This window comes from Mobula hypostoma, chromosome 26, assembly GCF_963921235.1.
Source record: "Mobula hypostoma chromosome 26, sMobHyp1.1, whole genome shotgun sequence".
Classification (NCBI taxonomy): Eukaryota; Metazoa; Chordata; class Chondrichthyes; order Myliobatiformes; family Myliobatidae; genus Mobula; species Mobula hypostoma.
In genome coordinates, this window is record NC_086122.1 from 34,894,924 (window position 1) to 34,967,012 (window position 72,089).

At 44.3% G+C, this 72,089-nt stretch overlaps 1 protein-coding gene and 1 non-coding gene across 2 annotated transcripts; both read right to left on the reverse strand.

The window, feature by feature from the left end:
• Nucleotides 1–1,126: 1,126 nt before the first annotated feature.
• Nucleotides 1,127–40,483, reverse strand: LOC134338266 (prolyl endopeptidase-like). The gene is made up of 15 exons (XM_063033985.1): nucleotides 40,353–40,483; nucleotides 37,666–37,740; nucleotides 35,648–35,781; nucleotides 32,081–32,211; nucleotides 27,556–27,765; nucleotides 25,709–25,830; nucleotides 24,026–24,131; nucleotides 22,997–23,188; nucleotides 22,711–22,908; nucleotides 20,671–20,774; nucleotides 19,155–19,291; nucleotides 14,548–14,642; nucleotides 11,710–11,841; nucleotides 8,644–8,800; nucleotides 1,127–2,777 (listed from the first exon to the last, which is right to left on the reverse strand). The coding sequence occupies exons 1-15, from the start codon at nucleotides 40,392–40,394 to the stop codon at nucleotides 2,486–2,488; spliced, it is 2,127 nt and encodes a 708-aa protein (XP_062890055.1). The 5' UTR covers nucleotides 40,395–40,483; the 3' UTR covers nucleotides 1,127–2,485.
• Nucleotides 40,484–44,743: 4,260 nt separating this feature from the next.
• trnar-ucg (transfer RNA arginine (anticodon UCG)) lies at nucleotides 44,744–44,816 on the reverse strand. The gene has a single exon. It is a non-coding gene; the product is annotated as a tRNA-Arg (tRNA).
• Nucleotides 44,817–72,089: the final 27,273 nt, after the last annotated feature.

Below are 72,089 nucleotides of genomic sequence, written 5' to 3' on the forward strand. Positions count from 1 at the left end.
CAATGACCAGTTAACCAACCAACTGATACGTCTTTGGACTGTGGGAGGAAACCAGAGCACTCGGAGGAAACCCACACACTGCACGAGTACTCTTTACGCAGGATGCCGGGTCTGAACTCTGAACCCCGAGCTGTAATAGCGTCGCGCTAACTGCTACACAGCATCTTTTATGATCTTGTGTAATCTCAAAATGCCGTATTGCCAAACATATGTTTACCTTTTGGTGTATGTGGTGCCTGACGCAGCCGAAACACTCAAAACAAGTTTCCTCCCGAAAATATCTGGGATGACAGCCCGATGCTCTGCTTCCAATGTGATTTCCTCTATCTTAGTGAGACCTGACATGAATTCAGGTCAAGCACCTCCGCAGAATTTCCCGGTGGTCAAACATTTTAATTCCCATTCCGACATGTCCGTCCATGGCCTCTTCTGCATGATGAGACCGCTGTAAGAGTGGTGGGGCAACACCCTGTAGTCTGTCTAGATCGCCTCCAAACTGATTGCACGAACATCGATTTTTTTTTCTCTTCCAGCATATTTTTTTCTCTTTTCCCCCCCTTCCCTATTCTTTTATTCCTACTTTGGCCCCTTACCTCTTCTCACTTGCCTATCACCTCCCCCCTGGGACCCCTCCTCCTTCCCTTTCTCCCATGGTCCACTCTCCCCTCCTATCAGATTCCTCTTTCTCCAGCCCTTTACCTTTCCCACCCACCCGGCTTAACCTATCACCATTAACTTATTTCCACCCATCTCCCCAGCTTTTTATTCTGGCATCTTCCCCCTTTCCAGTCCTGAAGACAAGTCTCAGTTCGAAATGTTGACTGTTTGTTCATTTCCATAGACACTGCTTGACCTGCTGAGTTCCTCCAGCATTTTGTGCGCATTGCTCCAGATACACTAGCTGGTTGTGCTGTTGGTGGTTGAAGATTTACTAAAGGACCCTGGTCTCCTTTAATCAATTCATCAAATTCCAAATATTAAAATATGGTTCATTTACTTTCATCTGTTATAGCCCTTTAACTCTTGTCCTTTACTTAGTTTTTAATCCTTGGCATTATCCAGCTCTTCAGTCTCAGGGAAACCCGTTCCAAATTTTCATTGAAGCTTCCACTGAATTGACATTTTCCTTATTTGTTTTATTTCATTCATTACACAAAGGTTCTGGGAAAAAATACTTTCTGAATCAGTTTCATTATTACAATTGTTAGCAACAGAACACTTCAATGTTACATAGAATGCTGAAATGAACTATATAGAGTGCTCATTGCAACAGGGCACCTCAGCGGCTGGAGTACTTTGAATATAGATACTGGAAGATCTACAATCATGGTGAATTTGCTTGTGGAAATAAATGTTGGCTTGGACAAGCGGCCCAAATACTCTGCTTTTGAAGTACCAAGGATATTAACAGCCTCCCAATTCATCAGAGTGCCACAAGATAGAGTTGCACTGCACTGAAAACAGTCCAAAACCTCCATATCTATGTTGCCCACTCCTATCTACACTGCTCCAACTAGTTCAGAGGATTGAAGGTACATTTATGATCAAAGAGCGTATAAATTATACAACCTTGAGATTCATCTGCTTACAGGCAGCCAAAAGGCAAGAACCCAATTTAGGCCTTGGTGATTGTATTGGTCTAGATGCTTCTCGAATGTTGTAATCTCTCCACCACCTTTTCAGCAACATTTTTCAGATCCAGATCAGTTTCTATGTAAAAAAAAATACCCACAATACTCCCACACAGCATGTACTTTATTGAGGAATTCACCCAAACGCTACCTGAATGTGGCAAAAATTTGAAAAAAGGCAATGGCAGCTACATGTGCACATAACCAATACTGCAAAGTATTTCACGTACTCTGGACAAGCAGTGATCACTGAACAAGAACATTTAGAGGGTCTGGAAACTTCCCATTGACTGATGAAACCATGGTAGAAACACGAGGGGTTGACTTGCAGAGGCGAGAGTGGGGAAATGGGGAAATTGATCAAGCCTAATGTGTCCATAACTGATATAAATATGGAACGGGAGATCCCAATGAGAGCACCCGTGCTTTCAACTGCCTGTTAGAGTGTTCAAACGTTCAAGCTCTCTGGTCAGAATATCGAGACTGCCATGTAACCTGACAGGTTCCTCTCCAATTGGTTTAGGGAGTTGAAACCCAGCTCTGGAGATTTATTTAGTGTGGTGTTGGCCCTTCGAGCAAGTCCACACCCTAGCCTAATCACAGGTCAGTTTACAGTGCAATACAGTACTGTACTAGCATGACTTTGGACTGTGGGAGGAAACCATACCATCCGAGGAAAACCCACACATTCGATGGGAAGGACATACATCGACTCCTGAACTCCAGAACTCCCCCAAGCTGTAATAGTGTCATGCTAACCGTGTGATCAATGTAGAAAAGAAAGAACATCTAAAAACCTAATATTGACTGATTAACATTATGGTCAGCCTTAATGATCACGTCCAAGATCTCCCTCATTCCAGCCAGTCTAGCTTCAAGGTTTCAGCAATGAAGGAAAGGATGTCTGACTCCTCCTCGATTACCTTGCTAGTTGGTTTCCCAGCCCCGTGGCCAGACTTGGTATCGATATGTATCAGGAGAAGGTTCTTTTGATTGGGATTGTGGCCCACTGTGCGCTGCAATGTGGCAATGTATTTTAGAGAGTGAAGGGGCACCACTCGGTCGTCGTGATCAGCAGTTAGCAACAGCATGGCAGGGTACTGGATACCTCCCTCTAGGACCTTGATGTTGTGGAGTGGAGAATATCTGATGGAGAAAAATACACATTATTAAAAGATTTCTTCTCCACTACCACTCTTATTTTGCAAGAGCTTTATAACTAGCTGTAGGGTGAGCGGACAAGTGAGATGGAAGAAAACAATCACGAATGTGGATGTTGATGCAGGAGATGGAGCAAAATCCAGTGGGGAGGGGGGGGGTCAGATCCAGCCATGACTACGACTTTCATGGAGGAACTGTGTTGAAACTCGCTGTCCAAGGCTACTTGTGAAACTGGAAGGTAGTAACCAGAGAACTGGAATCAATCAAGTCCATGGCCATGGAAGTGTGCACCAGTGAGAGAACATCAGTTAAGGAACTGTACGCCCACGGGGGTTGGCGTCCATGACAAAGTTAGTTAAAATCTGTCATGAGCCTTGTGGCCCATCAGGCCAGTGCCTATAGAAACACAGAAAATAGGTGCAGGAGTAGGCCATTCAGCCCTTCGAGCCTGCACCACCATTCAGTATGATTATGGCTGATCTTCCAACTCAGAACCCTGTACCTGCCTTCTCTCCATACCCCCTGATCCCTTTAGCCACAAGGGCCATACCTAACTCCCTCTTAAATATAGCCAATGAACTGGCCTCAACTGTTTCCTGTGGCAGAGAATTCCACAGATTCACCATTCTCTGTGTGAAGAAGTTTCTCCTCATCTCGGTCCTAAAAGGCTTCCCCTTTATCCTGAAACTGTGACCCCTCATTCTGGACTTCCCCAACATCGGGAACAATCTTCCTGCATCTAGCCTGTCCAATCCCTTTAGAATTTTATACGTTTCAGTGAGATCCCCCCCAATCTTCTAAATTCCAGCGAGTATAAGCCTAGTCGTTCCAGTCTTTCATCATATGAAAGTCCTGCCATCCCAGGAATCAATCTGGTGAACCTTCTTTGTACTCCCTCTATGGCAAGAATGTCTTTCCTCAGATTAGGGGACCAAAACTGCACACAATACTCCAGGTGTGGTCTCACCAAGGCCTTGTACAACTGCAGTAGTACCTCCCTGCTCCTGTATTCGAATCCTCTTGCTATGAAAGCCAGCATACCATTCGCCTTTTTCACCGCCTGCTGCACCTGCATGCCCACTTTCAATGACTGGTGTATAATGACACCCAGGTCTCGTTGCACCTCCCCTTTTCCTAATCGGCCACCATTCAGATAATAATCTGTTTTCCTGTTTTTGCCACCAAAGTGGATAACCTCACATTTATCCACATTAAATTGCATCTGCCATGAATTTGCCCACTCACCCAACCTATCCAAATCACCCTGCATCCTCTTAGCATCCTCCTTACAGCTAACACTGCCGCCCAGCTTCGTGTCATCCACAAACTTGGAGATGCTGCATTTAATTCCCTCGTCTAAGTCATTAATATATATTGTAAACAATATACTGAGGCACTGAGCCTTGCGGTACCCCACTAGTCACTGCCTGCCATTTTGAAAAGGTCCCGTTTATTCCCACTCTTTGCTTCCTGTCTGCCAACCAATTCTCTATCAACATCAATACCATACCCCCAATACCATGTGCTTTAAGTTTGCATACTAATCTCCTGTGTGGGACCTTGTCAAAAGCCTTCTGAAAATCCAAATATACCACATCCACTGGTTCTCCCCTATTCACTCTACCAGTTACATCTCAAAAAATTCTGTGAGATTCGTCAGACATGATTTTCCTTTCACAAATCCATGCTGACTTTGTCCGATGATTTCACTACTTTCCAAATGTGCTGTTATCACATCTTTGATAACTGACTCTAGCATTTTTCCCACCACCGATGTTAGGCTAACTGGTCTATAATTCCCCAGTTTCTCTCTCCCTCCTTTTTTAAAAAGCGGGGTTACATTAGCCACCCTCCAATCCTCAGGAACTAGTCCAGAATCTAAAGAGTTTTGAAAAATTAGCACTAATGCATCCACTATTTCTTGGGCTACTTCCTTAAGCACTCTGGGATGCAGACCATCTGGCCCTGGGGATTTATCTGCCTTTAATCCCTTCAATTTACCTAACACCACTTCCCTACTAACATGTATTTCCCTCAGTTCCTCCATCTCACTAGACCCTCGGTCCCCTACTATTTCCGGAAGATTATTTATGTCCTCCTTAGTGAAGGCAGAACCAAAGTAGTTATTCAATTGGTCTGCCATGTACTTGTTCCCCATGATCAATTCACCTGTTTCTGTCTGTAAGGGACCTACATTTGTCTTAACCAATCCTTTTCTTTTCACATATCTATAAAAGCTTTTACAGTCAGTTTTTATGTTCCCTGCCAGTTTTCTCTCATAATCTTTTTTCCCTTTCCTAATAAAGCCCTTTGTCCTCCTCTGCTGAACTCTGAATTTCTCCCAGTCCTCAGGTGTGCTGCTTTTTCTGGCTAATTTGTATGTTTCTTCTTTGGAATTGATACTATCCCTAATTTCCCTTGTCAGCCATGGGTGCACGACCTTCCCTGGTTTATTCTTTTGCCAAACGGGGATGCAATCTTTAAATGCTTGCCATTGCATATCCATCATCAACCCTTTAAGTATCATTATGCCAGTTTCTGTGGCGTGAATTGACTGAGAGAACGAGACTCCCCCCCCCCCACCCCCAGTTAGGACGCCAGTCTATCGCGAGGTTAACCCCCAGCATTTTTGCCGGTACCCGTTCTCAGCTGGGTAGACTGGAGCATTGTGTGGTTAAGTGCCTTGCTCAAGGACACACAGTGCTGACCTGAAATTCCACTGCACTATTAATGGGCATGAAGGCGTTCCATGCAGTGGGTAGTGCATATTCAATGAAATGTGTCAACGCTACCACCTCCACTCTCTTGTTCAGGGGAACACGCGTTGGTCCTCAATCAGTGGTGGAAAGGGTGAGCAGCTTCAAGTTCCTGGGTGTCAAGATCTCAGAAGATCTATCCTGGGCCCAACACGTCGATGAAGTCGTGAATAAGGTGCACTCGTGGTTTCATGTCATTAGGAGTTTGAGGAGAGTTTGTATGTCACCAAAGACTTGCAAATTTCGAGAGACGTATGGTAGAGAGCATTCTTGACTGGTTGCATCACTGCCTGGTACGAGAACTGCACGCACTGGATTACAAGGTGACCCTGCACAGGGATGTAGACTCAGGAGGTTCATCACTGGCACAACCCTCCCTGCCACGGAGGGTGTCTCCAAGAGGCGGTGCCCCAAGAAGGCAGCACTCATCATTAAAGACCCTCACCATCCAGGCATTACTGTCAACGGGGAGGAGGCACAGACCCATACTCAGTATTTTAAGAACTTCTGCCAATAAACAATAGACAATAGGTGCAGGATTAGGCCATTCAGCCCTTCAAGCCAGCACCACCATTCACTGTGATCATCCACAATCAGTACCCTTTTCCTACCTTCTCCCCATATCCCTTCACTCCGCTATCTTTAAGAGCTCTATCTAACTCTTTTTTGAAAGAATCCAGAGAATTGGCCTCCACTGCCTTCTGAGGCAGAGCATTCCACAGAACCACAACCCTCTGTGTGAAAAAGTTCTTCCTCAACTCCATTCTAAATTGTCTACCCTTATTCTTAAACTGTGGCCTCTGGTTCTGGACTCCCCCAACATCGGGAACATCTTTCCTGCCTCTAGCGTGTCCAATCCCTTAATAATCTTATATGTTTCAATCAGATCCCCTAGTGTATACAACCCCAGTTACTCCAATCTTTCAACATATGACAGTCCCACCATCACCGGAATAAACCTCGTGAACCTACGCTGCACTCCCTCAATAGCTAGAATGTCCTTCCTCAAATTCGGAGACCAAAATCGTACACAATACTCCAGGTGTGGTCTCACCAGAGCCCTGTACAACTGCAGAAGGACCTCTTTGCTCCTATACTCAACTCCCCTTGTTATGAAGGCCAACATGCTATTAGCTTTCTTCACTGCCTGCTGTACCTGCATGCTTACTTTCAGTGACTGATGAACAAAGACACCTAGATCTCATTGTACTTCACCTTTTCCTAATTTGACACCATTCAGATAGTAATCAGCCTTCCTGTTCTTGCCACCAAAGTGGATAACCTCACATTTATCCACATTAAACTACATCTGCCATGCATCTGCTCACTCACCCAACACGTCTAAGTCACCCTGCATTCTCATAACATCCTCCTCACATTTCACACTGCCACCCAGCTTTGTGTCATCTGCAAATTTGCTAATGTTACTTTTAATCCCTTCATCTAAATCATTAATATATATTGTAAATAGCTGCGGTCCCAGCACCGAGCCTTGCAGTACCCCACTAGTCACTGCCTGCCATTCTGAAAGGGACCCGTTAATCCCAACTCCTTGTTTCCTGTCTGCCAACCAATTTTCTATTCATGTCAGTACCCTACCCCCAATACAATTTGCTCTAATTTTGCACACTAACCTCCTATGTGGGACCTTATCAAAGGCTTTCTGAAAGTCCAGGTACACTACATCCACTGGCTCTCCCTTGTCCATTTTCATAGTTACATTCTCAAAAAATTCCAGAAGATTAGTCAAGCATGATTTCCCCTTCGTAAATCCATGCTGACTTGGACCAATCCCGCCACTGCTATCCAAATATGCCTCTATTACATCTTTTATAATTGATTCCAGCATCTTCCCCACCACTAATGTCAGACTAACTGGTCTATAATTGCCTGTTTTCTCTCTCCCTCCTTTCTTAAAAAGTGGGATAACATTAGCTATCCTCCAATCCACAAGAACTGATCCTGAATCTATAGAACATTGGAAAATGATTACCAATGCATCCACGATTTCTAGAGCCACCTCCTTAAGTACCCTGGGGTGCAGACCATCAGGCCCTGGGGATTTATCAACCCTCAGTCCCATCAGTTTATCCAACACCATTTTGTGCCTGATGCGAATTTCCTTCAGTTCCTCTGTTACCCTAGGTCCTCTGGCCACTATTACATCTGGGAGATTGTTTGTGTCTTCCCTAGTGAAGACAGATCCAAAGTACCTGTTCAGCTTGTCTGCCATTTCCTTGTTCCCCATAATAATTTCACCCGTTTCTGTCGTCAAGGTCCAACTTTGGTCTTAACTAATTTTTTCCTCTTCACATACCTAAAGAAGCTTTTACTATCCTCCTTTATATTCTTGGCTAGCATACCTTCGTACCTCATCTTTTACCCCCGTATTGCCTTTTTAGTTATCTTCTGTTGCTCTTAAAAGTCTCCCAATCCTCTGGGTTCCCACTCATCTTTGCTATGTTATACTTCCTCTCTTTTATTTTTATACTGTGCTTGACCTCCCTTGTTGCCCCTTACTCCCTTAGAACCTTTCTTCCTCTTTGGAATGAACTGATCCTGCACCTTCTGTACTATTCCCAGAAATACCTGCTATTGTTGTTCCACTGTCATCCCTGCTAGGGTATCCTTCCAGTCAACTTTGGCCAGCTCCTCCCTCATAGCTCCATCAGATTTCTAAGTGGTCTGAGCCTGAGCCTCAGCCTACCTCATTAAGGCTTTTACACAACCTACAGCATGTGTCTATTTATTTAGCGATATAGCGGAGAGTTGGCCCTTTGAACCACACTGTCCCAGCAAATGCGATTAACCCTAACCTAATCACTGGACAATTTACAATGACCAATTAGACTGTGGGAGGAAATGAGCACACAGGGGAAAGGTCAAGGGAGGAGGAAGTACAGGAAAGTGCTGGCATTGAACTCCGAACCCCAAAACGGTCCGAACTATAATAGCATTGCTCTTACCACTACACCATAATAGTATTTTTTATGTCTTGTACTGTACCACTGCCGCAAAATGACAAATTTCACAACATGTGGCAGTGATATTACTGAATCTCAATCAGTACTATGAGAGAGGAAGTGCTTACTCACTTTATCAGCCACTCAAACTCCTCCTTCTTGTCAGCACAGCCGTAGTCAGTGGTCCAGGCGTGACCAATGGTGAACTTGTGATACCTGAGCATGTCCAACACCCCCACCTCAATGACTGCGCAGCCAAACAGATCGGGCCGTTGGTTCACACAGGCAGCTGTGGGAGAGACGGCAGTCGTAGACCTTACACATCACTGAAGCTAATGACAGGAGACGTTTGAACAATCACATCCTTTCACAAAATCTACCTATTTATTTAATTATTGAGATACAGCACAGAATAGGCCGTTCCGGCCCTTCAGTCAGAAATTGTACTGACGTTTCTTCTTGCCAGTAGGGAAGTGTACAGTGAGTTACTCAGGGTTGGTACTAGGGCCACTGCTATTCTTCATTTACAGTAATAACCCGGATGTACAGTCCACAACTTCCAATTTTTAAAACTTGGAGTACTAGACTTATTTATTTTAGGCCCTTCGAGCAGCATCGCCCCAGCAACCTTAGACAGCCCCTGATTTAAACCTAACATAGTTACGGGACAATTTACAATGACCAACTAACCTACCCGGTAGTCTTTGGACTGTAGGAGGAAATGGGAGGACCTGGAGGAAACCCACCCATTCTACGGGGAGGAAGTACACACTCCTTACAGGTGACGTTGGAATTGAACTCTGAACTCCGACGACCCGAGCAGTAATAGCGTCTCGTTACCACGCCAACCCCCCTCCATCTTAGTTCACAATGTCCTCTGAAATACCTCCAGATTTCTGCATCTGCTCCCTGTCACACTGAGCTTCCAGTGTCGAGCTGGCCCCTTTCCCACTGTATGATTCCCTTGTCCTTACCCTGAATACATGCTCAGTAAAACACTTTCTCTTCACTCAGAACTCACTCCCAGACTGAACCTATGGCAACACACAATTATATTTTGATAATGACGGCCTGCCAGGCAATTTGAAGAACTCTAAATGCACTCTGAGGACATGGGCTGGGTGATAACCCAGGAACTGACCATCTCTGTAGACTCACAGAACAGATACAGCACAGAAGCAGGCCTTCAGCCCAGTTAGTCTGTGCCAAACTAATCTGCCTACTTCCAGCGACTTCCACTGGAACCACAGCCTTCCATACCCCTACCATCCATGTACCTATCCAAACTTCTCGTAAACATTGAAATCGAGCTTGCATGCACCACTTGCACTGGCAGCCCATGCCACACTCTCTCGACCCTCTGAGTGATGTTTTCACTCATGTTCCCCTTAAACTTTTCATCTTTCGCCCTTAACCCATGACCTCTGGTTGTAGTCCCACCCAACTTCAGTGGTAAAAGCTTGCGTGCATTTACCCTATCTATACCCCTCATAATTTTGTATACCTCTATCAAATCTTCTCTCAATATTCTACATTCCAAGGAACAAAGACCAAACCTATTCAATCTTTTCATATAACTCAGGTCGTCCAGACCCAGCAACACCCTTGTAAAATTTCTTTGTACTCTTTCAATCTTATTTACATCTTTCCTGTAGGTAGGTGACCAAAACTGCACACAATATTCCAAATTCGGCCTAACCAATGTCTTCTACAATTTCAACATAACATCCCATCTCCTGTACTCAATACAACCCTAGTTACCTGTGATGCCACTTTCAACAAAGTATGGACTTTTATACCCAGATCCCTTTGTTCTCCTGCACTCCTCAGTGCCCTACCGTTCACTGTGTAAAGGCTGATTTATACTTCTGCGTCAACTCGACGCCGTAGGTACAGTGTTGCCGCTAATCCTATGCAGAGCCTACGCGGATCCCTACGCCGTAGCCTGATGTGCACCTCTCCCAAAATGTAACTACGCGTTGCGGCAACGCAGACCGCAACAACTGTGATTGGTCCGCTTGGTAGCATCGCATTTCCTCCTACTCTGCAATAGCTTCCCATTGGGTGACTGAAGGGCAGGGAAGGAACTCTGGCTGCAGTGCTTTCCATAAAGCTTTATAGACCTCCGAAATTATGGCGGACACATTTCGCTTTTACAATAAAAGACACTTGCTTTAAACTTGTTTACCCCGAGAAAGACTACCATGAAGCCTTGCGCGGGCAGGTGTGTGCGCGTGCGCGACGTGCGCGAATTGCAGAGCGACACAGACACACCGACGCACAAGTATACATGCTCACAACGGGCGTAGGCCACTTGCGTAGGTTACGGCATCCATCTGACGCACAAGTATAAATCAACCTTAAGACCTACCCCGTTTGGGGCAACACCTCACACTTGTCTGCATTAAATTTCATCTGCCATTTTCCCAGCTGGTCCAGATCCCACTGCAAGCCATAATGGTCTTCCACACTGCCCGCTACACCCCCAATCTTTGTGTCATCACTTGGACCTCTCCAAACCATTGATTACCCCTGTCAAACGGAACTTTCATCCCTTTTCTCCATAATTTGAGTTCCTCAATTACAGGAATTAAATATGTGCTTCTCATTATATCCAATATAATGCTACTGCTCTTTGCCCCAAAGGCAAGAGTTAATCATTTTTATTAATTGTTTGTACTTTTAATTAGACATAACATAGGAACAGGCCCTTGAAACCCAATGAGGCCTGTGCGGCCCATTAACACCCATGTGACCATGCAGCTCAGTTCGCCGATCAGCTGGCCATATAACGTGAAAAGAAGCAGTCCCAACACCAACCGTACTCATCACTGGCATCCAAACAGAAAAGGCCCCCTTTATTCCCTCTCCTTGCCTCCTGCCAGTCAGCCAATCTTCTATCCACGCTACAGTACCTTTCCTGTAATGCCATGAGCTCCCATTTTGTTAAGCAACCTCACGTGCGGAACCTTGTCAAAGGGCTTCTGAAAATCCATGTAAGCAAGATCCACTGACGCTCAGACGTGACGTACTGAGACTGTAGTGCAGATCAGCACTCTGGGGCAGAATCTTGTACTTGGCTCTCATTCTAAAGACATCGCATTTTGGCCACTGTTACAGTACGGCGCAAGGAGCACAATATACCAGTCAGACAGTCCACTAATCAATGCAACTCTCGTACAAGAATATTTGCCATACCAACGAGCAGGCCTCCGTTTGAGCCTCCGTTGATCGTCAGCTTCTCTCGGCAGGTGAACCCTTCCTGGATCAGATACTCGGCTGCACTCTGGAAATCATCAAAGGCGTTCTGCTTGTTTCCCAGAATCCCGGCTGCAGAGAAGAAAAGACAAAAGTTCATCACACGCGGAGTGGAGACAAGTCTGGCACTACTCAGTTCCTCCAGCATTTTGTGAGAGTAGCTCTGGATTTGCAGCACCTGCAGAATAACCCATTTGTGAAATGCTGGAGGAACTCGGCAAGCCAGGCAGCATCTGTGAAGAAGAGTAAGCAGTTGATGTTTCTGGCTGAGAGCCTTCATCAGGACTGGAAAGGTAGGGGAAATGCTAGAATTAAATGGTGGGGGGATGGGAAGGAGGGCTAGCTCGAAGGTAATGGGTGAGGGCCAGATGAGTAAGAAGGTGGGTGGGTGTAGGGGAATTAGGAAGATGAGAGGTGATAGGTGGCAGAACTAAAGTGCTATAGAAGAACGAACTTGATAGGACAACAATTTCTCCAACTTCTAGTTATTTCTCCCCCTCCCCCTTCACTCTTTTTCCATTCCCCATTCTTGCTCTCCTCCAACCCCTTCTGTTCTTCACATCTGCCCTTCATCTTCCTCTGGTGTCCCTCCTCCTTCCCTGTCTCCTGTGGTCCACTCACCTTTTAGATTCCTTCTTCTCCAGCCCTTTACTACTTCAACATATTACCTTCCAGCTTCTCACTTCATCTCTCCACTCACCTGGTTTCATCCGCTAGTTTGTACTCCCCCTACCCCCCAACATCTCCTCTTCTCCCTTCCCTTCTCGACCTGATGAAGGGTCTTGACCAGAAATGCCAACTGCCTATGGATGCTGTCTGACCTGCTGAGTTCCTCCAGCACTTTGTATGTGTTACTCAAGATCTCTATCCACTGAGCTAACATTCAATGGCACAGTTGCACCCATGCAGTGATTTCAGATTACTAATCCACCCCTTTATTCTGAAGGATTGAGATCAAGCCAAACATTTTGGAATCAAGCAGATGCAGTGATGATGACCAGAGTTCCAATGGATGCGAGTAATGCAACCAGTGACTCTGCCTGCAAGCACATGTAAGAGCCTAACGAGGTAAGGATGGGAAATTTCCTTCCCAGGCTGTTTGGATTTGATGGTTTTTAGATCAATCTGATGGTTTAAATTCTGATATGAAAGTACGGACCCATGAAAACTATCTCAGTATTCTTCCCTCTCTCTTTGCACTACTAGTTTAACTCGATGTTTTATATATAAGGAGGAGGAGGAGGAGAAGATGGCGGCACAACGCAGCACGCGCAGCCTCTCTGGTGAATGATATCTGTAATCTGTCACGTAGGGTACCGCGCACAATCCTGATTTGATGCAGACGTGAGAGAACAGAGGAACGTCTGGAGGAACTTCTGAAATGCCCGCTTCGCTGCCGCTGCTACTGTGTGGTAACCGGAATCTCCGGAGCAGAAGGCCCCGAATCCTCGGCTTTGCTTGTTTCGGCGGCTGGGGCGAGGTTGAAGGCGCTCGGGAGGCTGTATCAGAGGGGCTGGTCGGAGGCTCGAAGTTTTCGGATGGACGGACGCAGTGTCGGCTGTGGTCGGCTGCTTCGAAGGCGTTGGCAAGTTGTCAGTGCCTGGAGGTTTATGGCAGGGAGTTTCTCCCTTTTGCCGCCTGCTATCGGGGACTCGCGAGTCGATTGGGACTTGAGACTTTTTTTTTTACTGTGCCCATGGTCTATTCTTTATCAAATTATGGTATTGCTTTGTAGTGCTGTAACTATGTGTTATAATTATGTGGTTCTGTCAGTGTCAGTCTTTGGTTTGTCCTGTTTTCTGTGATATCACTCCGGAGAAACATTGTGTCATTTCTTAATGCATGTATGCATTTCTAAATGACAATAAAAGAGGACTGAGTGTTCTCATAATCTAATATATACTTATTATTGTCATTTAGTTTATATTATTATGTGGTAGAGCAGTGCCAGGGACGGGGTGGAGGGCACGATGCGAGCCTACCGAGGTGGGATGTAGAAGTTTTGCTGGCTGCTTGCTCTGCAGAATCTGCTCTCTCCTTGGCAATACAGGAGCTACAAAGAAAAGAGCCCTCAGGACCGTCACCGAGACTGCTGAGCGAGCCTCCAGATGGCCATGGATCAAGAGGTGTGACCCGTGGACCAGTCCTGCTGGGACACAAGCCAGGACCTGGGCAACCCTGACTAGGTCGCCTGGGGGAGAGTGTCTGATTTTGAAAGCCCCGAAACACTCAATGACCCCAGGTTACATCACTGCTGAATACATTCCAGTGCATTCGAGTATGTACCTCAGCATCATGTACTGCTGATGCGTAATAGCAACTTCATGACATTTGCCAGTGATATTAAGACGTACTGGTTGGTGACTATTGATCATTGCATTTTGTCTGTGATTAGGCTAGGATTAAATAGTGGGGGTGAGGTGGCTCAACAGGCTGGAAGAGCCTATTCTGCGCCAAATCTCAACAGATAAATACATAACACAAGAAAATCTGCAGATGGTGGAAATCCAAGGCAAACACACACACAGAATACTGGAGGAACTCAGTAGGTCAGGCAGCATCTATGGAAATGACTAAACAGTTGACCTTTCAGGCCGAGACACTTCATCAGGACCTGATTAATAAATAAATAACTTGATTCTTACTCTGATTTCAGTTTCTCAGGAGGATACATTCAGACTTTTATTATAGTCAAGAGGATACATCATATTCTTTCAATCAGCTCCATGTACAGGATTACAAGAAAAGTAGCTGAAGTGAAGATTCAAAGTTTCCTACCTTGATGCCAAGTTTCTCCGTATTCTCCACCTCCTCGTAGGTTAGCCACAGCGAGAATCCCACCCAGGTGCCTGATATATATCAGATATGACACACTGGAAACACAGCAGAGCAGCAATTAAACAAACGACAGGAATTGCAGATGTAACCACAAGTGTTTGAACTATTTTAGGTCACTGTATAAGAATCTACACTTTCAAAGGCAAGTAGGTCACTTGGATTTGAAGGTCTTGAGTCAATCAATAATTATAATTGATGCAACACACACACTACAAATAAGAGAAAATCTGCAGATGCTGGAAATCCGAGCAACACACACAAAACGCTGGAGGAACTCAGCAGGGTTTCGGCCCGAAACGTTGACTGTACTTTTTTTCCATAGATGCTGCCTGGCCTGCTGAGTTCCTCCAGCATTTTGTGGGAGGATCTCAGTAGGTCAAGTAGCATCTATGGAAATGAATAAACAGTTGACATTGCAGGCTAAAACCCTCCTTCAGACTGGAAAGGAAAGTGAAAGACGCCAGATTAAGAAGAGGGAGGGGAAGGAGAATAGCTAGGTGATAGGTGAAGCCAGGTGGGTGGGAAAGGCAAAGGGCTGGAGAGGAAGGAATCCGATGGCAGAGGAGAGTGGACCATAGGAGAAAGGGAAGGAGGAAGGGACCCAGGGGGAGGTGATAGACAGGTGAGAAGGGGTAAGAGGCCAGGGTGGGGAATAGAAGAAGAGGGGAAAGGGAGGGGACTTTTTTTACTGCAAGGTGAGATCGACATTCATGCCATCAGGTCGGAGGCTACCCAGATGGAATATAGGTGTTGCTCCTCCACCCTGAGGGTGGCCTCATCTTTGCACAAGAGGAGGCCTTGGACCGACATGTCAGAACTCGAATGGGAATCAGAATTAAAACATTTGGCCGTCGGGAAGATCCATCCGTGGCGGATGGAGTGGAGGTGTTCAGTGAGGTCGTCCCCCAATTTACAACAGGTCCCACCGACATGGAGGAGGCTGCATCGGAGACACCAGACACAATAAAGGATTTGCAGGTGAATGCTTGCCTTACTTGGCAGAGTTGTCTGGGGCCCTGAGTGGAGGTGAGGGAGCAGCTGAATGGGCAGGTGAAGCACTTTAGTTGCTTGCAGGGATAAGTTCTGGGAGGGAGAATAGTGGGGAAGGTGTAGATGGGTCCCTTTGGAGATGATGGAAGTTAGGAAGGATAATATGTTGATTATAACTGATGACTTTCAATTGACATATATTTAAGCTGTTAATTTTTATTCGTTCAGTGAAAAAATTCTGCAGCCTCCTTAATGCCCTCAGGATATTGATATATTTTAAATCCGATGAAGCTCCCAAAAAAAACATGAGTTGAATGCCAAAGTAATCGGTCTTTGTGATTTTTAATTGAGTGAAAAACATTGCTGGGACAGATGAAGAAATCCTGTGCATTTCTTTAAACTGCCATTAGGGGGCTCCACCATCAGTTTACAGCCCCTTTGCCAGAGAGGAAGTAATCAAGCCAGATTCCTTAGTTCTGTACATTATGTACCTATACATGACAGTACGATGTAACTGGGTATTAGTTCCTAATAGGAATTGTACTTTGTCGTGTTCTTTTAACTCTAAGTGAACAATCTAAGGTAAAATGCTGAAGATCCTGAACGCTTACGGAGTGCCAGACCATCTACTGAGAGCAATAGAGTCCAGCTATACCAAAACCATGGCGAAAGTTGTATCACCAGACAGAGACACTGCAGTGTTCGAGCTCCTAGCTGGTGTGCTGCAAGGAGACACTCTGGCACCCTACATCTTTATAATCGTCCTTGATTACGCTCTCCGTCAAGCTACCAAAGATCATGACAAGCTTGGTTTTACCATAAAACCAGGGCAAACCAAAAGAGTCAGACCAGTTACGCTCACAGATCTCGATTTTGCAGATGACATAGTCCTGCTCTCTGACCAGATGGAGCACAGCAGCTACTGACAAAAGTGGAAATTGAGTGCAATGAAGTTGGACTTCACCTAAACGCTAAAAAGACAGAGTACATGGCGTTTAACTGCGACGAGGGTACTCTCAAGACCGTAGAGAATGATATCATTAAGAAAGTCTTTGACTACAAGTACCTCGGGTCAAGAATGATGAGTTCGGAGAAGGACATAAAGATACGGAAGGCGTTGGCGTGGAGGGCTATGAACGACATGAAGGAAATCTGGAAGTTGAACCTGACCAGAGGGCTTATAAGGAGGATTTTCATAGCAGTCAGAGTCCATTCTCACATACGAATGCAAGACGTGGACGCTCACCAAGACTATGCGAAAGTCTCTAGATGGTTGCAATACACGAATGCTCCGGATGGCTCTTGATGTGAGTTGGCAACAGCACATGACGAACGTTGAGCTCTATAACAACCTACCGATGCTCTCCACTAAAATCAAGGCGAGAAGACTGCAACTAGCAGGGCACTGTCTACGCCACCCTGAGCTACCTGCCAGCCTAGTCATCATATGGGAGCCCAAGCATGGGAGGATGAACCCTGGGCGCCCTCCCAAAACTATGGTCAACACGCTCCTAGAAGATAGCGGCGCGGCTAATGTAGATGAACTGAACACACTGATGAGGGAGAGGGAGAAGTGGAGAGTCCGTCATCGTGCCCGACGCCGGCCCCCTAGGCCTGAGTCGACGTAGTAGTAGTAGTAAGTGAACAAAATCAGTGCAGACCCGAGTGCAGATAATGGACTGCCTTCATACAGTGCTTCCGATGACTGCATACTCCAAATCTATCGTTTACTAATCCTATCATCATCCCTGATGCCCAACATGGTCATTCCGTCAGAAACCTCGAAGCAGCTGGTCATGGTAGAATTGACAGTCCCTAAGGAAGACCGGATTGAGGAGGTGCTCGAGCATAAGAAAGCCAAGTACCAGGAGCTGGTGGGGCAGTGCAAGAGACAGGGGTGGAGGGCACCATGCAAGCCTACAGAGGTGGGCTGTAGAAGTTTTTTGACTGCTTGCTCTGCAGAACCTTCTCTCTCTTTGGCATTATGGGGTGGCGGGGCCTGCAGAGAAAAGAGCCATCGGGACCGTCACAGGGGCTGCTGAACGATCCTCCAGATGGCTATGGGCCAAGAGGTGTGACCCTTGGGCCAATGTTGCTGGGACACAAGCCAGGCCTGATCAACTCTGGCTGGGTCACCTGGGTGAGAGCGTCTGATGTTGAAAGACCTGACACACCCATTGACCCCGGGTAACACCACTGATGCTGTGACCCAGCCTATCCTAGGATGTATCTCAACATCCTGCTTTTGCTCTCAAACTACCTAGCTTTAAAATTAAAGCTAGACCCTTGTACTGAACTTTCCCACTATGGGAAATATATTCCTTCTTTGCAATATTGAATTCTTCAGTCACTTTAAACCTAGCAGTTATAATTCAGCCCTTTATCTCCGGTCTCATCCTTCAAATCTGCTTTTGGACCTTTACTCGATGAAAATAGGATTCTTTTTAAGTTAAACCAGTTTAAAGCAAAAACATTGTTGATCTGTAATCCCAGGTGCCCAGTCACAACCTGCTAATATGTGCCTTTAAAAGAAAAGCATACCATAATATACATGGATAGTGCAGAAGGTCGTCGCCGGTTACAATGGGACACTGATAGGATGCAGAGCTGGGCAGAGAGGAGGCAGATGGAGTTCAAAGTGGAGAAGGGTGAAGCGATACGCTTTTGAAGGTTGTATGAAGGCAGAGCACAGGGTTGGAGTCATTAAGAAGATGTATGCTGTGCTGGCCTTCATCAGTCGGGGGATTGAGTTCAAGAACTGCAAGGTTACGTTCTATAAAGCCTGGCAGGTCTATAAAACTCTGCTTAGACTACACTTGGAGTACAGTGTTCAATTCTGGCCACCTCATTAAGGGAAGGTCGTGGAAGCTTTAGAGAGGATGCAGAGGAGATCTACCAGGATGCTGCCTGGATTGGCTGAGAGAGCTAGGGCTTTTCCCTCACGAGCAATGAGGGAAAGGTGAATGAGTCTTGATAGGGGAGTATAAGATGATAAGAGTCACAGATCAAGCAGACAGCCAGAGGCTTATTCCCAGGGCAGAAACGGCTAATACAAGGGAGTATAATTTTAAGATAATTGGAGGAAAGGAGAGGGGTATGTCAGAGATAGGTTATATTTACAAGGAGAACGTGCTGCCAAGGGTGATGGTAGAGGCAGATACATAAGGGAGAGTGAAAAGTCTTTTGGATAGGCACATCCATGAAAGAAAAATGGAAGACTATGTAGGTGAGAAGGCTTAGATCAGGGGTTCCCAACCTGGGGTCCAACGGACCCCTCGGTTATGGTAGGGGTCCAGGGCATAAAAAAGTTTGGGAACCCCTGGGTTAGATTGGTCTTGGAGTAGGTTAAAAAGTCAGCAGAACATCATGGGCTGAGTGGCCAGTGCTGTACTACACTGCTTCATGTGTCAACTCTACTCTGTTGGTGAGATTACCCTGAATGCTGTTGCCCAGCACTGCTCCGTGCTCCAATGCAGGTTGCACAGTGTTCCATGTTGAATTAAGTTGCCATTTCAGGCTTAACCGTACGAATGAGCTCAGTGGAACCTGTAACTTACTTGTAATATGGACTGAGAGAGATGTTGAACCCTCCGTAGCCGTACAGGAACAGTGGGTGGGAACCATCTCGCTTTATCCCCTTCTTGTGGACAATGAACATTGGAATCTTTGTCCCATCTTTACTCGGGTAAAAAACCTTTGACAGAGAAAGTAACAGATGTGATAGAGCAAGCACTCAATACCTGGCCTCATCAGTAAACATCCAGATGGCCGTGCCTTGTGTTTTGCCATCAACTCTCCCACATTTCCCCCCAACTCCCTCCTTGGCAAGAGCCCCATCAAGACCCTGACCACCCTTGAGCAAAAGGGAAACATATTGTGGAAAGGTCAATGCTTAAATGTGTATGATAGTTCAGTAATATAATAGCCAGACCTACATGAATCTACAATCATGTCACTCAGGGACTTGGGCTATATTATTTTTTTTCTTTATGAACGCATTTTTGAAAAATCATACCCATATGTGCTAGTTGCAGTGTGCTGTTGGTAATGTGCTTTGCATCTTGGCTCCAGAGGAACAGTGTTTCATTTGGCTACATTCATGCATGGTTCTTACTAAATGACAAAACACTGTTAATGAGTTGGGAGATCCTAGATCAGGGGTGGCCAACCTTTTACATTCCATGTGTCAATTTTTTCACGCATGAGTTCAGATGCGATTTTTTTCACGTACGAGTTCTATATTAACATATTTTTACAAGAATTGAAGGGGGGTACAAGAGTTGTATGGCGCATCTGAACTTGTGAGTGAAAAGATTGACGCATGGAATGTAAAAGGTTGGCCACCCCTGTCCTAGATGGATCCAGCTTTAGCCAACACCTTCTCCTTCAGATAAAGGAGGTCAACGGACATGATAAACAAGGACAATGGTCAATCCCCTCTGTTTCTAAGCCATGACCAAGTCCAATCACTACACTCTCATCACTGTAATCAGCTGGCCTAGAAACACTGCATAAAATTGGGGGCATTCCAGTCTCTACAATGGGCAAGAAGTTTCAATTTAATAATTACGCTAATTATAAGCATTCTTCTCTGATGTGGGGCCAGTATTTAGTTGTTGAGGTACAGATGAATGCCCTTGCCTATGTCCAGCAAGAGGGTCCAAAAGAATCATAGAGGGAGTAAACATGAATTTTGGCCCCCTTAGTCCATCAAGCACCTATCTACACTAATCACACAGCATATTCTCATTAACAACCCTCAGATTTAGTCACTCACCTACACACTTAGACATCGTTGGGATTTTAGAGGAAACTAGAACTCCCAGAGGAAACCCACATGGCCCCGAGGAAAACATGGAAATTACACGCAGACTGCACCCAAGGTCAGGGTTAGGGTTAAACTCAGGTAGTGGAAGCTGTGGGGTACCAGTGCTACTGTCAGTCAAGGACTGAAAGAGAATCAGGTGGATATCCGAGTGATGCACTCGAACCCAACCAGTCACGATGCTGGATTTTTCTTTTCCTTAAGCTTCCAGGACCTATTCACCTGGTCTCAGCACCTTACTGTCTCACCTGAACTGTCTGATAATCAGAGAAGTCGAACCCTTTGATCTCCACTTCTCGGAAAACTTTAGGCTCCAGCACCTCTTGAGTCAGGTCACAGTGGTAGATGATTCCTGGCAGAGAACGCAAACTAATCTGTGAACAACTTTCATCGAATACTCATTTCAGGACAAACTCAATCAACAATTTATCTTCTCTTTTATTCAGTCACAGAATGTGGACATCGATAATAAACACTTCCCAATGGAACCGTCATCAAATGGTGCCTCACTGGGCAGCGCCTTGTGATCCAAGGTCCAATTGGGCTAGGGTGACACTTGGTACTTGGGACTGGCGCATGACCAAAGGTATGGTTCTAGGGACATGACTCAGTTGAATGCCTCTATGTGAAGATGAACAGGTCAACCAACCCCTCAAGCTTCCACCACATTATTTGGTCCCTTACCTCATCGGTGTGGGTGATAAAGCGTGGAATAGGCCCTTCCATATCTTGGAGCATCACCACCCCCAGCAACCCGCCGACAACCCCAATTTAACCTCATCCCAATCACGGGACAATTTACAATGACCAGTTCACCTACCCGGTTGGTCTTTGGATTGTGGGAGGAAACCAGAGCACCTGGAGAAAACCCAGGCATTCCATGTGGCGGAGGTACAGACTCCTTACAGAGGACGCTGGGACTGAACCCCCAAACTCCAGTGGCCCAAGCTGTAACCATTACTTCAGTCTGTCCTCCTACCTTCATTGTACATATACCCCAGAACTTTGTGTTGTGCTAACCACACACACACTATCATGGCACTCAAGGGATACACACTATAAGGGCTAAATAATAATAGGTAACAAGGACACAAAGACAGAGAAGTGGTCTTGGCAGGCAGGATGTAGAGAAAGTCTTACAATTTGCTAGGAAGAAGGAAAAAATATGAATTGAGGGCACAGTTGTAAAGGGATACAAGCAAAGATAGTTCTGGGGTGTTTGTACAATGAAGGTAGCAGGACAGACTGAAGTAATGGCTAAAAGGTTACTGGATCCTGAAGCACCGAACACTAGGACAAGGGTGTAATGATGACTGATCACCAGGCATTGGTTCCACCGCAATTGATGTATTGGCAGAGGAAAGGATGTGGACAGGGGGTAGAGGAGCTTTGCCAAAATGATTCCAGGATCAAAAGACTTCAGTTAAAAGCATGGACTGGAGCCACAGGCATTGTTCCCTTGGAATAGTGCCTAATAGGAGGTACGTTAAATTTATTTGTTTATTTATTGAAATACAGTTTGGAACAGGCCTTTCCAGCATCACCCAGCAACCCCCAATTTAACTCTGGCCTAATCACGGGACAATTTACAATGAACAATTAACCTACCAACCGGTAGGTCTTTCGACTGTAGGAGGAAACCAGAGAGCCCGGAGGAAACCCACGCGGTCACGGGGGGGAACGTAGACAGTTCTTAAAGGCAGCTGCGGGAATCGAACCTGGGTTGCTGGCACGGCAAAGCGTTGTGCTGCCGTGCTGCCCTATTATGAAGGATACAGGGTAGCTGGGCTATACCCACTGGCTGAAGAATTGAATTATTCCCATCAGTTATTTTTGTTGTACCTTCTCCAGTGATTTAGGGCAGCACGGTTTGTACAACGCTCTGCAGCGGCAGCGATCACCGACTGGGATTCAATCCCCAGCGCTGTCTGTAAGGAGTTAGCGTGCCCCCCGTGACCCCTCATTCCAAACACATGTGGGTTAGGGTTAGTGAGTTGTGGGCATGCAATGTTGGTGCCAGATGCCTGGCAACACTTGCAGGCTGCCCAGTGCAATCCTCGCTTATCTGATTTGACACAAACAGCGCACACTTGTGAGAAATGTCGCTATTCTTTTAATCCTTTCGTTCATATGGAGGGCAGAATTTTTCACTTTTCTAAGTCTCTGCACAAATTCCGATAACCTCTCAACCCCCTAATAAATAGCTTGATTCATTTTTCTTTGTGGCTCAGCTCGCCAGTGACATTAATCTTGTGATCTATGAATCCACCCCCCCTTGCGAACTCTACCTGGTGTCAGGTAGGAGGTGAACTGGTAGAAGATCTCCTTGTTCTTCTTCCGTCCACTGTATCCAGAAATGCTGCCAACATCAAGGGGGAGGTCCTTGAGGAATCTTCCCGTGGCAAGGTCGTACAGCTGCAGGGTGTCCTTCACATCCTTTAGGTAATTCAGGACGAGGAACTTATCATTGACGCAGGTTGCCCAGTCTGAAATGTGGAAGAGTAAGAATTGAAAAAAAAACAACATATTTGGCACAAACTTTCAATCAGCGTATAGAGTCCTGAGAAATCTTACCCAAGACATCCTTCTCATGTTGGGGGATGAGTTCCCTCCACTCTGACATAGCTGGCTGCTCCAGGTTAATATTGATGACTCGACTGCGAGGAGCATTGAGGTTCGTTCTGAATGTGAACACAGGTCCTTCATTTGTGAGATAACTGTACTCTGCATCAAAGTTGTCGATCAGTTTAACCCAGGGAAGGAGGCCTGTAAAAAATAACATCTCCCTTGAAAATAGTAAAAATCACAAAGGACACCTCATATTTATACATTGCTTAGAATGCTCAAGGTTCCTTAAGGTTGTCATAGCGGGGGGCAGGGGAGGTAGAGGGGATAAGTTCCCGCTACTTATTAAATGCTCCCAATCTCAAATAGCCTCTGAAAACCAAGTCCAGCTCCTGGCCTTCATGTATGCCTTAGTACTAAGCCCAGTGGAACTGTTCCTACTGACAGGAGAAGGGAAAAAGCAGGTTACCAGTCACTTCAGGCAAATGGGGCTCGCCAGCTATAGTTGGCAGCTCACCTAGAGGGAAAACTCTGCTCTCAAATCTCCGCTGCCTTGTGGCCATACCCACTCAGTAAACCCCGAGGGGAAAATCCAGCTGGAGTCCCTAAGAGAGTCCTCATTGAGTTCAATGCTGGCTGGCAACTCCTGCAATGACGCTGGTATCAAACTGTACCAGTCTCTGCCATTCCTTTGGATTCAGGCCAGTGGGAACCTGCTGCTGGGGCAGCAGTTTGCTCTCCATATCATACTGCCCAGGCTTGCGTGGAGACTTTGACAGTTTCGATGCAGCGTACATGGTCCAACAGAGGCCATGAATAGTGCTTGAGAACTCCGCCATGAACAGTCACCCTGGGGGGGGGGGGAAGGAAGGGTCATGTGATGGAAGCGGAAGCCACAGGGTCGATCAACTTTCTGTCAGCCCAGGACCGAGGACTCTGGTGAGCTGCTGTCAGTGGTCTACGCCAAATAAACGTTCACGTGTGCCTAAAAAGTGAAGAGGCTGTAGGAGAAACAGGCGGTTTTCAGCAGGTACCTACCAGTAATGCCATTTGGTAGTTGGTGCAGGTCACAGTACCAGACCCGGTTCTTGGGCTGACAACCCTCATGAATGGATAATACTACATAGCGACCATCGTCAGAAACCTGAATGAAAGCAAACAAAATTAACTACCATGGATTTTGGTTCATTGGGACATATCGGGACCAGTACATTTTGGCCCAATTAAGCGGCTTTCCCAATTAGCTGAAGTTTCATGGAAATAGTTAAAAACTAATATTAACTGAGTAGCAAATTATACATTTAAAAGAAATGCAGAACAAATTACAACACGATAAAACTGTGCATTACTTATTAACAGTTATCGATGGAGGAATTCGATCAGTGTACGTTTCCGTGTTCTTTTGACTGTGAATATACAAAATCAGTGTAGATAATGGGTTGACTTTATACAATGCTTTTGACGACAGCATCCTGCAAATCTTCATTTTCATTGTAACATTCAAGATGATTGCTGATACCTTTAAATTCTTCATAGTTGCTAACTTGTTGAAGTAGTAAAATAGTTTCATTTTCACTCCTGACTGTTTCTTGCAACTCCAAGCCTGAATGCTTGAAACTGTGGTGAGCATAACAGTTCCAAATTGTCTTAATGCTTCTCACCAAAAAAATCACTAGTTTTTGAACACAAACACACAAACATGACGCTCTTTAAAAAGCATTCACTCTAAGCACAGTGTGGTGTCTTAATGGCCACACAAGTGGACTCAACTAATGCTAGTTAGAAACTGTTCGGCAAGTTTCCTTTCCCAATTAAGCGGGTATCCCAAATAAATGAAAGGAATCCTGGCTATTTTCTCAATTATTTTTTGTTTTTTTTAAAAGAGTCATTCCAAATAAACAGCTGCACCGATTAACCAATGGCCCTATTAACCAGAATCCACTGTATTTCTTCTGGGCAGTGTGACCCCAGTCATTATCAGTGCCCTTCAGAGATTGTCTGCCTGGCGTCATAACCAGGACTTGTGATTTGCACCGGCTGCTCCTACGGCCATCCACCACCTGCTCCCGTGGCCTTTCGTGATCCTGATTTGGGGGGTGGGGGTGGGGGGGGGCTAAGCAGGTGCTACACCCTGCCAAGGGTGACCCGCAGGCTAACAGAAAGAAGGAGTGCCTTACACTTCCTTTGGTAGAGACATATCTCCACCCTGCCACCCAAATTTTCATCCCTTCGCAGGTGGAACTTTCTAACACTACAATTTTGGGTTTAATTAACCTGGGTTACACTAGACTCTCCCAGCACAGGAAATATCCTCTCCACATCCACTCTACTGAGGCCTTTCAACATTTGATAGGATACAATGAGGTCACCCCTCATTCTTCTGAATTCCAGTGACTACAGGCCATCAAACGCTCTCATATGAAACATTAACCAACACGGTACAGCAGCACGGTAGCGTAGTGGTTAGCACACAGCTTTACAGTATCAGCAACATGGGTTCAATTCCTACAGCTGCCTGTAGAGGGTTTGTAAGTTCTCCCTGTGACCACGTAGTTTCTTCCCACAACTCAAAGACGTACCGGTCGGTAGGTTACTGGTTCATTGTAAATTGTCCCATGATTAGGCTAGTGTTAAATCAGGGGTTGCTGGGCCTCGCGGTTTGAGGGGCTGGGAGGGCATATTTTGCACTGTAAATAGGTTGACAGACAGACAAGTACATACCGTGGCTGCACTTTTCCATTTGGGGTTATCTGGGAACTCTGCGCACAGGATGTCCTCAGTCTGGTTGGTGCCGAGCACATGGTAGTAGAGCTTCTGGTGAATGTTGGATGTGGTTTCAGTGCCTGAGAAAGATGGACCATCAATACGTCATGCATTGAGTACAATCAGCAAACAAAACACGGGAGAGAGTCTGACACAATACAGAAAGACACAAATGGATTTCTTTAGTGAAGAGAAATGGCAGCTCAAGGGTTTGAAGTAAAGTCAAAGTAACAACAGAAAAAACAATTGGGCTGGAAGAGATGATAAGACAAGAAGAGCTTGGTGGCGAGTCAATCACGTTTGGAAGAAGATATTACAAAAATAACTTTAGATTTATACTGCATCTTTCTTGAGCTACATACAACAGCATTTTACTACCAGTACTTTCCCGAAGCGCTAAAAATATGAGAATTGTAACAGACAATCACTGCACATCAAGCTCTCAAATCAGCAAAAAATAATGACAACAAGGGTCTCGGCCTGAAACGTCGACTGCGCCTCTTCCTATAGATGCTGCTTGGCCTGCTGCGTTCACCAGCAACTTTGATGTATGTTACTTGAATTTCCAGCATCTGCAGAATTCCTGTTGTTTGCGTTTAAAATGACAACATAACCTTGTTTTCAGTCATCAATTGTGGATTTTACCAGGAGACTGGGAAGAATGATCTCACTTCAGCTAATACCACAGGATAGTGTCTGTGTCTTAGATTGGCAAATGGGGCCTCAATGCAAGATATCATTGAAAGACTGAAAGTGCCAATTTTTCAGTGTAGGGTGCAGCGACGCGACACATAATGATGATGTCGAGGGTGTGGGACAAAGATTTCGTTCCTAGAGTGCATTATGTGTCTGGAATCACTTGTATGCCTATGTATCGGCATGTCTACGCTGTCATTTCGGGTTCCATCATCCGATGGTGTGTGTGCATCTACAGTGAACACATTCGCTTGAATCTGGGCAAGACATGGTTACATATTTCAGGCCTCAAACTGGAGAATTAAGGCTCCTTCTATCTTACTTAAAGGGGACCAAGTTTACTTGGTCCGCTGGTCCGGTGTCAGAGCAGTAAGATCTTTTTCAAATGAATACCCTGGTGTTTTTAAATTTAAAAAAATACAGGGGGTAATAGGAGCTTTGTGCCACGCTGTCCAGCAACTCTTGACAACCCCAGTTTGACCCTAAAGGAATCATAGAACAATATGCAATGACTGATGAACCTAATGTATTTGGACAGAGGGAGGAAACGGTAGCACCCAGGGAAAATTCACGCATTCCCCAGGGAGGAGGTACAAAGACTCATCGCAGAGGATGCTGGAAATGTTTATAACAAGACTTCACATGGCAGACATTTTATTTTGGCGCCTCTTTCTAACACTGAGCCCATATTCCTAATATCCAAAACTCTTTCCCCCTCTGCCTTGAGTGTTCTTCACAACCCTCTTCTATACAGAATTACAAAGGTTCACTACCCTCTACAAGAAGGAATTTCTTCACACCCAAGTCCTGAATGGACCTCCCATTATTTTGAGCCCTGTATCTAGACTATCCTGCTAGGAAAAAAAATTATCCCTGAAAACTCCCTTTCATTCTTCATAAAGTTTCAGGCTGCTGAACATCTCCTCTTGGGGCGATTAACTTACCTAGTGAACCCTCTATCATAAGAATGGCTTCCATTAGGTAAGAAGGCCATCCCACATTGTTGTAAATACCATTAGGCTCACCACTCACTTGGCTAGCTTCTCTCAAGACTTTTTCCAAAGTGTAATCAATGCATACTCTTCACAAACACAGTATTTCCCACGTACCGTCCGCGATTCCTTCTTGATCTGGATAGCGGTTGTAGAAAATTCCCTTTCCATCATGCGTCCAGGAGAGGCAGCTGAACTTCACCCTTTCCAGGGTGTCTGGTAGATCCTCAGGACCTTCAACTTTTATGACTTTGATTGTGACCCAGTCAGAGCCACTCTTACTGAGCCCGTACGCCAAGAACTCATTGTCATCGGAGAAGGCCAGCACTGCACAAACACAATCAGAGGTCAGCACACTTCTGCTGTTGAACGAACTCAAGACTACCTGAAGATCTATCTCATCGTGCTAACCAATTCTGATAATTGGAACAGGAGGGAGTCTTTATTTATGATGAATATAGAATGAATCACAGAACCTTAAAGCAAAGAGGAAGGTCATTAGGCCCACTGGGCACATGTCAGCACTGAGAGCACTTCTCAACCTCATCTCATCCAACAGATGTTTTCCATTACCATCTATATAGTACTAAAAGTCTCATGCTCTGTCTGTCTGTTTGTCTGTTTGTGACCTCCAATTAGCACAAACCCTGCATTATAGCGGCTCTTTTTTTTGGCTAAGTCGAATTAAAATGCGCTAACTTACAGAATGCAGGCAAAGTTCAGGATTATATATTTGTATAAAATTGCTCATTCGCCAAAAATCAACAGGCTGCCTTTCATCCGAGACCCGATCGGCCATCATGGAAATCGGGACGCGACAGCCCGACGCATGGGCACAGCCAGCCTCAGCAGTGACACCTACTGGAGCAAAAGGGCAGGGCAGCTCTATTTCAAGGGGTCACATTCTGCTAATCACCATCAGCATGTGCAGGATTGGGACAGATCTAACTGCCACCCATCAATAAGAGATAATTAAATCTTATGACATACTTCGAGACACCCATAAAACCCTTTGCTGCAGTGAAAGGACAGCGGTGACTATATCACGTCCATTTAGGACAGCACCAACCACATAATCAAGAATAATCAGTATCCTTTGGTGTTAGTGCTTCGTATCTTCTATCCAGCATTAGGGTAAAAAAAAAAAGGTCAGCCTAATTATGCCATGTGGAAAGGCAAGGGGAACATTATGGTCAAGAGATGACGCCAAACATCGTCGGGAAGCGGCAAGGAGAGGGAGAGAACAAGAATCAGATGAGGCCAGGGCCGCACGACTCCAGGATCAAAGAGTCAGGACAAAAAAAGAATGAGAGAAGAAGAGACAGAGGAGGAGAGGCATGCACGTCTCCAGGATCAGAGATAAACAACAAACAGCAGAAGAGATGAAGAGACGGGGGATGAAAGGACTGAACCTCTCCAGAATGACAACGAGAGACACAAGGGTGGCAGATAAACCAGAAATGATGCCATAAAAAGTGTTCTTCGTTAAATGAGGAGCAGCTATATTTGCTTTGCTACGTGTCTTTCTTTTTTAATAAGCTGAGGTTTTCTACTTCAGTTTCCAAAGCAAAGCGATACCAATAGCATTCAGGAAAATTTAATGTTCATTTTGGTCACATCAGACTGCACTACCCTTCTCTCAAAGGGTGCCCCAACGGGTCACCCCGTTGTCTAGTCCATTTAGACCTTGTCAGATATTCATTGAATTGGTTTGTGAAAGTGCCAATTAGTTTGTGAAAGTGATGCATTCCAGATTTCATAACCCTTTGGTTGGTGAGGGTGGGGGGGGGCAGTTCCTCAATTCCCTTCTGGGCCTTCATTCCATTTATTTTAAACCTAGCTCTCCTGATATCATAAGGTATAGGAGCAGAATTAGGCCATTTGGCCCATCGGGTCTGCTCTGCCATTCCATCGTGGCTGATTCATTTCCCTCTCGGCCCTCATTCTCCTGCCTTCTCCCCGTAACCCTTCATGCCCTGACTAATCACGAATCTATCAACTTCTGCCTTAAATATACATAAAGACTCGGCCTCCACAGCCACCGGTGGCAACGGATTTCACAGATTCATCACTTCCTGGCTAAAGGAGTTCCTCCTCATCTTTGTTCTAAAAGGACGCCCCTCTATTCTGAGGTTGTGTCCTCTGGTGTTAGACTCCCTCAGTCAACATAAGAAATAACTTCTCAACACCCACTCTATCGAGGCTTTTCAGCATTCGATAGGTTTCAATCAGGTCACCCCTCAGTCTTCTGACTTCTGACTCAACGTGCAAACTAACTTTTATAGAAACCTACATGAGGACTCCCAAAGCCTTTAGAACATCAGATATTTAAATTTTCTCTTCGTTTAGGAAACAATCTACGCTTTTATTTCTTCTACCAAAGTGCATGACCATACACCTACCACCACTATATTCCATCTGCCACCTCTTCGCCCATTCTCCTAATCTGTCCACGTCCTTCTGTAGTCTCTCTACTTCCTCAAAACAACCTGCCCCTCCACCTATCTTCATATCGCCCACAAAACTGGACACAAAGCCATCAATTCCGTCATCCAAACCAGTGACACATAACGTAAAAGGAAGCGGTCCCAACACAGACCCCTATGGAACAGCACTAGTCACCGACAGCCAACCAGAAAAGGCTTCCTTTGTTCCCACTCTTTGCCTCCTGCCAATCGGCCACTGCTTCACCAATGCTCTATCCTTCCTGTGACACCATGGGCTCTTAACTTGTTAAGCAGCCTCATGTGTGGCACCTTGTCAAAGGCCTTCTGAAAATCCAAGTACATATCTACCAATTCCCCTTTGACTATCCTGCCTGTTACTTCCTTAAAGCATTCCCGCCTATTTGTCTGGCAAAATTTTCCCTTAAGGAAACCATTCTATGGTTTATTTTATCACATGCCTCCAAGTACCCTGAACCACATCCTTAAAAATCAACTGCAACGCTGAGGTCAGATTAATTGGCCTATAATTTCCTTTCTTTTTGAAACACTTCTTTTGAATCACTGATATTTTTCCCCATGTAAACATTTAAACTAAGTGAATTGGATAGATATCAGTTAAAGACCAGTTTGCTAACATTTACAAGCTACTTGGAATTATAGACTGGTGCTGGCCACCAGTAGGAGATGTCCAGTGGTGATGCAGAAGCCCAGATCTACTCTCTCATTTCCATCTACATCAATACTAAAGTAAGATTTGTACAATCTTCTTAACTGAGCTTAGTCTCACAGACAATGCGTTAGGTATAATGTCAAGAATTGGACATTCCTTGCTCTTCAGGTTTCTGATCAATGATAGTTGTCAACAAACAGAGAAACAGAAGATCGCCATTTGGTCTTTGAGATGATTCTCCCCTTGTATAAGATCATAGCCCATCTGTTCCTCAAATGTATTTAATCAATTTGCCCCACAGGCATTACCTACTCTTACACAGCTACATTGACACCACAGAAAAAGCTGTAAGCCCTCAACAGTTCTGACAAAGGAGCTCTGACCTAAAACATTTCTCTTCCCACAGAATGATTCATGGAGTATCTTCAGCCTGTTTTGTTTTGCTTTAGGTTTCCATCATGCACATTTTAAAAAATTTCTGTTCAAAAGTATATTGACCTCAGTTGCAAGGAGAGCTCCAACTGGACACCAGATCCACTTTATCTTGCAGGAACAAAATTCCAGACTTAGTCTTCATGTCGATGGCCTCACTTCTATTCTGAATGCTGTTGCTTGCTTCTATTGTTTGCATGATTTGTGTTTTTTTTCCTCTCTCTCTGTGCACTGAGTGTTTGACAGTCTTTTCTTAATAGGTTCTTTCCAGTTTCTTGTTTCATAGCTGCCTGAAAGGAGATGAATCTCAAGCTTGTATAATTTATACATGAACACTACCTCACTACTTTATTTCTATTTTTGCACTTTGTTTAATTTAACTATGTTTCAAATATATACACACACACCCCTACTGTAATTCACAGTTTTGTCTCTATTATTATGTATTGCAATGTACTGCTGTCGCAAAGTTGACAAATTTCATGACATATGCCGGTGATATTAAACCTGATTCCGATTCTGGTTCTGACATACTTTGGTAATAAATGTACTTTGAACATTTTCACTAAAAACATGTTTGTTAAAGGCATACCTGGAGGCACTTCTGTTTTGAAGACCGTCCCCTACTGCCCCGAAATTCACCATTGGGAGCTTTTGTATATCGAATCCACAAACCTCTTTTGTCATTTTAAAAACTTGGTTTAGGTCACCTTTTATTCTTCCAAACTTGAATAACTGGATCAAATGAGTTCATGCGACTTGTCCTATTTAACCTTAGGGTTATTTTGGTGGATCTGTGATGCATGGAACGAGCCCTAGAATTCCTTTCCGACCCCAAGACAGAAACTGAGATACCTTTGTTAGTAGAACATCTTTTATGATCAGTTAAGTCCCACGCCTCTTCTCAATAATAGACAAGGCACTGAAAACTTGGTTGGCAGAGTTTCCCAACCTTTCTTATGCTATGGACCAATATCTTTAAGCAAAGGCCCATGGGACGCAGGTTGGGAGCCCCTGCTCCAGAAGCTAATGCTAATTCTAAAGAATTAAATTTGGCAACAAGACTGAGACCTCATTTTTGGTGACAACCTACTCTTCAAGGCCACAGTCCCATCCTCAGCGAGCTTGTTGGGATCCAGGAACACCCGAGCTTCTCCATCCAAGGAATCCTGGACATACAACACGTACTGGTTCTGCAGTCCAGAGTTGTGGAAGTAAAAGTATCTGGAAATGAGAAAAACGACCTTTAGCAAGTCTGGCCACATTTTCAGTGCAACCTTCGTCAATGTTTCCCTTCTCTGCCGCTGTGTCCCCGTATGTTCTGCCCTTCCAGCAATTCATTAATCTCTTTCTATGCCTTTAAGCACATTCAGCTTTTATTTTACTGAGCAGTTTCTGTTACTAGGTCACTTCCTGTGCAGCTAGGACGTAGCAAGTATAAAAGCACATTGGCTGGCAGCAGGCTAGAGGTGGGGTACAGGGGTTTTTTATAGGATATGACGAATGAACAGGAATAGGATACTAGGATGGTCAAAGATGGGAGGGTGTAGTGTAGGTTTGTATTTGTGTGTGCGCGTGCACGATTGGGTGAAGGGATTTAGAATGTATGTCTAGTGCACATTCTGGCGCAGAGGGTGGCGGTAATGCACCATTAAGCTGGATGCCAACCGCCGTAAAACAAGATACAGACAGACAGAGGCTAGAGGTTGAAGTTAAGAGCGAAAGAAGTTCCTATCTACAGCACCCCAGGGAGGGCAGTACCCCATAATCGGACCTCCTGTGGAGCCCTCAACCAGGTATCGCAACCACCACCAATCATTAGGATCAATCTTAGCCTTAGAAAGTCAATAGGCTGTTAATTAACTAGGGAGACTCAACTGAGCACAATTCTGTGTTAGTGTCATAGTCATAGTCATACTTTATTGATCCCGGGGGAAATTGGTTTTCGTTACAGTTGCACCATAAATAATAAATAGTAATAAAACTATAAATAATTAAATAGTAATATGTAAATTATGCCAGTAAATTATGAAATAAGTCCAGGACCAGCCTATTGGCTCAGGGTGTCTGACCCTCCAAGGGAGGAGTTGTAAAGTTTGATGGCCACAGGCAGGAATGACTTCCTATGACGTTCTGTGCTGCATCTCGGTGGAATGAGTCTCTGGCTGAATGTACTCCTGTGCCCACCCAGTACATTATGTAGTGGATGCGAGACATTGTCCAAGATGGCATGCAACTTAGACACCACCGTCAGAGAGTCCAGTTCCATCCCCACAACATCACTGGCTTTACGAATGAGTTTGTTGATTCTGCTGGTGTCTGCTACCCTCAGCCTGCTGCCCCAGCACACAACAGCAAACATGATAGCACTGGCCACCACAGACTCGTAGAACATCCTCAGCATTGTCCGGCAGATGTTAAAGGACCTCAGTCTCCTCAGGAAATAGAGACGGCTCTGACCCTTCTTGTAGACAGCCTCAGTGTTCTTTGACCAGTTCAGTTTCTTGTCAATTCGTATTCCCAGGTATTTGTAATCCTCCACCATGTCCACACTGACCCCCTGGATGGAAACAGGGGTCACCAGTACCTTAGCTCTCCTCAGGTCTACCACCAGCTCCTTAGTCTTTTTCATATTAAGCTGTAGATAATTCTGCTCACACCATGTGACAAAGTTTCCTACCGTAGCCCTGAACTCAGCTCATTTCCCTTGCTGATGCATCCAACTATGGCAGAGTCATCCGAAACTTCTGAAGATGACAAGACTCTGTGCAGTAGTTGAAGTCCGAGGTGCAAATGATGAAGAGAAAGGGAGACAAGACAGTCCCCGGAGAACCCGGAGAACTAACCATCACAACGGGTTGTCTCTTGAATCCAGAAGATCTGAGTTTAAGTCCCACTCTGGAGCTGTAGCACCAGTTGAAGGCCAGAGGCTACAGTATATGCCAGAGGAGGAATACAACCTTTGGTCAAAGGAGAGCACCAGTTTGCGGCCGACTCCTTCCATGTCTCCAGAAGTTCTTCTTTGATGATTTCACAGGGTATGGGCCCTGCAGGCAAAGCCACTATTTACTGTGCATCCTTCATTGCCCTGAGAATATGGTGAATGCAGAACCCATCTACAACAACCAAGTAGTTGGTTAACCTAGAACTGGGGTGGGGGGGGGTCAAGTTCTCAGGATAAGGAGTTACCACTCAGGACAGAGATACAGAAAGATATCTTTATGCAGATGATGGAGAATATCTGGGGTTTCCCTACTTTGGAGCAATGTGGAGACTTAGTTATTGATTACATTTGAAACCAACATTGACTGGATGTTAAAGGAATTAACAGATATTGGGATATGGCAGAAAAATGGAGCTGAGGTAGAAGAACAACCATGATCTGCTGAATGGAGCGACAAGATTGAAGGCCGAATGGCCTACTCCTGAGGCGGTACGTACAGTACTATGCGAGTCTTAGGCACCCTAGATATTTTATATCAGGGGTTCCCAATCTGGGGTGTACAGGCCCCTTGGTTAGCAGTAGAGGTCCATGGCATAAAGAAGGTTGGGAACTCCTGATTCATATGATTTCAGATTAGACTAGATTAGATTATGAGGACACTCAGTCCTCGTTTATTGTCACTTAGAAATGCATGCATTAAGAAATGATACAATGTTCCTTCAGAGCGATATCACAAAAAAAAAGGACAAACCAAAGACTAACACTGACAAGACCACATAATTATAACATATAGTTACAGAAGCAATACCATAATTTGATAAAGCGCAGACTATGGGCACGGTAAAAAAAAGTCTCAAAGTTCCAATCGACTCCTGATAGTCCCCCATAGCAGGCGGCAGAAGGAGAAACTCTCCCTGCCATAAACCTCCAGGCGCCGACAACTGTCGATGGTATGGTCTCCACAGAGCCCTGATCTCTACATCATCGAGGCTGTCTGGGATTACCTGGAGAGACGGAGGCAAGCGAGACAGCCAAAGTCTGCAGAAGAACCGTGGCAAGTTCTTCCAGATGCTTGCAACAACTGATTTTCTTATAAAACAGAACGACAGCATACCTAAGAGAATTGACACAGTTGTAAAGGCAAGGGGTAGTTACACCAGATATTGGTTTGATTGTGTGTTTTTCCTGTTTCCTGCTCTTTATAGTATTTTTTTGATATTCAGAAACTTTTCACTTCACTATTTTTGAAAGCATCTTCACTTTACAGAATTTTTCTTTCACGTGTCTAAGACTTTTGCACAGTACTGTATGTTCCGAGCTCTGGCTTGTCCAACCAAGGGTCAACCACATTGTTGTGGGTTGGAGTTGCGTATACAAGCCCATCCTGAGAGAAAAAAATGCCAATTCCAAATTATAAACCTCATTCACCCATCAGCTGGGCCCTGTGGCAATTCAGTAGGTTCTGAATGAATTACTTGTAAAGCAGAATTCATATTCTCAAACACTGCATTGTGAGAATTGAACACTTACTCTATGAATTTTAAATCTGGTAGCATTGCCACTAAAATAACATGCCCACTGCAAAATCACATCTTCTGAAACACCTTGACCACTGTAACATCTTATCCTACCCAGTGCGGGAGAACCCGTTGCTGTGGCTTTCAGCATAATCAGCAATAAATAATGTCTCTCAACGCTGTCTGATATAACACTCACCGGTTCCCTTTCCTGCACGGACAACTGTATTTGGGATAGTCAAACAATTCAGTCATGCGTTCCTTCAGTCTCGTTCTGACTCTGCACTTTTCCAAGAAAGGCATGGTTAGCTGGTTCTGGGCTTCAACAAAAGCCTGAAAAACAAAGACATCAGCAGATTACGCATAGAATGTCAGTCACTTTCTCTCCTTGGTGGAGGAAGCAAGGAGGCATTATTTTGGTTGACTGGGTCCCAGCACTTAAAACATTTAACCTCCTTCTGCTCCAGATCTGATGAGGGGGGGGCGGCGGGGAACACATTTACTCTATCTGCAATATGCATTCCAAGACATCCCACCTCTCCTGGAAGTTCCAGGAGTCTCCCGCATATTAACAGTGGCTCCCTGATGCCCGCAAATTATATACAATATCCCGGAAATCAATTTTTTTGAGAGCGAGATAGCAAGAGAGAGTGGAAGAGCGACCACGAGAGAGAGAGCGCACGCGCGAGAGAGAGCGACAACAAGCAAGCGAGAGCGAGAGCGTGCGACCGACCACGAGAGACAGAGAGCACGAGCGAGAGAGAGAGCGCGAGAGCGACCACGAGAGACAGAGAGCACGAACAAGAGAGCGCACGCCATGGCAGAGTGTTCCAAAAAAAGAAAATATAAAAAGTACATCACCCCAGACTACACTAAAGTGTACCCCTGCCTAATAGGGGTCAAAAATAATGACAGTGTTGCTCGCCGCACTGTTTGCAACAGTGACTTTTCTATTGCCCATGGTGGGTTAAAATGTAAAAGACATGTTGAGGTGAGTTTAACAGGTGTCATTCGTTCATCAGCGTAGCTAACATTATTTAAACTAGCTGGCTAGCTGCTAAGGAGCTACTCTATTGCAGACATCCCACCTCTCCCGGAAGTTCCGGGAGTCTCCCACAAATTGATGGTGCTACCTCCCTGAAATGAGTTCTTGCAGGGTGGGATGTCTGAATTCCATGCACCGTTCACACCATTTGCATTCTCTGTACTGGTAGGGGATTTGTACGAAGGTCCTTCACACACTCTGGCAGGTTCCAGGAAGCAATGGCTTTCTTTAATTAATGCATAAGCACATTTTTAACCTGTACGCCTGTACACTATCCCACTTAATCTGAAACCCCCAGGGAGTTTGTGGTGGAGGTATATCTGACACCTCTTGCTCTGCACACACCCGAGTTTAGCAGTGAAACCAGGCCGTGCTGTAAGTACTGAGCTCACAGGTCATGGGACTTCAAAGTAGAACAACTTCACTAACTTAACTAAAACCAGTTAAGCTTATTTCCCATTAATTCATTATAAATTTGCTTTGACTAAAAACTAGCTGTAATTTTGTGATTTTAAATAAACTTTTTAATTTTATTTTTTCTTTGTTTTTGATCTTCCTTTTCTTATTTCAAGCCGCTGCAGTTTTCGAATGTTTTTGACATTTAAAAGCAGCGCAGCAGTTGAAGGCCCCAGGATTGTGAGGCCAGGGGCCTGCTCACCAGTTGGGGCTGCAGCCCACTCACTGAATGACAGTGCAGCCAAGTCCCAAGAAGTTTTGTAGCAGCAACCATTTGTCTGACAACTCCTGGAGATGAAGTGCAGATGGCTGAACTGATCGAGCCGCACACACTCTCTAAACGGCGATTATTTGTTTATTGAGAGAGACACAGCGCAGAACGGGCCATTCTGGACCACCCTACAACACATCGATCTTAAACCTGACCTGATCACAGGAAAATTTACCATGACCAATTAGCCTACTGACCAGTACGTCTTTGAACTGTGGGAGGAAACCCAAGCTCCCCAAGGAAACCCACACGCACACAGGTAGGAACGTACAAACTCCGGAATTGAACTCTGAACTCCAGTGCCCCAAGCTGTAACAGCGTCATGGTAACCGCTACGCTGCAATGGTGTTCTACATGTACGTACGCCAGAAAGACAGATAGAACAGAACCAGCCCTCAGAGTGGGAAAGTTTCTGAGCTCCTGGAAGGGCTGGGTTCATCCTCACCTTGGTCTGTTCACTGTCAGGATCCTCAAGCCAGGCATAGGGGTCAGGTACTTTAACCCCATGGTAATCATCCACCTGAAACGATGAGGAATAAGAGTCTTGTTCAGTTGCATCATTACATTCAATCAATACACCCTTCTCCCATATTAAGAAGACGAAGAAGACTGAAGAGTTCAAAGTACAAAGTAAATTTATTATCAAAGTACATATATATCACCCTATAGAATCCCGAGGTTCATTTTTTGTGGGCATTCGCAGTAAGTAGAAGAAACACAATGGAATCAATGAAAGAACACACTTAGTAGTTCATATTAGGACTCCTCATCTCATGTTCTTGATATTTATTGCTTATTTATTTATTTTTTTCTTTTTGTATTTGCACAGTTTGTTGTTTTTTGCATATTGATTGTTTGTAAACTTAGTCAGCTCCATCATGGGCACTAGCACTGTCTGTGTAAAAAAAACTTCCCCCATACATCTCATATAATCTTTCTTCCTCTCGCCTTAAATCCACGTCCTCCAGTACATTAGGAAGAAGGTTTTGACAGCACATCATTCTCGTAATCTTATAAACTTCCATCAGGTCTTACGTCAGTCTCCAACGCTCCAGAGTATGTCCAACATCCTCATGCCCTCGAATCCTGTACTTTTTCCAAGATCTCCATGTCCTTTCTGTAACGGGGTGATCAGAACTGTGGTCCCAGTTACACTTTGTTAATGCCTTACAAAGACCATGGTACTTGTGTGCCCAATACCAATATTCCAATCTCTGTCATGGGAAGAAGCCACCAGCCAGAGGAAGAGTCAAGGATGTACTCAAAGCATCCTCGAGAAAAAAAATGCAATGTCATCACCAACCTTTGGGGATCTCTGACACATGGTCGCGATAGAATTCAGGACAGAATTCCTGTATCAGCAGGAGCCCAGTAAGCAGTCTTTGTCTTACCCTCGTTCATCACACATCTGTACTGATGTAGCCGTTCAGTGTGTTAGATTTTCATCAGTGACGATCTTAGCAAACTCATCAATGAATTTCTCTGCTGCCTTGCGATCAGCAGATGCTTTATCACCACAAATCTTTAAACATTGAATGCCGTGCCTTTTCCTAAATTTCTGCAACCAGCCAGCTGAATATTCACAATTACCTTCAATTTTCAATTCATCATGATGGATCTTTGCTTGTTTCACGATCAGCACACCGTTACACAACATATATTCACTCTGACGAGGATGAATCCACTCTTTCAATACAAGCTCGAGATCTTCATTTTTCACTTTATGCAGTGTTTTTTTTTTCTATTTTGCATTAACTTCTGTTCATTACATATGTGAGGTCACTTCTGAGAAATGTCTGTGGTGCACAGAGACCTGCGCATCGCCTGGGAAAGTTCCCAGTGCTCCCTCCAAGGTGTGCGCGAGGTGTGTGCGTGTGTCCAAGGTGTCACTAGCACAAAAAGGAATTTAAACTGTGCACAGTAAGTTTTGCTTGACCATTTCAAACTTTAACAACATGAAAAGATGGGTTTTATTACCTGCTGTTGTACAGTATATGAGAAATGAGACTCATTGATGTGGATTATTTTATTCCTTCTAAACAGTGAACAGCAAATTAGACCTTGTAATTTATTATCTCTGGAATAGCTTCAGGTTTACTTCCACTTGAAAATTCACTGCGCACATGTCGTCAGTGGGCAAAAAAATTGCGCAGCATAAGATTTTTTGTGCACACCGGTCATTACAAATTAGAGGGAACATAGGCAGTGACTTGTGCAATTTCCCATTTATAATATCATGTCAGCACTCAAAAATAGTGTGGATTTTGGAGGTTTTCAGTTAAGAGGTACTCAACCAGTAGTGCATTTATATCTAAATATTATACTTGTGTCCCATTACACATATGTTGATAGATATTGTGGGAAGTATTGGTGATAAGCTTGGGTCTTTCCTTCGGTAAAAGGAAGCAGTGTGGTATGATGAATGAATGTATCTTTAAGAACTGTGTATCTTGTGTTCCTTTCAATAGCTTGTAACAGCCGCCACTACTGCAGATTTCCTAAAATAAATGATTTTTATTGCTGTCCTTTCATCTTCATTGAAGCAGGTAGCATATCGGGAAAGGCCCAGACACCACATTCCTCAAACGAAGAAGCAAGCACCAGCGGTTAACAGGACCACTTTCTGAGAGGCACATTAAACACACCTACAGATCTTTAAACACGATTATAACTGGATCGATTCAATGGTCCGGCACCAACAACAGGGCGCAGGGCCGTTACCGCCTCAGATGGGAGGGAGGCAGGGGGTCTGTGCTGGCTGGGAGTTGGGTCTAGGGGTTAAAGTTGAGGGCTGGGATGAAGATCCAGGGTCAAGCCTGGGGTTAAAGTTTGGGCGGTGGATTCCGTGACAGGAGTCAGGTTGGGCTTGAACAAGTTAAATAGGGATACAGTGGAGTTTGGGATTTAACTCTGCGGGTCCGGTTGTGATATTTTTCACAGAGTGTTGGGTGAAACGTCCCTTTCTTGCTGTTTCTGACGTTACTTCGTCATTCATTTCATTTCCTCCTCTCAGTAATTACAGAGAATGGAAAATGAAAGTGTCCCGCGGCGTGGCCTCTGTATATGAGGGTACTCTCGCCGACCCGGCCCCCTCCTCCTCCTCCTCCCCCTACCCCTCAAACCCCCTCTCACCCGGCTGTCGTCGCGCTCCGCCTCCGGGTACTGGATTTCCATCGCCGCCCGTTTCAATAGTCAGCCCAACTCCTCGCCCCGCACACCGGCCCGGCTGAGTTCGGTTCCGCCTTCCGGCAACGGGACCGCCCCTGTTCCGCGATCCGACGTGGGGCTCAGGACTGTCCCAGCCGGGCTAGAGCGGGTCACGGTGACTTCCTCCTTCCCGGGACGTATCACCCACCCCCCGCCCCTCACAAAGCGTGACCTGCCTGGAGGTTTCTCGCCCACGGCCTTTCTTGGACTCAATGGATCATCTTCAAAACGTCCTTGGCTCAAATTTCCCGAGGCGCTTTTATTTGGGCAAAATTAATTCACTGGGTGGAAGGTGATAATGATATTGGGGGGGGGGTGGTGACAAGGTCAATGGAAGGAATCTAGAGAGATTCAAGATTGTTTAGTGTCATTTCCAGTACACAATTGTAAAGGAGAACGAAATAATTGTAGCCAGCAACACACAAAATGCTGGAGGAACTCAACAGGCCAGGCAGCATCCATGGAGAAGAGTACAAGCGACATTTCGGGCCGAGACCCTTCAACAGGAATTATCCTTTTGTGTGTGTTGCAGCGTCTGCAGATTTTCTCTTGTTTGCAATTGTAGCTAGTCCTCCAGCCCACCCTTTTCTTCTGGTGTCTTCCCCTTCCTATTGTCTTAAAGAGGGTTCTTGGCCTGAAATGTCACGTTGACTGTTTACTCTTTTCCATAGATGCTGCCTGGCCTGCTGAGTTCCTCCAGCATTTTGCGTGTGTTGTGTTGCATTTCCAGCTTCTGCAGATTTTCTCAAGTTTATGAAATATTTGTTATTCCAGTTCTAATTCGGCATGCAAAAATAAACACAATAAGATAAGGAAGACAAATAATGATTTGAAACCACAATAAATATGAATACACAAGATAGATTATATACATTGATAATCTGTACATAAAGTGAGATTAGGCACAGGAGTGTCTGTACATAAAAGTGACTGACAGGAAATGATAATAAAGTGGTGGTTGAAGGTGTGTTAGTGGGCGGAGGCATTGATCAGCCTTACTGCCTGGGGAAAATAACTGTTTGAGTCTGGTGGTCCTGGCCTGAACGCTATGAAAGAGACTTTCGGAAGGGGGAGTGTTTGGGATTGCCAATATGAAGAGGAAAGGGGGAAATGGGGACATGGAGTTGATAAAGCTGGGGTTGCACCAAGTAACCAGCCTTCCTCTTTTAAGTTTTGGGCGCCATGGCAGTGTCGCGGTTAGTGTGACGCTATCACAAATCGGGGTGTCGGAGTTCGAAGTTTAATCCTGGCACGTCTGTGGAGGAGTCTGTACGTCCTTGCGTGAGTTTCCTCCAGTGTTCCACTTTCCTCCCACAGTCCAGAGGTATATTGGTTAGTAGGTTAATAGGCCATTGTAAATTGTCTTGTGATTAGGACAGGATTAAAATAGGGATTATCAGGGGTTGCTTGTTGGCTTCTTGGTGTGGTTTGAAGGGCTGGAACCATCGACCACTTGATCTATACATCTTAATTATATTATGTGCATATATATATATATTTTTTTTAATACATAGTATTATATATATCAACATGCACACGTACATGCATTAAATAGGTGGTGCAAAAAGAGAGGAAAAATGCTGAGGTAGTGTTCATGAGTTGGTTGTCCGTTCCGAAATCCAATGGTTGAGAGGAAGAAGCTGTTCCTGAAACATTGAGTGTGTGTCTTCAGGCTCCTGTAGCTCCTCCCTGACAGTAGCAACGATAAGAGGATGTTTGTTGCTCCATAAGGGACATCTCATCACTGAATGAGTGTGAACTTCATCGGTTTGGAAAGTTCAGCGTGTCTCCCTCTTGTACTAAATACGTAGTGATTTGTATCACTTTCAGCTGCTGTCGTTACCAGTGTTAACGCTGAGGTCTGTGTTTACACCTGCAGAGTGGAGCTGCTCTAAAGAAGTCATTATTGTTTCAGTAGGGTCAAACTCAACAGGCAGAACAGATGTAGTAAGGTAGTTTGCGAATGGAATCAGGAATTCATTTATTGCTGTGTTAGAATCAGACCAGGTGAATGTGAGAAATTTTAATCATCATCTAAGATGGATCCTTTGCTTAATGGTATAGATCCATGGCATTAAAGGTTATGAATCCCTAAAATAAGCACAATATATTCTGGTTGTAAACTGTAACCTGGAATGAAGAAACCCCATTGCCCAAGTATCCCACCCCTGCAAAAAGTCTAACTTCTGTCTTGTATGCCAAATCGACTAAATCGATGTCGAGATTATTATCATATGGACAAGTATGCACTGGTGAAATTTTGAGGTAGAGAGATGTTCTCTTTGATACAATGGTGGGAATGTGTATGAGGGACTGACTTGGGCCACTGGCCGGTGAAGGAAGAATTTCTGTTTCATGGTAACGTGGCGACATCGTGTGGCTACGAGTAGCATTACAACAGATTGTCATGCGGGCTACTATTCCGTAATAAAACCGCCGAGTTTATAGCTCTAATGAAAGTTAACTTGCCTTTGGTTCATGTACTGCTCCAAAATTTGACATAAGCAAGTGAGGTAGCCAACCACAAGTAAAGTCAAACCTAATAAGAATTTTGTACTCATCTAGTTCTATTCCTCGTGTTTGCTTACTTTATTTATTGAGATACAGCGTGGATTAGGGCCTTCCTTGCGCCGCCCAATGATTCAACTCCAGCCCAATCACCGGACAATTTACAATGACCAATTAACCTACCAATTAGGTCTTTGGAAGGAAACCGGAGCGCCCGGAGGAAACTCATACAGACACGGGAAGATCAAACTCCTTTACAGGCAGCGGCGGGAATTGAACCCCGTGGCTGATACTGTAAAGTCTTGTGCAAACCACCGCACTACCGAGCCGTTATTGGCTACACGACTTTTATTTCTGCGCATTGGGTGTTTGACGGTCTTTTGGGTTTCTTTGTTTTGTGGCTGCCTGTAAGGAGACGAATCTCAAGGTTGTATAATGTTATGTATACCTTAGTAATAAATGTACTTTGAACTTTAAACATTCTCTGAAAATTCCAATTCCCTTTACAATGAAGTTCTTTTCGAAAACTTTAGTCATTCGTGTATAACATTGAGATCCATTAGAATACAGAAAGATCTCGGGAAAAACAATATGATGATAAGCTATATATTGGGACATATCCAAACACAGCAATGAATGAATCTCTGATCCTATTCGCATTTGGGTAAGATGCCAAAATCTGTTCTTCAAAAATCTTGCCGTGCTATCCTTCATGACAAGGCAGAATGGATCAACCTCGCACCGGCAAGCCAGCATTTCTACCAATGCAGCCCCTTCCGCCCCGGAAATGTATGAGGGTCCCAGCCTTCAGTGTGTGTGTGCTTGTAGAAAGAAAGACCGGGACACTCAGTTTTCACTCCTAGACATGTTTAAGGGATCAAAGCTTAACTACAGGGTTCGGGAAAGCAGTCACACCCGATCTGAAATCCACACACTCAGGCCCGAGAGTAACAAGCCCATTATCACAAACAAACCTGCAAAAGAGATTCATACAAATATAACTGCAGTTTGAGCACCCTTTATCTGAACATCAGAAATCCAATTCTTTTTAGCGATGACATGATACCACAAATGGAAAATTCCACGAGGTGCTAGGAAGGGTTTCCATGCGATGCGCAGGTCTGTTTTTTAAAAAAAATTGCATGCTTGCTTATTTATCTAATTATTAATTCATTAATAAATTCTGTTCCCCCCCCCCCCCCCCGTATTTGCACGTTTGTCTTTTGCCCACTGGTTGTCACCCTGTTGGTGCGGTCTTTCACCGATTCTATTATGGTTATTGGGTATGCCCGCAAGAAAATGAATCTCGGGGTTGTATATGGTGACATATATATGCACTTTGATGATAAATTTGCTTTGAGATTCGAACTTTTGAAAACACGGCATCGTAGAGGGAGACTGCCGTTGTTGTTGATTCCGGTATTCTCCCGCTGATGTCGTGCTACCCTGCACACATTATATTTCATTATATTAATGGTATGTAATTTTTTTTACCGTATGTATGTACATATGTGTGATGAACAAATGACTGCTTACCGGTAGCAGATAAATTCAGAGTGGGGAATGATGGCGATGCCTAATCGCCCCTGGGTGGCCGAGGTAGTGATAGCCTACCTTTCTGATGGTTCAATGTACATTACTGTTTCAAAATTAAATGAAACTACCTTTAAAGTATATGTAATGTAAACGGATCGTATTCAGACCCCTGCTGGAAGTTAATAGTATTTAACACAGCCGAAAACTCCCAATTATTCCAACATCCTGAGCTATAATGTCAAGGCAATCGCAGCGCTCCAAAACCTTCAAAGCGACCGTGACAGGACTCGAACCTGCAATCTTCTGATCCGAAGTCAGACGCCTTATCCATTAGGCCACACGGTCAATCCGATGCGTAAATTTGGCGCTGCGGGACCTCAGACTTGTCTACCTTCTGCCCGGTGGTAGCCGTGGAGAGATGGCATAGTCTGTGCGGCAGAGATCTTTAATGATGGATATTGCCCTCTCGGGACAGCGCCTTCTGTTGGTGTTACTGATGGTGAGAAGGAAGTGGGCAGAGCCTGCAGCTACTTATATCCTTGAGTAGTTGAATTGCTGTACTGTACCGTGCAACTAGTCAGGATACTTTCAAAGATACCGCTGTAGAACCTCCGCGAGTTTCTAGGAAAAGTTAGGAAGGTGCTGGATAGATGTATTCCAAAAACAAAGAAATGCTGAAATGGCAAAATAGTACAGCCATCGCAAGGGATGTCAAAGCTAATGTAAAAGCAAAAGAGAGGGCATACTGCAAAGCAAAAATTAGTGGGAAGATAGAGGATTGGGAAGGTTTTAAAACCCTACAGAAAGCAACTAAAAGAATTATTAGGAGACAAAGATGAAATATGAAAGCAAGCTAGCAAACAATGTCAAAGTGGATAGTAAAAGCTTTTTCAAACATGTAAAATTAAAGAGAGATGAGAGTGGATATAGGACCGCTAGAAAATGAGACCAAAGAAATAATAACGAGGGGCAAGGAGATAGCAGATGAACTGAATGAGTATTTTGCATCAGTCTTCACTGTGAAAGACACCAGCAGTGTGCCAGATGTTGAAGGGTGTGAAGGAAGAGAAGTGAGTGCAGTTACTATTACAAGGGAGAAGATGCTCAAAAAGCTGAAAGAACTAAGGGTAGATAAATCACCCGGACCAGATGAACTGCACCCTAGGGTTCTGAAAGAGGTAGTGCTAGAGATTGTGGAGGATCTTTCAAAAATCATTGGACTCTGGCACAGTGCCAGAGGACTGGAAAATTGCAAATGTCACTCCACTCGTTACGAAAGGAGGAAGGCAGCAGAATGGAAATTATTGACCAGTTAGCCTGACCTCAGTAGTTGGGAAGATGTTAGAGTCAATTGTTAAGGATGAGGTTATGGAGTACTTGGTGACAGAGGACAAGATAGGACAAAGTCAGCATGGTTTCCTTAAGGGAAAATTTTGCCTGACGAACCTGTTGTAATTCTTTGAGGAGATTACAAGTCCGATAGACAAAGGGGATATAGTGGATGTTGTATATTTGGATTTTCAGAAGGCCTTTGACAAGGTGCTACACATGAGGCTGCTTACCAAGTTAAGAGCCCATGGTATTACAGGAAAGTTACTGGCATGGTTAGAGCATTGACTAATTGGTTGGAGGCAGTGAGTAGGAATAAAAGGATCCTTTTCTGGTTGGCTGCCAGTGACTGGTGGTGTTCCACAGGGGCCGGTGCTGGAACCATTTATTTTTATGCTGTATATAAATGATTTAGATGATGGAATAGGTGGCTTTGTTTCCAAGTTTGCAGATGATACAAAGTTTTGTGGAGGGGCAGGTAGTGTTGAGGAATCAGGTAGGATGCAGAAGGACTTAGACAGATTAGGAGAATGGGCAAGAAAGTGGCAAATGAAATACAATGTTGGAAAATGCATGGTAATGCTCTTTAGTAGTAGAAATAAATGTGCAGACAATTTTCTAAATGGGGAGAAAATCCAGAAACCTGAGATACAAAGGAACTTGGGAGTCTTTGTGCTGAACACCCTAAAGGCTAATTTGCAGGTCGAGTCAGTGGTGAGGAAGACATATGCAATGTTAGCAGTCATCTCAAGAGGTCGAGAATACAGAAGCAGGGATGTGACCGAGGCTTTATAAGGCACTGGTGAGGCATCAACCTGAGTATTGTGAACAGTTTTGGGCTCCTCATCTTAGAAAAGATGTGCTGGCATTGGAGGGGGTCCAGAGGAGATGCATAAGAATGATTTTGGGAATGAAAGGGTTATCATATGAGGAACGTTTGATAGCTCTGGGTCTGTACTCGCCGGAACATAGAAGGATGAGGGGGATCTCATTGAAACCCTTCGAATGCTGAAAGGCCTAGACAATAGATGTGGAAAGGATGTTTCCCATGGTGGGGGAGTCTAGGACAAGAGGGAAAGCCTCAGGATACAGGGGCGTCCTTTCAAAACAGAGACGTGGAAACATTTCTTTAACCAGAGTGTGGTGAATTTGTGGAATTTATTACCACGGGCAGCTGTGGAGTCCAGGTTGTTTGGGCTATTTAAGGCAGAGCTTGATAGGTTCTTGATTGGACATGGCATCAAAGGTTATGAGGAGAAGGCTGGGGAGTGAGCCGAGGAGGGGAAAAAAGGATCAGCCATGATTGAATGCTGGAGCAGACTTGATTGGCCAAATGGCCTAATTCTGTTCCTATGGTTTATGGTATTAAATCTGTTAGAGTGTTTGGTGACAACCCAAACCTCCTAGGAATGTAAATCAGGCCTCCTTTCCTGATGACTGCATTATTATTAATGACAACTATATATTTATAATGTACCAGTCGGAAGCATCTATCGTCTTGCCCTTTCCAACCATGTTGTGGCTGAAAATACAGACAATGTCAAAGCTGCTTCCTATGCATAGTGAAAGCAGCACGTCGGAGGAGAATATTATCCAAAATTTGTCACTGACCCCATGAAATGCTTCCGTGATTAAAAACCCATCCGCTGGAAGTGAGCCAGTTGGATGGATCTGTGACAGAATTTATAGAACTTGGGGACCACGTAACTGAAGGCACAGTGACCAATGGTGAAGTACTTAAAAACTGCGGTGTGAAGTCATCCAAAATTTGTGGTGATCCGAGAGTCAGCTGAGTTTCAGGGCTGGAGGAGGTTTTCATGATCTTCAACAAATCCTTCAGGTTTTCCCTCAAACTTCCTATTCTTATTTCTAGAGAAGAGGACCCTGTTCCCAGAAACCGCCAACGATGTCACCACAGTTTCTTTCTCAGAGCACGTTCTCACTGTGTAAGCTTCGCTTCATAGTGTAGCTGTCTTGTAGGCTGCAAAGGTTGTGAGATTCCGTTCCCTCAGAGGATGCAGCCTGGCTCTGTTTGATATGATTCCAATTCTGCCTGAAGATGGCACCATTGGTCCAGTTAGCACAAATATTTCCATTCAGTTTACTGCCTGGAAACAAAAAAAACAAATCCAGTGAAAGGGTTAATTTAACATGAGGAGTGTTTGATGGCTCCTTGGAGTTTAGAAGAATGAGGGGGGGGGATCTCACTGAATCCCATCAATTGAAAGGCCTAGATAAAGTGGACATCGAGAGGCTGTTTCTAATAGTGGGAGAGTCTAGGACCAGAGGGCACAGCTTCGGAATAGAAGGGCGCCCTCTTAAAAGAGAGTTAAAGAGGAAATTTCTTTAGTCAGAGGGTGGTGAATCTGTGGAATTCATTGCCATAAATGTCTGTGGAGGCCAGATCACTGGGTATATATAAAGCAATGGGTGATAGGTTCTTGATTAGTCAGGATGTCAAAGGTTACAGCTAGAAGGCAGGAGATTGGACTTGAGAGGGATGATGGAATGGAGTAGCAGACTTGGTGAGCTAAATGGCTTAATTCTGCTCCTATACCTTATGGCCTTATGATTCCCTTTGAGAGCTGTGTTTAAGACTGACAATTCATTTGACACATCAAGCCAAGGGTTAAGCACACTGGTGTGGGATTGGAGTCACACATAGGCTCTGACTGGGTGAGGATGACAACCTTCCTTCCTTGTAGTAAAGCAATTGTATTTTTAGAGTCATCGAGGATGACAGTCCTAAGGCCCATCTCGCCAGTGCTGACCTGCCTTTCTGCCAAGTCCGCTGTACCCACAGCCAGATGACAGCCCTCTATAACTCCTCTCGTCCATGTACCTCACCAACCTGCATTCCCCACTTCCAGGGCAGCTGGTCCCTCACTCTCCCCACCCTCTGCGTGAAACGAAGTTTCCCCTCAGGTTCACCTTTCACTCGAAACCTATGACCTCTAGTTCTCGTCTTGCCCAATCTCAGGGGAAAAATATCTGCATGTATTTGCCCTATGTATCCCCCTCATAACCTTGTGTACCTCTATCAACTCTCCCTTTCACTCCGGAGAGTAATATCGTAACCTATTCAACCTTCCCCTATAATTCAGGCCCTTAATTTCTGGTAACATCCCTGTAAGTTTTCCCTGCACTTGTTCAATCTTATTGACCTTTTTCCTGTAGGTAGGTGACCAGAACTGTGCACAATACTCAAAGTTATACCTCAATCAAGTTAAAAAGTTCAATGTTCAAAGTACATTTATTATCAAAATACATATATAGTACGTCACCACATACAACCCTGAGATTCATTTTCTTGTGGGCATTCACAGTAAACACAAAGAAGCACAATAGAATCAGTCAAAAAAAACTGCACACAAACAAAGACGGGCAAACAACCAAGGTGCAAGAGACGACAAATTGTGTGAATACAAAACTAAGGTAAGTAATGAACAATGAGACCAGGAGCTGTAGAGTCCTTGAAAGCAAGTCCACATGTTGTGATCAGTTCAGTGATGGATTGAGTGAAGTTATTCACTCTGGTCTGGGAGCCTGATGGTTGAGGGGTAATAACATTTCCTGAACCTGGTGATGTGGAATCCAAGGCTTTTGTACCTCCTTCCTGATGGCAGTACAAGAAGGGGGTATGGCCTCGGTGTCCTTGATGATGGATGCTGCTTCCCAGCGACAGTGCTCCTTGAAGATGAGCTTAATGATGTGGAAGGCTTTGTCTGTGATGGACTGGGCTGTATCCACTACTTTTTGTAGGATTTTCCATTCAACAGCATTGGTGTTTCCATATCAGGCCATGATGCAACTGGTCAGTACACCCTCCACCGTACATCTACAGAGTTTTGTAGAAGTTTTAGATGGCATGCTGAATCTTCACAAACTTCTATTAAAGTAGAGGTGCTGCTGTACCTTCTTTGTAATGGCACAGGACAGGAGTGTACCTCCGATCAGACTTGCAATTGCTCGCTTGGAGTGTTTCACTGATGAAAATATATCCTTAGAAGTTTTATCTGACTGTTGTGTGAAATTTTTATGTTTGTTTTTCCTCTTCCTCCTTTTGTCCTAGATAGTGTTAACCTAAGTGCATTTGAGTGTACATAGTGTTTTTAAAAAAGTTGCCATTTCAGTTCCTTTTTCCCTTTGTATAGTTTCTAGATTAGTTTTGGATCAAGATATCATGCCAAAATAGTTAATATGGGTACAGCAAAAGCATTATATTGCCTTTTGTTATATTTTTACAGTTGAGCTCTATTTGGCAGATTTTCTTAAGCCTTAAAGTAAATTCTCTCAGAAGTTTTTCCTTTATCGCACTGTGATCTATTTTCTTTGCTTGTTGACATCCCAGATAGTTGTATGTTTCATATGCATCCATCAGTAGTCTGTACCCTGCTGCTCGTTTTTATATCCTTTATGTTTAATGTTCTGCACTTATCCAGTTCAAAGTTCATGTTTATATCTTTTGAAAATAGTTGGACTATTTGAATTATTTGCTTTAGCTTTACTGATAAAGGGATGTATAATTTTAAACCATCCATGTATAGAAAATGTACCAAGGTATAATTCATTTGGTTGTTTCTGATTTGATACCCTATTTTATTGTTATTATTATATTTTATTATTTTATTGTTATTATTGTTGTTTCTTTTCTCTTTTTTTTGTGGGCACGTGGCCAAGTGGTTAAGGCATTGGACTAGCTACCTGTAGGTCGTGAGTTCGAGCCCCAGCCAAGGGAACGTGTTGGGTCCTTCAGCAAGGCACTTAATCACACATTGCTCTGCGACGACACTGGTGCCAAGCTGTATGAGTCCTAATGCCCTTCCCTTGGACAACATTGGTGTTGTGGAGAGGGGAGACTTGCAGCATGGGCAACTGCTGGTCTTCCATACAACTTTGCCCAAGCCTGCGCCCTGGAGAGTGAAGACTTTCCAGGCGCAGATCCATGGTCTCGCGAGACTAACGGATGCCTTCTCTTTTTTTGCATTTTTGTTGTCTGTCCTGTTGGGGGCATTGTGCATCTTGCGATTGCCTGCAGGAAAATGAATCTCAGGGTTGTGTATAGTGACATAAATGTACGTTGATAATCAATTTACTTTGAACTTTGAAAGATGCTATATTAAGGCAATTTTTTAAATCTGTGTTGGCTTTTATTAATATTGATTTTTTACTGAATGTTTCAAGCTGTGGAAACATCCTAATTGTCAAACCAGTGTAACCATTGCACTTGATACGCACAGAACTGTTCCCTCAGGCAGAAGCTCAGTTGTATTCTCAGTCTCTTCCCCAGCAAAGACTACGGTTTCAGCTCAGTCGCTGCCAGATGATTCTTCCTTTCCCAGGAACTTTTTTCCTACGGCATTCATAGGATCAAGGTATCATTACAGCATAGGTAGCAAGTAGACCTAGCCTGTGGTGTAACAAGATGTTATGAAACATCCCAGAAATGGAGGCAGTCTAATCAGCCACTGATAATAATCCATGCACAGTGCATCTCCCCTGTTCACTCCCTCTGCAAGTTTTAGGTTTCTGTTTGCTCCAACAGATGGTTTTAATAAGAAGTGTGATGAATTTAAGTGTGTGCTTGATGTTCGGCGTGTACTTTATGAGCCGAAGGGCTTGGTTCTGTTCTCAGTGATTCCATAAGACATGAATTCATTTTTATTTATTTATTGAGATGCAGCACAGCGCGAAGGGCCGGATCCTAGCCTAATCACGGGCCACTTTACAATGACCAATTAACCTAGCAACTTTGGACTGCGGGAGGAGCCTGGAGCAGATCCACCCGGACAAGGGGAGAATGTACAAGCACCTCACAGCAGCGGTGGGAATTGAACCTGATTTACCTGATCTGCAAAGCGTTGTGCTAACCACTACACTACTGCGCTGCCCACCAGAGTAGAATCAGGCCATTCAGCCCATTCAGCCCATCGAGTGAGATCCGCCACTGTATCATGGCCGATATTTGTCCCTCTCAATGCTCTATGATCGACCAAGTTGGCCTGTGCTGGAGGGGAAGATGTACTGCAGAACCTGGTTTTTCTGAGGGAAGAGAAGTGCTTTTAAAATGCTGGTTGAAACATGTCACTTGAGTGAAGGGGAGGACTGGACATCACTGAGTTTGAAAGTAGCGTGCTTATTTTACAGGAGTGCTAATCAAGAGGCCTCAATGAATTAGTGTCCAGAACATCTTCAAGGAGCGATGCCTCAAAAAGGTGGCACTCATTATTAAGGACTCCCCTCACCCAGGTCTTGTTCTCATTGTTACCATCAGGAAGGAGGTAGAGGAGCCTGAAGGCACACAATCAACAATTCAGGAACAGCTCCTTCCCCTCTGCCATCCAATTTCTGAATGGACATTGAACCCATGAACACTACCTCACTACTTTTTTAATTAAACTACTTAATACATAGGGTGCATATACAAAGTATTCACCCTCCCCCCCCGGAAGTTTTCATATTTTATTGCTTTATGACGTTGAATCACAGTGCATTTACTTTGGATTTTTTGACATTGATCAACAGAAAAGGACTGTTTTGTGCAAAGTGAAGACAGATCTCTACAAAGTGATCTAAATTCATTACAAATATAAAACTCAAAATAATTGATCGTATAAGTATTCACCTCCTTTAATATGACATGCCTAATCATCACTGATGCAGCCAATTGGTTTTAGAAGTTACATAATTAGTGAAATGAACAATCTGTTTTTGGTGACCTGTGTGCAGTCAAGGTGTTTGAATTGATTGTAGTAAAAATACACCTGTATCTGGAAGGTCCAACTGCTGGGGAGTCAGTATCTGGCAAAACCGACACCATGAAGACAAAAGATCTCTTCAAGCAACTCCATGAAAAGATTATTGAAAAGCACAAGTCAGGAGATGGACACAAGAAAATTTCCAACTAACAATATCCCTTGGAGCTCTGTTAAGTCAATCATTAAGAAATGGAGGGAATATAGCACAGCTGTAAATCTGCCTGAGCAGGCCGCCCTCAAAAACTGAGTTACCACGCAAGAAGGGGACTAGCGAGGGAGGCTACCAAGGGACCTATGACAACTCTGGAGGAGTTACAAGCTTCAGTGGCTGAGATGGGAGAGACTGCGTGTACAACTGTTGCCTGGCTGCTTCACCAGTCGCAGCTTTATCGGAAAATGGCAAAAAGAAAGCCACTGTTCAAAAAAATCGAACATGAAATCTCGACTAGAGTTTGCCAGAAGGCATATGGAGACCCTGAAGCCAGCTGGCATAAAATTTTGTTGTCTGCTGAAACCAAAATTGAGCTTTTTGGCTCATAGTGGACTAAACACTATGTTTGGCATAAGCACATCATGAAAAACACACCAACCCTACCGTGAAGCATGGTGGTGGCTGCATCATGTGGTGGGATGCTTCACGGCAGCAGCCCCTTGAAGACTTGTGAAGGTAGAGGGTAAAATGAATACAGCAAAATGCAGGGAAATCCTGGAGGAAAACCTGAGGCAGTCTGCAAGGGAACTGCGACTTGGGAGACGATAGTTCTCGAGCAAGACAATGACGCCAAGCATAAAGCCAAAGCTACACAGGAATGGCTTAAAAACGACAAAGTTAATGTCCTGGAGTGGCCAAGACCTCAACCCAATTGAGAATTTGTGGCTGAACTTGAAAAGGGCTGTTCACTGATATCTCCATGCAATCTGACAGAGCCTGGGCAGTTGGGTGAAGAAGAATGGAGAAAAATTGCAGTGTCCATATGAGCAAAGCTGATAGAGACCTATCCACACGGACTCAAGGCTGTAGTTGATGCCAAAGGTGCATCTACTAAATACTGACTTGAAGGGGGCAAGTAACTATGCAATCAATTATTTTGTGTTTTATATTTGTAAATAATTTAGATCACTTTGTAGAGATCTGTTTTCACTTTGACGTGAAAGAGTCTTCTGTTGATCAGTATCAAAAAAAAACAAATTAAATCCACAGTGATCCAAAGTCATGAAACAATAAAACACGAAAACTTCTGGAGAGTAGGTAGTGAATAGGTACTGTATACGCTTACTGTAATTCAGTTTTTTTTCTATTATTAGGAATTACATTGTACTACTGCTGCTGCAACCAACAAATTTCACAGAATTACTTTGGAGATTGTAAACCTGATTCTGATTGATCTGAAGATGTTCAAAATGCAACACTAGTGGTGGGGTGATAAAATTTAATCAAATATATGAATGTGGATAAAGAGTTTCTCTCATTGATTATAACCAAATCCCTTCTCGTCCTGCGGGGAAAAAATTCTGCCTTCATTGGGTCTGGCCTATGTATGACTCAGAACTCAGTGGCTGATTCTCCACAGCCCTCTGTAATGACTGGCAAGCCTTTCAGACTATTACTAAGCAAGAATGGAACCAGACAGAATTCCCAGCATCAATCTAGGCAAAGGCACACCCAGTCCGATCAACTCCAAAGACCTTATCACTAGAATGGGCAACATATCAAATTGGACGAGCTGTTTCATAACTGAGTCAAACAACAAACATAGTTTCAGAATCATCAAAATCTAAAAATGTTCCCAGCTGTGTCAGGACAGTACAGTATCCAAATTTTCTGTCAGTGGGAGTGATGAGCCACCTCTGCAGTTAGTTAGCTAACACTGGAAACATTTTTTTTTGTAAGTGTTGCTTCCTCTCAATTTTTTGTTGTTTACGATAGATCACTAGAAGCTGAACACAAATATAATTTCAGGCTACTTGTATCATGTAGGAATTTGGAGAAATAAGAAATTAAATTTTATTGACTATAATGTGTTTAATTGCACAATGGTGCTGACACTTTAACTAAGCTAAAAATGTTTTGTTGATGAGTTTCATTTGTACTCATTGTGCCCGATGCCAGCCTTTTGATATTGTGTTTTGTATTCCGTGTTTTCACTTGTTTTGCCTCGCGCAATTTTCTTTGAGTGTGGGGGGCGGGGTTGATGTTTTTTTTCTTTGAACAAGTTCCATGGTTCCTTGTTTTGTGGCTGTCCGTGGGAAGATGAGTCTCAGGGTTGTATACTGCGTACATACTTTGCTAATAAATGTACTTAGAACTTTAGAGTCCCAGTTATTTAGATAAACTGAAGGAACTGTATCTCTTGTCCTGATGTGCTTTGCATAATGGTAGACTTTGGGGATGCACAGCCCATCATCTCTAATCTCTGACCTGTCCTTGTAGCCAGGAAATTTTAGGTGACAACTTCAGTTAAGTTTCTAGTCCATGTTAACACACACAAAATGTCAATGATGAGGACTGACAAGAGTTGAATGTCACAAGTCAGTGGTTGTCCTCTCTTTTGTTGAAGGTGTTCGTTTTCAAACACTTCTGTGGCACGCTTGTCAATTCAAAGTTCAAAGTACATTTATTATCAAAGTATGCATACTTTATACATTATCAGCCGATCTGAGCATTGAACAACGTGGCCAAGAGCAACGACCTCCATATGGATCACAAAACTACTTCCTTCACTTCTTTTACATCTTCTTTTCCTTTCAAAGGTGGTTCTGCTACTGTTGGCGCCAGTGATCTACGTTTTGGCGGCGTGCTTTCGGCCTGATTGAGCGATCTGGAGGGTTGCTGTCTCTGTGAGGGTTCGGTGAGGCTTCGAGCGAAGCCTGCCACCTCGAGGCCACGATGGACTCCATTTCTCGCCGAGGAAGATTGAAATCAATGAGGTGTGAGTGGAAGGCGAGCAGATGTTCAGCGCCATCTACTAGCCGCTTGCTCACGGGAAGGCCCCTGCATTCAAATAGTCTCTCTCTCCCTCTTGCTCAGTGCTGCTGGAGGATTGTGATGGAGTCCTGGGTTTCAGGCACGATTAATCAACATGCTCTGTAGTTCATATTAGATGTGCTTCTGGTTTTTGGTTGTTGCTTCTTTTTACTGCTATTTTGGGCGATCTTGATTGGGGTGGCCTGAAGATAACAAACGATATAGTACTAGATTGAACTGTACTGAATATGCCTGGACTCTTTCGATTTTGTGTTTTATAGTCTGTGTTTTTCTCTCTATCTTTGCCATTGATGCAATTTGTTTTCTTTTGTGGGGAGCAGAGGGTCTGATGTTTTGTTTTTCTTGAATGGGTTCCATAGTTTTCTTTATTTCATGGCTGTCTGTGGCAAGACAAATCTCAGGATTGTATACTGAATACACACTTTAATAACAAATGGACTGTGAATCTTTGAATCTTAAATATTGTCCAGGTCTTCTGCATGGGGCACAGACTGTATAACTAACATAATATCGAATAATTATCAGCAAATAAAATGATTTCTGACAATGTCAAGCATTGTGGGCATGCTGTGTTGGAGCCAGAATGTATGGCACACACTCAGCTTGTTAATACCAACTGTATGTTTCACAAGACAATAAGACCAGACAATATGGGAGCACAACTAGGCCATTTAGTTCTAGACTCTCCCACCTTAGGAAACATCCTCTCCACATCCCCTCTATCAAGAGCTTTTACCATTTGATAGGTTTCAACCTCTCATTCTTCTGTATTCCAGTGAATACAGGCCCAGAGCCATCAACTGCTCTTCATATGACAAACTGTTCAATCCTGGAATCATTTTTGTGAACCTCCTTTGAACCTCCAGTTTCAGCACTTCCTTTCCAAGATAAGGGGCCCGAAACTGCTCACAATACTCCAAGTGAGGCCTCACCAGTGCTTTATAAAGCCTCAACATTACTTCCCTGTTTTATGTTCTAGTCTTCTTGAAATGAATGCTAACATTGCATTTGCCTTCCTCACCAGTCTCAACCTGCAAATTAACCTTTAGGGAATCCTGCCCAAGGGCTCCCAAGTCCCTTTGCACCTCAGATTTTTGAATTTTCTTTCCACTTAGCAAATAGTCTACCCTTTTATTTCTTCTACCAAAGTACATGACCATACACTTCTTGACACTATTCCATCTGCCATTTCTTTGGCCACTCTCCTAATTTGTCTAAGTCCTCCTGTAGCCTCTCCATTTCCTCAGATCTACCTGCCCTTCCATGTATCTTTGTATCATCTACAAACTTTGCAACAAAATTATCAATTCCATCATCCAAGTCATTAACATATAATGTAAAAAGAAGTTTTACAATTGTATGTCAACATGTTTCGATGTACATGTGACAATTGAATCTTGAATCTAATCCTGTGGAAAGGGAGAATGTTAGCTTTAAAACGCAGGTCAGAAGAACATCTAGTAGCGCTACCCTGACAGAGAAGTGTTAAAACTCTTTCATTCCTTACATCCGAGATTCCAACCTGCAAAGGCATTTTCCCTGGCTTCCACTGATTTCACAGAGTTCCATTGACTGTTGTTTTTTGCTGTCACCCTCACCATTGAATTCAGCTCTCTTATCAAGAGCAAAATGGATTCTAGTGGATGAGTTTTGATGAATATCTATGGATGAACATCTCTTTCAAAGTCTCCTACCAATCCATTGTCGTTGATTGATAGAAAAATGATGGAGAATTCCATAGCCTGGTTGAACCTGTGCTAATCAGACAGGCTGTACATGGATACATTTTTGTGTAGCTATAGAGGAGCACCAGAAGTTCTGTAGGACTGCACTGCTTATATTCTTCCAGTATAATGACTATGTTAGATCTATCATCATTTGCTTCCCTTTCCCTCTGCAGTTCATTGACCAACCAACCGCAAATCCATAGTACATTGTATTTTCTTCCAATATCAGCCAGTCCAAAGGGATAGGATCAAGTTGTTAATCACTTGGAAATACACCAGATCTACTTCATTTCATCTAGCAACCCCTCTTGAAATTAAGAAGCAATGGATTGGATTGGACTGGACAACAATCCTTTTCTTGAATTATATTAGCGATGTCAGACAAATTTTAAATCTGTTTTATTTGTTTGTTTGTTGAGATGGAGTGTGGAGTAGGCCCTTCTGGCCCTTTAAACCATGCCACCTAGCAATCCCCTAATTTAATGCTCGCCTAATCACAGGACAACTTACAATGACCAATTAACCTACCAACTGGTACATCTTCAGACTGTGGGAGGAAACCGGAGCACCCAGAGGAAACCCACGTGGTCATGGGGAGAACGTACAAGCTCCTTACAGACAGTGGTGGGATTGAACCCTGATCACCTGTACTGTAAAGCGTTGTGCTAACCACTGTGCCGAGATCCATCTTCAACTAAGTTCACAAGAAGGACACCTTTTGGTAGACAACAAATCCCTGGCCTACATTCTGACAAAAGCTCTCAAGCTTCTCTAATTGGCGACGTAGTTAATGGTTGAATAACCTTTGCAGATAATGCCAAATGATAATGACTGATGTATAAAGCCCTGCTTGTTCTTGTGTTAAACATCTTTATTACTCATAACAAAATCCAGAACGCCTTCTGTTTTTTGTACTACTTCAATGTAACTCATGGAATGATCTGTCCGGATGACACGCAAACAAATCATGTTCACTGTATCTTGGTACATGTGCCTTTACAAAGGAAGCACAGCAATGCTTCTATTCTCTTCAAAATTTACGAAGATTCAGCATGTCACCTAAAACTTCGACAAACCTCTATAGATGAGTGGTGGACAATATACTGACCGGTTGCATCATGGCCTGGCATGGAAACACCAATGCCCTGGAGCAGAAAATCTTACAAAAAGTAATGGACACAGTCCAGACCATCATGGGTAAAGCCTTCCCCACCGCTGAGCACATCTGCAAGGAGCACTGTTGCAGGAAAGCAGCATCCATCATCAAAGACCCCCACCATCCAGCCCATGCCCTCTTCTAAAGTTCAAAGTTCAAAGTAATTTTTTATCAACGTACATATACAGCATGTCACCATAAACAACCCCGAGATTCTTTCTTGCAGGCATTCACAGTAAGTACAAGAAACACAATAGAATCAATGAAAGACTGCACCCAACAGGACAAACAAACGATCAGTGTACAAAAGGCAACAAACTATACAAATACAAAATGAGGAAATAAAAACCCATAATAATAATAAATAAATAAACAATAAATATCGAAAACATGTTGTGGGAACATTTCAGTGATGGGGCTAGTGAAGTTGAGTGAAGTTATCCCCTCTGGTTCAAGAGCCTGATGGTTGAGGGGTAATAATTGCTCCTGAACCTTGTGGTGTGAGTCCTGAGGCTCCTGTACCTCCTTCCTGATTGCAGCAGTGAGAAGAGAGCATGGTCTGGGTGGTGGGTCGTCCCTGATGATGGGTACTGCTTCCCTGCGATGTTCTTTTTGTCACCAACAGTACCTATAAGGGTGCAAGAACTATGTACCTGCACTTCTAGATCTCCCTGTTCAATGGAGTCCCATGGGTCCCACCCCTCACTGTTTGAGTCCTGCCTTGGTTTGTTTCAAAACCAACACCTCACATTTCTCTGAATTCAACTCTATCCGCCGTTTATCAGCCCACTGGCAAAGATTTGCAAGATCCATTGTGAACTTAAATAATCTCCCTCATTGTCCACCATAGCAGAAATTTTAGTGTCATCAGTAATGATAGTATTGTGGAACAATAGAAGGGTTCTGTTTTGTAGAGTCTGAAGAAGCAGTTTGTTCTCAGGGCAGATGATGTTATAGGAAGATTTATCACAAGTATCCAAAATCATTTTATACCATTGAAGAAAGCAAAACTGTAGGGACTTTATATAGTGGGAGTTTGCTCTGAGAGGCACCACTTAGATAATAATACACTCCTTGAACTTGAAATGCCTGTGGCTGTGTGCAACCTTTTCCATTCAGCTCGGCATGAATTGGTTCTGATTGGAAAGAGGAACAGAAGGCCTCCTGTTTGATGTTACTGCAAATGTTATTCTAAAGGAAATAATAAGGCCATCTTAAGGCCGTGTGTGTGTGTGTGTGTGTGAGAGACAGCGAGAGAGAGAAGATGAGAAAAAGAAAGAGAGGGAGGGAGAGGCGGTGAGAGAAGGAGGGAGAGAGAGGGAAAGATAGAGAGGGAGAATAGGAGAGGTTAGGAGAAAGAGAGGGGCAGCGAGAAAGAGAGTGAGAAAATGAAAGAGAGAAGCTGGGAGAAAGAGGGGTGGAGAGAAGGAGAGAGAGAGAAGAAGAGGGAAAATGAGAGAGGCTGGAGAAAGAGAGGGGTAGGGAGAAGGAGAGACAGAGTGAGAGAGGCTGGGAGAATGAGGGGTAGAGAGATGAAGGGAGGGGATAAGAGAGAGGCTGGAGAAAGAGAGGGTTAGAGAGAAGGAGAGAGAGAGAAAGAGAGAGAGACAAGGTAGGGGAAAGGAGAGAGGCTGGGAGAACGAGAAGGGGTAGAGAGAAGGACAGAGTGAAAGAGTGAGAGAGCGAAGGGAGGGTAGAGGGGAAGAGGCTGGGAGTAAGAAAAGGGGAGAGAATGCGATATTACGTCCATGACTAAAAACGATGAACGATGGAAATGTCTAATGGGGGCACAAGAAGATGCACGTTGGCCAGAGCTGGAGAACTGCTATTTTCTGAGGATTGTAGGATTGGACAAGGCTGCAGAGAAAGAGAGGGGTGAGACAATGTAGGAATTTGATCAAAAGAATGCGAATTATTGTTCTATTTTTTGTTTCATTGTGCAATGTCTAACTGGGATTAGAAATTGCAGGGATCGTGGCGGTATTAACTAATTAAATTAAACATAATGATTCATAGCAGTTTTGAGAAAAGTATTATTTGTTTTGTGAGATAAATGAGAATTTATTTCATAATGTTCACAGATTAATGCTTAACAATGTTTGCTCTTCTCTGAGTGGTTATTTGGCTTGCTTTTAATCAGCCTGATGATCTGCCTTGTGGTGTGTGTATGAAGCTAATGTGTGGGTGTGAACTATCGTGTAGCTTCTTGCTCCAATAATGGCAGGGTAATTAGAATGGAACGTCTCATTATTGCTGCAGTCCTGACATATTATAAACAGATGTGCAGCAACAACAGAATGTCATCATAGCTCCTGGTGGTACTTTGGTCACTGATCTAGACTGAATGTGAACAGGAGAGAAGGGACTCTACGATGAGCAATCATTCAGCCAGAAACGGGTATTATATCTAGTTCTGGGTAGCACATGTTAGCAAAGGTATAAATACTTAAGAGAATTTGCAAAAGACATTTATTAAAGTGAGTCCTGTGATGAGAGACTTCAGTTATGATAGAATAGAAAAGAAGGAGTTGTTCGATGTGGGACAGAGGGGCATTATCAATCAAAGACAACACATCAGACAATGAATGTCAAAGCTCAAAGTTCAAAATAAATTTATTATCAAAGTACATATGTGCCACCGTATACACCCTGAGATCTATTTTCTTGTGGGCATACTCAATAAATCTATAGAATAATAACCATAACAAAATCAATGAAATACCACCCAACTTGGGTGTTCAATCAGAGTGCAGAAGGCAACAACCTGTGTAAATACAAAAAGAAAGAAATAATAAATAAATAAACAAACAAACAAACAAACATACAATAAATACCAGGAACATGGGATGAAGAGTCCTTGAAAGTGAGTCCATTGGTTGTGGGAACATCTCAATTATTGTGCAAGTGAAGTTATCCCCTTTGGTTCAAAAGCTTGATGGCTGTGGGGTATAATAACTGTTGCTGAACCTGGTGGTGAGAGTCCTGAGGCTTCTGTACTACCTTCCTGATGGCAGCAGTGAGAAGAGAGCATGTCCTGGGTGGTGGGGATCCCTAATGATGGATGCTGCTTTCCTGCAACAGTGTTCCATGCAGATGTGTTCAATGGAGGGGAGGGCTTTACCCTTGATGGACTGGGCTGGATCCAATACTTTTTGTAGGATTTTCGGTTCAAGGGCATTGGTGTTTCCATACTAAGCTGTGATGCAGCCAGTCAATATACTCTCCACCTTTGACACATCCATAGAAACTTGTCAGAGTTTGAGACGTTATGCTGAATCTTCGCAAATTCTTAAGGAAGTGGAGACACTGCCATGCTTTCTTTGTAATTGTGCTTACATGCTGGGCCAAGGACAGATCTCCAAAAATAATAGCACTGAGGAATTTAGAGTTGCTAACCATCTCCACCTAACAACTATACTTCTTTATTGATCTTCCTTCGCTGTGTCTCTTTGTTCTGTGGTTCCTGTTTCTCCCGAGTGGCAGAGTATCCTCGCAAAGCATGATGGGACACTCGATCCTGTTCTGATTGCTACGGGAGATTGTAAAGGGTCTGCGACAGAGGTTTGAATCACGGCAGCTAACAACAGAATAGGCAGAGAGAGAGTGCTCACATTGCAACAGAGGTCTTGATTCTAGAGGAATGGAAGGACAATGATTGGAAAAAGAACCAAAACCAACATGGAAGAAAATCACTTTTATGCAGTCAAAGGTTTATTCTAGAATGCACCTCAGGAGTGTTGGTGGAGGCAGGTTTAGCTGTGGATCTGTAAAGACCATAACACCACAAGATATAGGAGTAAAATGAAGCCATTCAGCCCATTGAATCTGCTCTGAAATTTCATCATGCTGATCCATTTTCCCTTTGGCCCCAATCTCCTGCCTTCTCCCTGTCTCCCTTAATTCCCAGACTAACCAAGAATCTATCAACATCTGCCTTAAATATACCCAGTGACCTGGCCTCCACAGACACCTGTGGCAACAAATTCCACAGATTCACCATTCTCTGGCTAAAGAAATTGCTCCTCATCTCTGTTCTAAAAGGACGCCCCTCCATTTTGAGGCTGTGTTCTCCAGTCTTAGACTCCCACACCATGGGAAACATTCTCTCCACATCCACTCCATTGAGGCCTTTCACTATTCAATACGTTTCAATGAGATTCCCCCTTCATTCTTCTGAATTCCAGTGAGTAGAGGCCCAGAGCCATCAAATGTTCTCACATATGACAAGCCTTATATGATAAGGCTTTCAATCCCAGAATGATTTCCATGAACCTCCTTTGAACCCTCTCCAATATCAGCACATGGCTCTACTGAATGCATGTGACAGCTCACCGGAAGTTAGGAAGGCAAGGAATTCGACTAAAAGTATCACTAATTACACCTTTTCTGAGGTAAATTGTGTTAAATTATCACTACAAACAGTGAGGGGGCTAGCAATGCCGAGGTGAGTCTGGGGGATGAGCCGAGATGGTATGTTGCAGAATCAATGCAGATGGAGTCGGTCATTCGGAGAGGAGAAGTCGAGGCAGTGGAGTTACAAAGCCCGTCCGTACAACTGGCCAGGGTGTGGCGTAGGTTACTCTGGGCAGCATGCTGATTTGAGAGCTCGAGGGCTGCTTTGGGCAGGGCGGCGAAATCTGGGCCTGGAGTGTCACTGGGCTTTGTCGTCTAGGCCCCGAGCCCTTCGAAGTAGCTGGGTCCTGGTGCAAGGTATGATCCGCTGTTCAGACAATTTAAACACTGACCCAGGTTGGAGGCAAGAGCCAATTCCTCTCTCCAGGGTGCCAGAGCCTTTCACTGCTCTGTTGTTCACTCAATTTAAATGCCGCCCCAGGCAGACTGAAAAGACAGGGTATTGGGAACTGAGGAGAGAGCTTATTTCACTTGCTCTCTGTGATGATCACTTCTCTCTCCATGGCGCTGAAACTATGAAGACTGCCCCGGCTGCTGTGCTCTGTGCCTGCTAATATGATGAACTGATAAGCGAGGCCTTGGGCCTATCCCCGACTGACCTGGGGTTCGGATCTGAGGACTCAATTTGGTTCGGAATGTTGTTGCTCGCTTCAAATGTTTGCAGGATTTGTGTTTTGTTTTTTCTTTTCTCTTGCGCACCAGGTATTGGTCTTTTATATTTTATTTCTTTCATTGGGTTCTTTCGGGTTTCTTGCTTTGTGGCTGCCTGTAAGCAAACAAATCTCAAGGCTGTATAATTTATACATTCTTTGATAATAAATATATTTTGAATCTCTGACATCCTTTCTTAGATAAGGGAGCTGGATAAGTATCTGAGAAAAATATGACTTTGCAGGGCAGTGTGGAGAGGTGGAGAAATGGGACCAGTTGGATATCTCTTACATAAAGTCAGTATTAATGTGATTGATGAATGATTTGATTTAATTCTATAAGCATTCTGTGAATCAGGGGATCTGTGATTCCAGATCCACTTCAGGTTCCGAGTTCGTAAACAAAATATCATCTCCTGCCAGGAGGTTAGATCTTCGAACGTCTGCAATTGCTGCTGGATTTATTATGTATAGGTTGGATCTCATGTAGTTCAATTATTTTGTGTCAGTAATTATTATTTAAAGAGTTAAAGTCTGTCCTGAGCCTTGTGGCCCATCAGGCCAGTGCTTATGCAGGTTTCCGTGGCGTGAAGCGACTGAGAGTACGAGACTCCCCCCTGGATAGGACGCCAGTCTATCGCAAGGTTAACCCCCAGCATTTTGCTGGTACTCATTTTCAGCTGGGTAGACTGGAGCATTGTGTGGTTAAGTGCCTTGCTCAAGGACACACACGCTGCCTCGGCCGAGGGCTCACGATCTGAAGGTCGTGGGTTCGAGTCTCGGCCAAGGCAGCTTTTTGAGAACTCTTCACCCACTGAACATTATTTCCCAATTATATTTAAATAACACCTTTCATAACCACACAATGACTCTTCATGATTAATTGAAATGATGAAAGGCCATGAACCTGGAATGTTAGCTCCCTTTCTGTCTCCGCACACCTTGCCTGATCTACTTTAGTGGTTATTGGTTAATTAGCCCTGAACACCAGGCAGAACACCCTGGACTTCTCAAAACACCCTGGAACTTGAGATGGGACCATAGAGTCGTAGGAGAGTACCATACAGAAACAGGCCCTTCGGCCTATCCCGTCCATGCTGATCTATTATTCTGCCTACTCCCAATGAGCTGAACCAGGACTATAGCCCCCCCCATACCCCCTCCCTTCCACATACTTCATTTAAATGTTGAGGTGGAGCTCGTTCCACACTCTCACTACCTTCTGAGCTATGAAATTTCTCCTCATGTTCCCCTTAAACTTTTCAACTTTCACCCTCAACCCATGGTTTCTATTGCAGTCCTACCCAACAGTGGAAAAAGTTAGCCTGCATTTATGCTATCTATACCCCACATAATTTTGTATATCTCTATCAAATCTCCCCATGAACTTCTTTCTTTATAACTCAGGTGCACCTGTCCCGGCAACATCCCTGAGAATAATTTAACTCCTACTTTTGAAGGTGGCAACTTCTGATATAGCACTCAGCGTGAACATCAGTCTGGGCTTTCTCTCTGTACAATTGTACCCCTCCTGGGGTAGTGGAGGTATAATTTGTCCATCAGTGCTGATCACCCCATCATTGACCAAGCTGTTCCACTGTGAATGACGATCTGTTATGAGTCAACATGATGCTTTCAGATCAGGTCATGCATAGCACATACCTCCACCGCACCGCCCAGGTGTGTTTCTGGGGTACAGGGGCTAGCGACCCTTGGCCTGTTCTATGTACTTGCTACGAGTACATATGATTTTTTTGTGTTCTTATGCAGTGAATCATCTGATTGGCCTATCAGACTTCTCTTTGGGAACTAGTTGACTTGATCAGCATTTCTGATCTGGCTATTGTTCATGATTGCAGTTAATAATAAAAAAAATTGATCTAGTAATGCCCTGGCCTCATGTCTCATTGCTTTGAATGGAGTTAATCTGTCCAGGTAGCTAATCTCTAGTTTTGCACGTTCCAGCTTTATCAGACAATGGAGGCTGTCAATTTGTTTCACAGAAAGCCAGCATTTTTTTTCTTTCTGAGATTTTAAAGTAACAGAGATTTAGAAAGTGAAATGACTTTCATTATCTATAAAGAAAGAGAGGACTGAAAATCTGCAGCAGAGATAAAAACACCCATGGGGTTTATGGCTCAGTGACTCTCATTAGTGATATTCCAGTGCATAACAGGAACCTATGTGGGAAGCATTCTTGCGTGTAATTTAATCAACGTACATTAACTGGATGGCCAAGTGCAGGCCATTCAACTTCCCAGACTATTCAGCCATTCATTTAGATATTACAAACATTGTTTCAGTGATGTGACCAGAAAAAGCATGGCTATTTATTGCCCTGTGTGGTGGCGTGGAGATACGTCTCTACCAAAGGAGGTGTAAGGCACTCCTTCCCTCCGCTAGCCTGCAGGTCACCCTTGGGCAGGGTATAGCACCTGCTTAGCCCCTGATCAAGGTCATGTGAAGCCATGGGAGCAGGTGGTGGATGGTCGTACGAGTGGCTGGTGCACATCGCAAGTCCTGGCTATGCGACCACTGATGCCAGGCAGACAGTCTCTGAAAAGTATTGATCATGGCTGGGGTCACCCGTCTTGCCCAGAAGAAGGCAATAGCAAACCGATTCTGTGGAAATATTTGTCAAGAACAGCCGTGGTCGAAGACCATCATCGCCATGATCACTTCTGCCTGTAAGGAGTTTGTACGTTCTCCCCGTGACCGCGTGGGTTTCTCCCGAGTGCTCGGGTTTCCACCTGCAGTTGGTAGGTCATGGTAAATTATCCTGTGATTAGGCTAGGATTAAATTGGGGGATTGCTAGGTGGTAAGGCTCTCAGGGCCGGAAGGCCCTATTCCATGCTGTATCTCAATAAATAAATTAGTAGCTCAATTAGGCAAGGAGTTCCAGAGTTTAGACCCGCTGATGAAGAAGAGATGAAGATGTGGTCCCTAGTCAGAATGGTGTGCAACATGAAGGGAGACCATCAGATGGTAGCATATTTCCAACCTTCCGCTGCTCTTGCTCTCCTTGGGGGTAGTGGTCTTGGCACTGTCGGAGCAGGCAGTGCCAAGAAATGCGGTAGATTTTGTGGGTTCTTCATATTGCAGCCACACTGTGGCCCTGATGTGCTGGCGGTTGAATTTCTACTTTAACACCGACTACTTTCATTTGTTTGTAATCTTCAGTAGTGTGTGTGTGTGCGCGCGCGCGCGCCCTTACCTCCTGGTGGAGTCATTGGGGCACTGTCATGACAAGCTTTACACCAATCTTTTTGGTATGCTCATCGTACGGCGTGTCTTGGGCATCTGAAACCTGGCGGAGCCCATCCCTCTCTAGGTTTTTTTTAATGAGGTCGAGTTGTTAGCTGGACACTCAACCCAGGCACGGATGGAGAGCGTGCAAGGGAGCCAGCCGGATTTGAACTCGGGACCTCTTGCCCCGAAGTCCAGCGCTGATGCCACTACGCCACCAGCCAGCTAACCTAAAAAAAAATCCGCCAATTTGTTTTGAAAATTTCCATACGTCCCACCCTTCTTCCCAATCGGGGAGGAAGATGTCAGATTTTCACCCAGTTTCTTTCCTGCATCCCAGAGACATGCAGTTATTGTAAGTTAATTGGCCACTGGAAATTGCTGTCGGGTTGTAGCTGGGTTGTAGAACCTGCGGGAATTTGATGGGAAGAGTGAAAAAGAAAATCAGGTAAATCAAACAGTATCAGTGTAGGCTTGGGGTAAATGGGTGGTCAGTGGTCAGCATGGACTTGGTGAGCCAGAGAGCCTTTTCCTATGCTGTCCCTCTGCATGACTTAATGAATGCAAAGCCAGAAGGAGCATGTAACTGTAGATTGAGATTGTAACTGTTGAATTTATGCATCATTATGCTTTATCTGGATAACGCAGTGGATGAGTGTTATGCTCAAGACTGGAACTGAACGTACTGAGATAGATTCCCAATTTTCTTTTGGGGATTGGATGCCCAATATAACATCATCATCATTATGAGCTGTGTTGTGTGACCTGACGTGGACAATGGTGCTCATGGTTAACATGATGGTGACAATCACCCAGGCTATGCCTTGTTCTCATTGCTACAATCAGGCAGGAGGTACTGGAGACTGAAGGCACACACTCAAAGTTTCGGAATAGCTTCTTTCCCTCTGTCATCATTGAACTCATGAACACTACTTTTTTATTTCTATTATTTGCACTACTTAATTTAACTATTTAATATATAAATACTTACTGTAATTTACAGATTTTTTACTATTCTGCATTGACCTGCTGCCACAAGGACAACTGATTTCACCACAAATGCCAGTGATATTAAATCTGATTCTGGTTCTATGACCATGATTGCTCTTGGCAAATTTTTCCACAGAAGTGGTTTGCCATTGCCTTCTTCTGGGCCGTGTCTTCACAAGATGGGTGACCCCAGCCATTATCAATACTCTTCAGAGACTGTCTGCCTGGCGTCTGTGGTCACATAACCAGGACTTGGTTTGTCGTCACTCACATATGTCATGAAATTTGATTTTTGCGGTAGCAGTACAGTGCAATACATAAAATTGCTACAGTCCTGTGCAAAAGTCTTAGGCACCCTAGCTATAATGTGCCTAAGACTTTTGCACAGTACTGTAGTAATTTTATGTATTGCGCTTTATTGATGCCACAAAATAATGTGATTGTTCTTGCCAAAGTTTTCTACAGAAGTGATTTGCCATTGCTTTCTTCTGGGCAGTGTCTTTACAAGACGGCTGACTCCAGCCATTATCAATACTCTTCAAAGATTGTCTGCCTGGTGTTAGTGGTCACATAACCAGGACTTGTGATCTCCACCGGCTGCTCATACGACCATCCACTACCTGCTCCCATGGATTCATGTGACCCTGATCAGGGGGCTAAGCAGGTGCTACACCTTGCCCAAGGGTGACCTACAGGCTAGCAGAGGGAAGGAGCACCTTACACCTCCTTGGGTAGAGATGTATCGCATTATATGCCCTCATTAATTAGATGGATTAGTTAATTGGCCTTTGCATTGTGGCTCATTTTCCCTGCTGAAAGAAGCTACCACATCCTCGTCTTTTTAAATAAAGGGTGATTATTGAAGTGTCACCACACTGGAAGGGCTGCCACCTCTAGTAGATCACTCTCCTGCTGCTTATTTCTAAACCACTTGCTTCCACATTCCTCCCATCGATCCTTCAACAAGTTTACCATCAGATTTCTTTACCAAATTGGAAAGTAGACTACCTGCCTGGCAGTTAAACATTCCCTTCATGCTCAATGTATCCACGACTAATGAACACAATTGTTCAAGTCATGAGGACACCCTCAGAGTGGATGAGTAACACGATATATGTTCAGTCTGGGTAGACTCCAACCTGATCAGAATCTGGATCAGGTTTAGTATCACCGGCATACAGATCAGGACTGTGGGAATGATGGTGTTAAACACTAAGCTATAGCCAACAACAGCATCCTGACATAGGTGTTTGCATGAATATCGATTTCTCCTTCTGGTAATTTTTTCCCTCCCCTCCTCTCTTCCTCTATTCCCCACTCTGGCCTTTTACCTCTTCTCACCTGTCTATTACCTCCCCTGGGTCCCCTCCTCCATCCTTACTCCGATGGTCCACTCTCCTCTCCGATCAGATCCCTAGCCCTTTACCTTTACCATCCTCCTGGCTTCACCTATCACCTTCTTGCTAGCCTCCTTCCCCACCCCACACCTTTTTATTCTGGCGTCTACCCCTTCCTTTCCAGTCCTGAAGAAGGGTCTCGGCCCGAAACGTCAACTATTGATCCATTTCCATAGATGCTGCCTGACCTGCTGAGTTCCTCCAGCATTTTGTGTGGGTAGCTTTGGATCTTCAGCAACTGAAGAGTTTCTAATGTTTACGATTTTTAAAGCACAGTTTGATATTATCTCTGTGTTTTTTTTTTCCCTTGAAGGTCCATTTGGAGCAGATTCCTGGATATTTGTCAATCCCTTTATAGCCCAGGAGTGTCCTGGGAAGTTGTCAGCCCAGTAGAGCTGTGGCAGGAGTACTGTATATCAGGTGGACGAGCATGGATTGCCCTTGCTCGGTGCAGACATGGATCAGAAGGGCTAAGTGGCTCCTTTAATGCAGTAACACACATAAAAGTTGCTGGTGAAAGCATGCTCTGTCCGCCAGAGAAAGCAAGATCCCCCAGTGGCCATACATTTTAATTCTGCATCCCATTCCCATTCTGATATGTCTATCCACGGCCTCCTCTACTGTCAAGATGAAGCCACACTCAGGTTGGAGGAACAACACCTTGTATTCCGTCTGGGTAGCTTCCAACCTGATGGCATGAACTTTGACTTCTCAAACTTCCGCTAATGCCCCACCTCCCCCTTGTACCCTATCCATTATTTATTTATATACACACATTCTTTTTCTCTCTCTCCCCCTCTGACTATACCCCTTGCCCATCCTCTGGGCTTTCCCCCCTCTCCCCCTTTCTTTCTCCCTAGGCCTGCTGTCCCATGACCCTCTCATATCCCTTTTGCCAATCACCTGTCCAGCTCTTGGCTCCATCCCTCCCCCTCCTGTCTTCTCCTATCATTTTGGATCTCCCCCTCCTCCTCCCACTTTCAAATCTCTTACTAGCTCTTCTTTCAATTAGTCCTGACGAAGGGTCTCGGCCCGAAACGTCAACTGTATCTCTTCCTAGGGATGCTGCCTGGCCTGCTGCGTTCACCAGCAACTTTTATGTGTGGTGCTTGAAATTCCAGCATCTGCAGATTTCCTTGTGTTTGCGCCTTTAATGCTGTAGACATTTTTTGATTCTGCAACTCCATCATTTCTTGCTTTTAAACTCAAGAGATTCTGCAGTTGCTGGCAATCCAGAGCAACACAGACAGAATGCTGGAGGAACTCAGCAGGGCAGGCAGCATCTACGGAAATGAATGAAGTTGATGTTTCGGGCCAAGACCCTTCTTCAGGGCTGGAAGGGAATGGGGAAGATGCCAGAATAAAAAGGGTGTGGGGAGGGGAAGGAGGCTAGCAAGAAGGTGAAGCCAGGTGTGCGGGAAAGGTAAAGGGCTGGAGAGGAAGGAATCTGACAGGAGAGGAGAGTGGACCATGGGAGAAAGGGGAGAAGGAGGAGCACCAGGGGGAGGTGATAGACAGGTGAGGAGAAGAGGTAAGAGGCCAGAGTGGGGAATAAAAGAAGAGGGAAGGGAGATTTTATTTTTCTGCTTTTATTTTTGGTCCATTAACTAAAATAATAACAGGTTAGTTGTGGATTGATTCTTGGTTGTTGTTATAATCCTGTTTTCTCAGCTTATAGTTAATTATAGTTAAGGTGCAGATGTTGACAGGGAGTGGTATGCCAGGTGCTGAATGAAATTATGCTGACTTCAGGATTTCTGCACACACCCCAGTGCCGGAATAGAATTCATCAGCAGGCGTTCTTGCTGGAAGGTAGCATGACAGGGAGAGGGTGGAATGATGGCATGAAAACTGGATAAGCAAGGAGGGTGGGAAAGGACTCTCAGGAGGAGGATGTATCTGCCCATTGGGGGAGCTTCTGTTGGTCAAAAATGATTGCTCCTCTGAAAACTGATGGAGATTGCTGGCACAGCTGTGGACTCAGATCAGGGCCAGGAATGTATTGCTGGTGGGCATAAGGTGCCCTTTGCAGTCATATTTGTGCATTGGTTCCTTTCTGGCTGTATATATATATTAATTGATTTCTGGCTAAAGAAATTTCTCCAAATCTCTATTTTAAATGGATGCCCCACTATCCTGAGGCTGTGCCCTCTTGTCCTAGACTCCCCCACCACGGGAAACATCCTTTCCACATCTGCTCTCTCTAGGCCTTTCAACATTTGAAAGGTTTCAAAGAGATCCCCCCCCATCCTTCTAAATTCTGGTGAGTACAGACACAGAGCTATCAAACGTTCCTTGCATGATAACCCTTCCATTTCCAGAATCATCCGTGTGAACTGCCTCTGAACCTTCTCCAATGCCAGCACATCTTTTCTCAGATGAGGAGCCCAAAACTGTTTACCATGCTCAAGGTGAGGCCTCACCAGTGCCTTATAAAGCCTCAGCATCACATCCCTGCTCTTGTATTCTGGACCTTTTGAAATGAATGGTAACATTGCATTTGTCTTCCTCACCACCAAATCCACCTGCAAGCTAACCTTTAGGGTGTTCTGCATAAGGACTCCCAAGTCCCTTTGCATCTCAGATTCTTAGGTTTTCTCCCCGTTTCAAAAATAATCTGCACATTTATTTCTACTACCAGTGTATGACCATTCATTTTCCAACATTGTATTCCATTTGCCACTTTCTTGCCCATTCTCCTAACCTGTCTAAGTCCTTCTGTAGCCTACCCATTTCCTCAACACTACCTGTTCCTCCACCAATCTTCATATCATCTGCAAACTTGGCAACAAAGCTATCTATTTCATCATCTAACTCATTTATATCCAGCATAAAAAGAAGCGGTTCTACACTGACCCTTGCAGAACACCACTAGTCACTGGCAGCCAACCAGACAAGGGTCCTTTTATTCCCACGCCGGACTGAACTCTGAACTCTGACGCCCCAAGCTGTAGTAGCTTCACGC

Excerpts from the sequence above, each read along its gene's own strand:
- LOC134338266 (XM_063033985.1), bottom strand. The coding sequence starts at position 40,394 with ATGGAAATCCAGTACCCGGAGGCGGAGCGCGACGACAGCCGG. Across the intron at positions 35,782-37,665 it reads CTGACAGTGAACAGACCAAG|GCTTTTGTTGAAGCCCAGAA; the intron begins GTGAGGATGAAC and ends TTTGTTTTTCAG. Across the intron at positions 20,775-22,710 it reads CACCTCCTACCTGACACCAG|GAATCATCTACCACTGTGAC; the intron begins GTAGAGTTCGCA and ends GTTCTCTGCCAG.